This window comes from Orbicella faveolata, unplaced genomic scaffold (genome assembly GCF_042242905.1).
Source record: "Orbicella faveolata isolate gen_17 unplaced genomic scaffold, um_ofav_v1 contig_14, whole genome shotgun sequence".
NCBI lineage: Eukaryota > Metazoa > Cnidaria > Anthozoa > Scleractinia > Merulinidae > Orbicella > Orbicella faveolata.
The window spans coordinates 20,372,231-20,441,660 of NW_028301541.1; the positions used below are offsets into that span (position 1 = coordinate 20,372,231).

General features: G+C 38.8%; 8 protein-coding genes across 9 annotated transcripts in view; 5 read left to right on the forward strand and 3 right to left on the reverse strand.

The window, feature by feature from the left end:
• Window positions 1–823: 823 nt before the first annotated feature.
• On the reverse strand, window positions 824–14,317 carry LOC110049552 (uncharacterized). Of its 2 annotated transcripts, none has more exons than XM_089286973.1 (7): window positions 13,935–14,317; window positions 6,722–7,129; window positions 5,921–6,067; window positions 4,782–4,824; window positions 3,864–4,634; window positions 3,248–3,448; window positions 824–2,320 (listed from the first exon to the last, which is right to left on the reverse strand). In XM_089286973.1, exons 1-7 carry the CDS (start codon window positions 14,203–14,205, stop codon window positions 2,131–2,133), a joined length of 2,031 nt encoding a protein of 676 aa, XP_089143099.1. In that variant the 5' UTR covers window positions 14,206–14,317; the 3' UTR covers window positions 824–2,130. The 2 variants fall into 2 exon arrangements, with proteins under 2 accessions (XP_089143099.1, XP_089143098.1); XM_089286972.1 differs by lacking the exon at window positions 13,935–14,317 and adding an exon at window positions 9,563–9,931.
• A 5,163-nt stretch (window positions 14,318–19,480) lies between these two features.
• LOC110049551 (uncharacterized) lies at window positions 19,481–22,625 on the forward strand. Its single transcript, XM_089286974.1, has 2 exons — window positions 19,481–20,511; window positions 21,045–22,625. Exon 2 carries the CDS (start codon window positions 21,094–21,096, stop codon window positions 22,477–22,479), a length of 1,386 nt encoding a protein of 461 aa, XP_089143100.1. The 5' UTR covers window positions 19,481–20,511; window positions 21,045–21,093; the 3' UTR covers window positions 22,480–22,625.
• Window positions 22,626–23,410: 785 nt separating this feature from the next.
• On the reverse strand, window positions 23,411–25,776 carry LOC149114443 (large ribosomal subunit protein mL55-like). Its single transcript, XM_089286978.1, has 3 exons — window positions 25,703–25,776; window positions 25,433–25,564; window positions 23,411–24,616 (listed from the first exon to the last, which is right to left on the reverse strand). Exons 1-3 carry the CDS (start codon window positions 25,723–25,725, stop codon window positions 24,334–24,336), a joined length of 438 nt encoding a protein of 145 aa, XP_089143104.1. The 5' UTR covers window positions 25,726–25,776; the 3' UTR covers window positions 23,411–24,333.
• Window positions 25,765–37,032, forward strand: LOC110049561 (cystinosin-like). The gene is made up of 11 exons (XM_089286976.1): window positions 25,765–26,002; window positions 27,061–27,142; window positions 28,644–28,722; window positions 29,329–29,441; window positions 29,901–30,000; window positions 30,294–30,319; window positions 30,823–30,922; window positions 31,449–31,568; window positions 32,167–32,337; window positions 33,026–33,143; window positions 34,235–37,032. The coding sequence occupies exons 1-11, from the start codon at window positions 25,936–25,938 to the stop codon at window positions 34,435–34,437; spliced, it is 1,179 nt and encodes a 392-aa protein (XP_089143102.1). The 5' UTR covers window positions 25,765–25,935; the 3' UTR covers window positions 34,438–37,032.
• Window positions 37,033–39,306: 2,274 nt separating this feature from the next.
• LOC110049555 (ADP-ribosylation factor-like protein 16) lies at window positions 39,307–39,991 on the reverse strand. The gene has a single exon (XM_020755358.2). It carries the CDS (start codon window positions 39,901–39,903, stop codon window positions 39,349–39,351), a length of 555 nt encoding a protein of 184 aa, XP_020611017.2. The 5' UTR covers window positions 39,904–39,991; the 3' UTR covers window positions 39,307–39,348.
• Window positions 39,992–40,024: 33 nt separating this feature from the next.
• LOC110049562 (sorting nexin-7-like) lies at window positions 40,025–55,471 on the forward strand. Its single transcript, XM_089286977.1, has 11 exons — window positions 40,025–40,151; window positions 45,286–45,480; window positions 46,836–46,946; window positions 47,552–47,716; window positions 48,607–48,802; window positions 49,274–49,404; window positions 50,044–50,112; window positions 50,214–50,300; window positions 51,426–51,530; window positions 52,490–52,642; window positions 54,062–55,471. The coding sequence occupies exons 1-11, from the start codon at window positions 40,068–40,070 to the stop codon at window positions 54,128–54,130; spliced, it is 1,365 nt and encodes a 454-aa protein (XP_089143103.1). The 5' UTR covers window positions 40,025–40,067; the 3' UTR covers window positions 54,131–55,471.
• A 113-nt stretch (window positions 55,472–55,584) lies between these two features.
• On the forward strand, window positions 55,585–59,444 carry LOC110049573 (uncharacterized). The gene has a single exon (XM_089286975.1). The coding sequence runs from the start codon at window positions 57,642–57,644 to the stop codon at window positions 58,956–58,958; it is 1,317 nt and encodes a 438-aa protein (XP_089143101.1). The 5' UTR covers window positions 55,585–57,641; the 3' UTR covers window positions 58,959–59,444.
• Window positions 59,445–61,163: 1,719 nt separating this feature from the next.
• Window positions 61,164–69,430, forward strand: part of LOC110049563 (WD repeat-containing protein 36-like) — a 15,524-nt gene continuing 7,257 nt past the window's right edge. Inside the window, exons 1-13 of the mRNA XM_089286979.1 lie at window positions 61,164–61,344; window positions 61,468–61,495; window positions 61,622–61,722; window positions 62,189–62,303; window positions 62,606–62,738; window positions 63,510–63,564; window positions 63,851–63,983; window positions 64,491–64,666; window positions 65,165–65,285; window positions 66,635–66,700; window positions 66,804–66,884; window positions 67,774–67,919; window positions 68,322–68,436. Of these exons, the coding sequence (XP_089143105.1) occupies window positions 61,198–61,344; window positions 61,468–61,495; window positions 61,622–61,722; window positions 62,189–62,303; window positions 62,606–62,738; window positions 63,510–63,564; window positions 63,851–63,983; window positions 64,491–64,666; window positions 65,165–65,285; window positions 66,635–66,700; window positions 66,804–66,884; window positions 67,774–67,919; window positions 68,322–68,436 (1,417 nt within the window). The 5' untranslated portion in view covers window positions 61,164–61,197. The remainder of the gene's footprint in view (window positions 61,345–61,467; window positions 61,496–61,621; window positions 61,723–62,188; window positions 62,304–62,605; window positions 62,739–63,509; window positions 63,565–63,850; window positions 63,984–64,490; window positions 64,667–65,164; window positions 65,286–66,634; window positions 66,701–66,803; window positions 66,885–67,773; window positions 67,920–68,321; window positions 68,437–69,430) is intronic.

Sequence of the window (69,430 nt, forward strand, 5' to 3'; positions counted from 1 at the left end):
CTGAAGTGTTATATCGCTTCGAAGTCAGGGTTTTGAAGAGATTTTTTTGCAACATGTGGGTTCGGCGTGATTTTGTAATCTGAGGTTTCGGTTGACCCCGAAGGAAAAAATATCCGGAAAAGGTCATTTCATCGACGATTCAAACAAATATAAATATGTATATGTTCCGAGCTAAATTTCTGGTGAAAAAATATAATTTTTGACGAGCGCTGGGTTTTTAATTTATTCCCGCGAAAGATGAGATTTATTGTTTCAACAGCTTTTGGCGAGTAAACATCACAGGCTGCGTGACTCAAAATTTGGCCGAGTGGAAGCTTGGGTCTGCTCGCACCGAAGTCGAAAAAAAAAAAACCACGGGTAAACCATGAACCGCGCTCGGCCCATGGCCGCGCGGTTAAAAAAACCACGGGTAAACCATGAACCGCGCTCGGCCCATGGCCGCGCGGTTAAAAAAACCACGGGTAAACCATGAACCGCGCTCGGCCCATGGCCGCGCGGTTAAAAAAACCACGGGTAAACCATGAACCGCGCTCGGCCCATGGCCGGGCGGTTAAAAAACCACGGGTAAACCATGAACCGCGCTCGGCCCATGGCCGCGCGGTTAAAAAAAATAATAAACCAAGGGTAGAACATGAACCGCGCTCGGCCCATGGCCGCGCGGTTAAAAAAAAACCACGGGTAAACCATGAACCGTGCTCGGCTTATGGCCGCGCGGTTAATAAAGTAAGGGTTTACTTGCTCACGCGGCGGTCAACATCAAGACAAAGGATTGTGTTGCTCAGAATCGATCGAATTCACAGAAGTATAAAAGGACAAGATCCAATTGTAAGGTAACAAACTTTACTGGAGTGCTAAGCTTGATTTTATACTAAAAACCTGTTTTCACCAACTATAAAACTGGGGCGATGATGTGCCGGGTTTTTTTTGTTTATTGCAATAGACCTTTTCACGGTTTCTGAGGCCATCTTACTTTGGGAGCAAACACAAATTACCGTTAATGTATGGGGGAAATGCCGAATCTACTGAATGTCTAACAACTCACGGAAACTTCAAGTTCTGAAGTATTTATCAAATAAAAACTGAAGATACGGGGAAAAAAAATTTACTGATCGCATTTGAGGGAAATAGCCCCACTAGAAAAGCCATTACCAAATTTTTCCATTTTCCATATATTTGTCTGTAAAACCGAGTCGGAAATCGCGGGAACATTAAGAGACATTTGCATGATAAATGAAAAGTGCAATTCCTCGCGGCAAATCTATGTTCTTCAAATTTGACCAAAAAAACCTTCTGCTGGGTATCTTTTCTTTGTAACTCATAAAATACTCGGAAGGTCAATCACTCTCAACTTATTGGGCATCGAACTTTTAACTTTTCCCACCTATTCACTGTACTTTTTGTTGTCCCTTAAAGCATGATGGCGTCAGAAACCGTGAAAAGTTCTTATTAAATTTGATTATTCATCTTGCAAGAGTACTATCTTAACGCGAAATATCGTTTATATTCTCTAACACTTTATTAGCTCATTCCTAGATGAAATCTACTAATTTTTACGTTATAACTTAGAGTTTCTAGCGCTTTCGTGATACAAATCATAACACAAACTGTTTCCCAAATATGGCAAACTACGTATAGGTATCATAGGATATCTGTTTTGAGCGGACAGAACATAGTTTACCATATTTGGAAGTGAGGCTACCGTAGTTTACACTGACTTGATGACCATATATGGACATCTTGACATTTTGTTGCATAATAGCTGTTGATTACCTTAACTAATAGTATATTTGGACTAACTTAGAAAAAGGTGCAAAAGATGCAAACCCGCTTTCGTTTGGGCTTGCAGAAAAAATCGCACAATTCCGGAGACCTCTTTGACCTTTCTTTTTTTTTTTTTTACCTCAAACAGAAAAGCTTTACTATCCTGTTTTGACTTATATTTGATATTCGTCAAAGGTTTTGGAGAAAGGGGGGTTACGACTATCATTACAATCTATATTACAACTGTTAATTCGTTATTTTCTCTCCCTTTGAACATTCTTTTGTCAAAGTCGCTCAGACTAAAACCATTTTATCAAAGTCGCTACGACTGAAACCATTTATCCTGACCATTTCTGTGTAGTGTTATTACTAAAGTGTAAAATCTAAGTTCCAGCCCTGTTTTAGAGCAGCTAGTGATGATTTAATAGTATCATCCAGCCATCCGCCGAAACTATAAAATGCTCTGTCCACCAAGAATACATCCTGTCCGGTCAGCGGTCGCACGGTCCAATTTTGAACGGCCTCTAAGGAGAAGTTGGCACCAGGCTTTTGTAGAAACCTACGTCATTAAGTAATAAGTTGTTACATTCTCGCTACATAAACAAGGGGGGGGGGTAGGAACCTAGTAGGGAGGGGCGAAGATTCACTCAGATACAAACCAACTTGACTAGAACTTTACACATTTCTCCTTAAGATTTTCATGTAATTTGCGCTTGTAAATGAAACTAATACAAATTGTCATAAAAAATAAAATCGTAAGTTATGATTTCTGTCAAGCCCCCCAAATATAATAAATACATTGACATGAGCAGCAAATAAATCTAAAATTTCTGATAATGTATGAGGCACAGCATAATGTACACAGACATGACTACCCCTCAAGCTACTTCAAGTGTCACGTCGCGATTCCAAACTATCAAATACTCTTTGCTGTCGGCTTCAGAACATTGACCCCAGAGTTATTCTCTTTTGCGCATGACTGATGACGCGAATAGTTCTCGGGAACCCGGCAAAATAGTCATTTCTGATAAGTTTCCTTTGAAACAATGAAAGCGCTCATTATCCATGCAGCGCCTTTTGGAAAGGAAACATTTGCTCTAACAATGGAAAGTATTTGGTAGGAACTTAGCTTTTTATTCCACATGATAATGGCAAGGTCAAATTTTTAGAATCTCGTGTCAAAATACGGAGGCTCGAGAAAACGTCGACGAATTTTAAAAAAAGTTTTGAAAATTAATTAAATTTGCAAACATGAATTTATAATGTAGGCAGAAAAGGTCGAACAATACATGCTAGTCTGCGCTGCGCGGGCATTTGGCTACGTTCGCTCAGAGTTCCTTTAGCTTCTTGTCTTGGTTAGTCTAGAAATTGAAGCTCTGTGGTCGAGAATAGCTTCTGAAGTGACAGTGTTGAGTTATGATCCAGGGTATGCGAGGGTCCATTAGTTTTACCAGGGGAGGAGAAGGGGAAGGAAGATTTCACTCACCAGAATCCTTCGTCCCAGTACTTGTACTTAGTCTCCAAAGGATCTGGCACATCCTGTCTTTGAAACTTGTACTTCAGAGCTCGCTTCAGTTCTTTGTCAACTTCTTTGGGAGATATCTGCAGGATTTTCCCCCACTTGTCACTGCATCCTCCGTTATTTGCTATTGTATGCAGCACAGCTGTTCCGTTAGGACCAACACCACTACAACAGTAACACATATAGTCCATAATAAGCAACAAACGATACTGAGACTGTATCCTAAGGGGGCACCCCTTAGATTTTGAAACACCACGCGGACTGCCAAATTTTGCCTTTATTTGAGACCGAAATACGCCGTTTTTCATATCGAATGATATTGTTTTACGGCTTTTCTTTATGTTTAAGAATAAAGGCTCGATTTTCCGTCTTTGCTGTGAAGAAGAATTAAATTTTTTCTCGTCACTTTCTCCCAGAAGTTTATGGTACCGACTGATTTTCAGCTTTCTCGTTTTCTACTTAATTCATAACAGCCTCGACCTCTTTAATCATCTCTATTCAAAACAGAAAATACCTTTTACAGAAGCTTAACACTGGTCAGATTTCTACTATAACATTTTAACTCTGAACGAACCCTTACTTGTAAGGCATGGTAATTCCCAGACAGTTGCTGCTTGAAATGAACATGTCCAAAGGTTGCAGGGAGTTATTTTTTTGAGCAGCGATTGAGTCATTCCACCATGCTTCTTTATACACCGCTGCTCCATGGAACGCGGGCACGGTTACGATGGACTTAAAGATGTCGTGACCTGTGATGTTTTGCATGACGTCACCGTTTATCTTTTTGAGAGCCGTTGGTCCAGCGGTGATTACAGTCTTGTTGGCTTTCACAGTAAAGTTGGTAGTTTGAAGAACAAACTTGTCCTTTCTTTTATCAATTGAGGTTATCGTCTCTTTGAGGTAGATTTTACCACCGCGTTCTCGCACTTTTTTTGCGAGGGATGTGATTAACTCTGACATACCTTTGTTCGGTCGTCTGTCGTCGTCTCTCGCATCTATGACGAAAATCTTTTTCTTGAGATATGTCCTGTAACTGAGTGGGTTTATGGCTTGCATGTAGTCACCCATAAAGTCATAAGTTTCTGCCATTAACTTTGCTCCCTCGGGTGATAGTTCGTAAGACAGGAAAGTTTCCGCTGTAGAGAACTGCGTGTAATTTCTAGCAGCATCGTAAATGAACTCGGCAGTTTTCTCAAGTGATTTATTATTCATTGGAACGCGATCTAGCAAAGTTGGAAAGGCCTTTGATTTCAGAACATCAAAACTGTCTGCAAACACACCTCGAGCTTCAACACGACGCGTTTTTCGGGTCCAGGAGTCAGCGTAAGTACTAAGATGGTATTCGAGCTCCCTAAAAAAATTAATTTTGTGAGAGTCACATACCAAGTCAAACCCAACAATGACTCAATTAACAGTTATAAATTTCTTTTCGTCACGTGCGGTAACACAAGTTTGTTATTTAATTTTAAATCGGGATCGTTAATACAGAGGTACTCACTGTTCGAATTGGCCGTCACCGTGAATATTCCACTCCCCAAGTCCTTTAAAGTAAAAAGTAGAAAGATTTTTTAACAAGTTTTAACTGGTGGATGTCCTAGAGGGGAGGTGGTTACATCTTATGTTGATCTTTTACAATGCTATAATGTATATACTTGAAATGAAGTACTTTTGTTTAAGCAATGAGGCCCAATTAGGGGTTTTCGGGGCAAGGAATATTTGAGTAAAACAATAATTGTACACAGGATATCTGGGGGGGAAATTAATCGGATATGGGATCAGATAAAACAGGTTATCAAGTAGGAGAATCGTTAATTTTTGAAACTGGAACACAGACCTCCCCCTCTTACCTAACAGGGCCTCAGTAATAACACACCAGCGCAGTTTGTATGCACCGGCCTGTCCAGTGTCAAAAGAGAGCCTAGCTGGTTTTCCTCGTAAAAGTAAAAGCTTTTTCAAACTCATTAACAATTCTTCTCAAACTCATTGACAATTTATCAAGTTTAAACGAAGGAAATCATGACCGTGACATTGTTGGGATAAGTGATCTAGCTTGATCTTAATTAGCATAGACTTTTACGATGTTATTTCTCTGTTTTCTCCTTAGTTTTAGTTTCGATTGAGAAGATGTATCAAACACTCAAGACAGTGTTCGACCACATTTCCAAACACCTCGAAGATCGTCAAAAATACTCCGCTGCGCGTCGTATTTTCAACTCTCTTCTCGGTGTTTCGAAATGTGGTCAAACACTGGCTTTCGTGTTTGATATATTACATCAAGTTCGATTAAACTAAGGAAAACATAACCGTGACGGTGTTTGGATTTCTGATGTTAATTAGCATAGTTTGGTGCGATTTTATTTTCCCTTTCCTCTTGTTTTTGTAGTTTCGATTGAGATGGTATATCGAACACCCGAGACAGTGTTTCACCACGTTTCTAACCACCTCGATGTTCGTGAAAAGACTCCGTTACGTGTCGTATTTCAACTCTCTTCAATCTTGGAAAGGTGGTAAAACACGGTCTTTCGTGGTCAATATATCAACTACCTTAGATATTGAAATTAACCGTCCCAGTATATAACAGTGATAAAACAATTCTTATACGAAATATATGGCGATAGAGAATTAGTTTTAGCTTACCCACTGCAACGTCTGGTGCTTGGGTAAAATTGAAATCAAAGATTTTTCCTCCAAGACGATCTTCTCTCTCAAATACACACACGTTTGTCTCGTTTGTTTCGTCTTTTTTGTCAAGAAGTGCATAAGCCATCAGTAGACCGCCAGTTCCTAAGAATTGATAGAAATTTAGTCAGAAAACAACAACAATAACAATAACAACAGCAACCTCTGGTTTCAAAAACATTTCATTTGAAACAAAAATCGCATCCCACATATAGAAACAGCTTATGGAAACGGGAAGTGACGAGGAAGAAAAGCAGAGACAAGACATTAGGCCCAAAATACGCGGTGATATACATATATACTGTATGTCAAAAATGAGATACAGACAAATTTTCAACGACTAGCTATTAATCGACCAAGTGTCCAAAGCTGTTACAGCGCCTGCTCTCCCTGTAGCCCACTTTCTTTCTTCAGTGGTAAATTAAAAACAAAACAATAGTTTCCTAGCATAACGTAGTTTTTCTTGTGAAATGGTCATACGTGACGTTGAAGTTAGAACCGTTTTGTATGTAGAGCATGCTGTAGTACCATGTCTCATGCTGCACCTCATGGAAGTACTTCTCAATAGGACCCACACTGGGGCTGCTTAATAGCTTTGGTTTGAATGGTCACACACTAGGGTTGCATCCAAAGACTTAAAAGTTAGAACCACCTTGTACAGCATAATAAACAGTACCACATCTCAACTACCGACTGAAAGTACAGGAAGGTCACACAACTGCTGTTATGTAAGTTAGAACACCCTAGTCTAATTCTTACCCCCTCCAACTATAGCTACACCGCATTCTAAGAAAGTCTTGTCACTGGGGACGATGGTCGTGGGTGCCTGTGTGGTCGGTAATGCGGTAGTTGCTGCTGCTGTAGTGGCCGTTGTTTGACCAGTTGTCTTTCGAGTGGTAACGGGAGTTGTAGGTTTTGCAGTGGTGGAGGGTTCTTTTGTAGTTGACGGTGCGGAAGTTGCTGGCCCTTTAGTAGTTGTAGGTCTTGTAGTTGTAGGACCTGTCGTGGGTTGACCAGTTGTCACCTGAGTTGTCTGTTCAGCAGTGGTAACAGTCGTTTGTTGCTCAGTTGGTTTGCCTGGTGTTGTTTCTTTACCAGGAGCAGTGGTGCCCTCTTTAGTTCCTGTTGTTGTAGCCTCACCAGTTGGTTTTTTTGTACTCTCGCAACCTGGTAGGGTAAACAGAAACTCCTTGATATAAATTTGATGTTCTACAGTTGTTTGCTTTCCGGGGAACGTAAAATCCGGGGAGGGGGGCTGGGGGGCTCCCATATAAAAATGACGGGGGTGCCCGTTGTACCTTTTAGGGGTTAAAAAAGCAGTTTTAGTATCTCTTAGGGTGTTCAGCCTCAAAAGATCCACAGCGGGAGCTTTTGCAGTATCTTTTAGGGTATTGAGCCAAAAAAAGTATGACAGGAGATTATGTGTTGTGAAAGAATTGGTAACTCTTAGGGGAGAAAAAAATTTCAAGCCACGCCAACAAAACATGATCTTGGTAGCTCTTACTGTCTTAGGGATTCTTTTGAAAATTTCCGACGAGCATCCCCGTCTTTTTTATACGGAGTCCCCTGGGGGACGTAAACTCTTCTGATAAGAGAGCGCTAAAAACCCAGACTCCAGTGGAAATCATTGCCGTACATACATATTATTTCAAGAGTTTCTAGCAAGGGGGTATAAGCGGTTTGTAACTCCGGTTCAGTATCGTGAAAAAACAGCCTCGCGTAATTAGCCAGTCAAATTCTAGGATTCAGGATCCCGGACCGTTGAGATGTTCAGGATATTGGTTTACTTTTGCGGGGTAACAGAGGGAATTGCAGTACATTGATTTTTCTAATCTTTTTCATGGTCATTTTCTGACCATTGTGCATGTTTTATTACCAGCCGCTGTTCAGGAAGGGCGCCCGCATTCCTCGGGGACATGGGTTACGTGTTTTTACCTTTGATTGCCACACGGCAAATCACGTGGCAACCGCGGGACATCTACACGCAGCAAGGCATGAGAGGGCGGCGGAAATAAAACAGGACAACTCTCATTGCAGTTAATTTTATACTCTAAATTCGATTATGTTCGCATCGCAAATTACCTTACAGTGGGATAGATTTAGAATTTCGATAGATTACAGGCACAATATACCTGCGGAATGTCACGTTTAGCAGGTCAATTCAGATCACGTCAGATGTATAATCCTATTTCGCTCATATTCAAACTTCATATAGAACGTTCCTATAGGAAGGAAAGTTCCCCTGCCTTAGATTAGAGTTGTAAATGTTCAATAACTTTCTTTACACGTTCGGGAGATGATAAGTAACATTGTCATTAATCATTTCAAGTTCAGAATATGTAGGAAGCGCGAAACGTGACCGTGAATTTATTGTGTATTTCCTGTCGTCCCCTCTTTTGTTTGTATAGTTCATGCCTGACAGAAATGAGACACATTTTTGGCTTTATAAACAAAACCCTTTTAGACTTTTCAGAGATTGTGGTCTTGCTAGCTTTTACTACCTTTTTGCGATAAATAAAATAAAATTTCAGCTTTGTAAATCAGGATTTCTTCATAACACAGCGGCCTCTGCGTAAAAAGACCGAAAGGTCATCCAAGGAACAATGATTGAATAGTTTTTACTGCAATGTCGCTGAGATTTGGAATTTCACTCTTGCTGCATCTCAATAACATGTCTGATACTGCACAGACATTCCTGTGTAGTTGCGTGCCGTGCCAAAAACAATAAGATACAATGATAAATTTTGTAAATGTTCCGTTGTCTCAAGGCTTATTACAAGGCCATTACTGAAATTTTATATCACCAGACGGAAATTGCAGGTTACAAATCAAATCAGTTCACACCTCGAAAGAAAACATCACGAACTCTATCTTACGTACTGGTGCCCAGTTTTACGAAAGACTTCTACTACATTCCTTGTGTCAACTATAGCTTTTTACAAGCGAAAACAATTCCTGTTGTCGTAAATTCCGCACAGATATAGTTACAAGAGGAAGACTTGAAGTGAATTGTCATGCACAGAATACATGTTTTCACCGTATTTATGCCAAAAACAAACAGTTCCTAATGATATTTTCTCCCTTCTCTGCGCGATCAATAAATCACTTCACTTCGAGAGTCGTTGTTAAAATGTTTGTGGAAACTAAAATGTTATTTACTTGATACTCAAGGGCTGTCAAATTGTGCTTTCTGCGGTAAATGTTATTGCTCCAAGAGGAGGAATACTTTATTTTCTTAAAGAGCGATGTTTTGCTTCCTAACGTAAAAGAAGTTCCCGGTTCAAGGATCTGTTGCCATGCTTCCCTTTGTAGATGGCATATGTTACGTTATGAAATTTGGTTTATAAAATACAAGAGTATTAAATTGTATTGCGATAAAAACATTGACATTTTCAAAGAGTGTAGTGCAGATACAGACCAAATTCAGTAACAAAATTCTCTAATATGCTTGACCTCTAAGCTATACTTGACTTACTTTTAAGCTAGTAGTTGTTCGTGTTTTGGTAAATCATGATGGTAGCTAATAAATAGAAGTTATGTTTCGTGACAACTGCTCTCGACGAGCACTCGCTTTTAAACAAGAGAATTCAATCTGTTTACCTGTGCCGTTAGGGGAATCCGTATCTTTTAGAGCAGAATGTTTGGACGCTATTTTCCCATTTTCCATCATTAGGATCACTAGAACCAGTCCAGCTATAATGACCGCTATTACGAAGAGGAACAACAAAATTTGCCAAACACGGAAAGTGCACCTTCTATGGAAACAATCACAACAGTTGCATCTCTTTTTAAAATAATGCTCTTGTTTCGTCACATCGTATCCTTCGCACACTGTTAGAGTTGTGGCACTGTCGAAAGTCCGCACGCTGCCCATTTCATGTAGTTTGAGGTAAACGAGAAACAAACTTTGCACCGATTGACGTCCTGTAGCAAAGCTAGCCAGCGAAATCTGACTCCGTGTCGAGATAACCCCCGATTTAAATTGACCGCCACGCCTTTTAAATTAGGACGTCTAAACATTGCGTCAGTGAAGACGACAACACAAGGAAAAAAAATTAAACTCAAAAGGAAGATTTCAACAGTCGCCTTTGTGATGCTTTACTTTGTATATCTATCTTAATCCTCCACATTCACCTTTTCACCTTTGTGAGACAATCTTTTGGTCTCTACCGATGCAACAACAGTTGCTGCTTTCCATGACAGATCGACCTCGGAGCGTGACCACCTCACGAACTAATGTCACGCTAGCATGGATCAAACGAAGGAAATGCGTCATGCAATGAAGTACACAGTACTTGCAGATATTATGTACACAAGGTCGCCCTGAAGTCAATCTCTTTTAATTCCTTCATGTTTGCCTTTGATGTAAAATAATTTAGCTATCACCTGTTTATGCTCACGCGCACATCCCTAATAACGACAACTCTATGTGACATGGTATATTGATATACTAGTAGTAATCAGAGATTATGAGAGTGCGTTCGACGCTCTCACTTTAATATATAATTATATATCGTAAATAAATGATTTCACTAGCTGACTTTCAACCTTTGTCTACTGCTAAAATCAACATTTTTCAGCAGCAACCGAGGTTTTACAGTCAGATATGCATAGTGTCAAAGTCCATGCTAGTGAAGAGGTCACGATTTGTTGATACGTTGCGTGATGCTGTCAGTTTCTGTAGTCTCTCAAGTTTCATAGAATATTTAAATTACGTACATTATTCTAAGCTAGCATTTGCAGTCGCGTGCTCTTTTCGCGACTAATTTGAGTATTTCCCCTGATGAATAAAGTAGTCTTATGGATCTTGCCTTCAGAGTACTTTTCCACCGATTCCAAACAATAAAATTTGGACCGGACAAAGACTGAGCTATCTGTCGCGACTGGAACTAATCAACAAATGCAATCAAAATGTAGCTGTTCCCACGGTTGTCATCCCAAAGCCAAGTCATGTAATGAACAAGGACAATTTCCTCAGATTGCGATAAATGCTGCCATCGAAGCGTTTAAATTCGCCAAAATCTAACGCTGAGAGCACATAATAGCGAGGCGTACGGCGACTGAACAGAAAGAAGTCAAAAAAGGATCCATCGGAAAGACGAGCTCAGATGGCCTGCTCACATACTCACATGTTCGTCACATGTCTTATCACATGTCTTAGCATTAAACGGTACCAGTTTACTGGCCGTGACATGCCCCTGCAAAAATCAAGCGGGGTGGCTATTTTGGTGTCCTTACAGGAATGTGGCTTTTTTCAGCCTAGAACCGTCCACAGGACAACCAACTCTGAAAAGCCACAGGTCAAAATTAGGTTTGCGTTCCACTTGGTCGAACGCAAAAATAATTTAGCTATCACCTGTTTATGCTCACGCACACATCCCTAATAACGACAACTCTATGTGACATGGTATACTACAAATGAAGAATCACAATTCATATGATCTTTTACAGACACCTCCATAGACGGAATTTTGAGCAGCTCGCGGTCTAACACCTCCATTTGTCGGACGATCTCCCCACCCCACCTTTCCCCTACAGAGAGGAGGGCGTAGGGAGTAGGGAGAGATATCGAAAGCGAACGACCTCTGGCTTTGATCGACCATTGATTATTGAGAATGCAGGTCAAGATATGAGGCATTACTAAGATAACTGAAACAGCATGGCATTCAATTCAAGATTTTATGAACAAAACTGCCAGAGACTGTCTTATCATTTGACCGGTTCGAAACTAATTTAAGTACATTATTTTTGTCACGCAACTTTGCATGCGACTTTCGGATGGACTCCAGCGTTTCCATGATAACGTCATCGGACTTAAGCATAGTTTTTGCGTGTTTATTTTAGCTTGTTACTGATGGAAAGTCAACAAGAACTCATACGTTTGGTGCCTGATGTTACTTTAAGTCAATCCACCTTTTATCGTACGTAAATATAAAAAGAAGTGTAATCCAGTTAAAGCTGATGTAAACTGGAACTTTTCCGAGATAAGCTTCTTTGTCCTAGATAAAGGGCATAAAAGATAACTTGGTTTCTATAATCATGATGTATAAAATGAATTTATAGACTGAAAATGTTGTTTCATGTGAACGTCTTGCGGAGATCAAGTTGCTAAATGTGACCTTCGTAAAGGGAATATATTTCCTGTTGCGGATTTCCATCGTCAGCTGCTGCACAGAGTGGTCACATTTTTGACCCTGAAGGAAGCAAATTTCATTGAAAACATTTCTGGCAGCTTTTAATTTCTCCTTGACAAAAATAACTTAGTTTGCGACTGCTTTCTTTGACTTCGTGCGAGGCGTCGTTTGATATCAAAGTGAAAACGAGGCCACGAAAATTCTCGGGAAATCGAAGCCAGTTTCGTTTTACATCAACATAAAGGGAAAGCGTCCCGTGAGGCCCAGTTCAGACGTCGTGCTTCTGCCGTGCCGAACTAAATTGCAATTTGGTTCGACTGTAGCACGGCAGGAAATCAACTCTGATTCAGACGTCGTGCCAGAGTCGAATCAAATCCAGGGTTTACTGAAGCCTCATAACAATTCTCCTCCTAACTCCCCGAGGGAACGAAATCTCGCCAAAACACATTGACATAATTTATGAATTTAGTTTGGCGCGACAGAAGCACGACGTTTGAATCGCTGCCGTGCCAGAGTCGTGTAGCACGGCAGAGCTTGTCGAACTTAATTGCTTGCCGAACTTAATTCAAAAGTTCGATTCAGACGCCGTGCTTCTGCCGTGCTTTTGTCGAACTTAATTCCTGAATTTAGTTCGGCACGGCAGAAGCACGACGTCTGAACTGGGCCTGAGTTCAGTTATAGGATTAAATACTTTCACTACCTCATGGGCTTTCCTTTCAGCACCGCTTTTATCTGAGACATTCCATTCTGTCTGCAGCATGCAGTTAGCGCGTGAACAACGCCAGGAATCACGAAATTGTATACGGCTGTTTTGAGCAAGGTTTACCAAAGTGTACTCGACAATGCTGAAACGAATTGTCTGTAGAGTAAGTTTATCAACAGTTGATCAAAGTTTGAGGTGTTTCAGCTTGATAGAAAGAAAAATAATGAATACTTGTAGTTTCTCCTTCATTCGCGCCGAAACATGGTGAACGACAACAGTAAGCGACCTCTACCCGTAACACCTTTCGGTATTGTCGCGGACTGAACTTTTCTCTCGAAACTGCTTTATCAAAACATGAACTGATTCAGCACCGATTTAAATACTTCTGGCGTATTATAGTTGCAAATTTGTACTAAAAAAACAGTCCAGCAACGTTTCTAACATACGTTTCTGTCAACGTTCAACTTTCAACGTTTCAGTAAAGGAGTAAAAAAAACGTTTCGTGCGAAAAGATGTGCCTCTGAGAAAGCAAAAGTCATTTTTATGCAGCACATAATAAGCCCGATCATAAAGTAGACTTTTTTTCATGACAACCACTTACTCACATACAATTCAAAGACATTATTTAATATAAAAACATTAGCGGCCGATCAGTAAATCAATCAATGAGCTGTTTGCAGCAGAATTCTATCAACAAACTACCTACTTCAGCTAAAAAGTCGATATAGTTTGTTTGTCGGCAGAAGCACGTTGTTTATTTCATACTCGAGACTTGAAACTGTCAGCTCATTAGATGCTGTGTAAATGTCTTTAAGAAGAAAAACACTTCGTCATCAATATCCCCTGTGTGGACTCTCAACACTACAGAATATCACGTATTGTCTGTTAGTAGGATGTGGGTGATAATGACTTTGTGGGGAAGGAAATTTTGTGATAAATGTTATTGAGAAAACAGCATTGAAACGGCCATGCTAACAGAATCATCTAAGAATGTCACGTGACTGATTCGTGGCTTAGATAAGTGGAACGAACGATTGACAGTGTCTATGCTTTAACGCATGGTGTTGTTATCGTAGACAGAATTATTTTGTTGTACAACGCAAATACTGATATAAAATAAGTGGCCCTTATTTACCTTTGACGACTCCAGGCGAATCTGTGCCACTTCTGGCGGAGTATTTTAGGTCTGTGGTTCCAGGTCCATACATTGCGAGTAGAAGCCCCATAAACGCCAGAACGAGCGCGATTATTAACAGGAGCATCAAAATATGCCATACACGAAAAGAACATCGCTTGTTCAAGAAATCACACGCACAGCGACATCTCCTTCTCGAATAATGCTGCTGGTTGGTTAAATCGTAGCCCTCGCTGACTGTGAGTGTTGTTGAACTATCGAACGCACGCATGCCAGATATTTTACGTGTGTCTTAGTTTGGACGGGGACTGAAATAAATTTGGCTCTCCGACGAAAGTTTACCGGTTTAATATGTAGTACAGGAAAGCTGGCTGAAGAAATCTGACTCCGTATGACTGACCCCGCCTTAATGACGGAGTATAATTATTGAATCGGAATGATCGAAACACTAAACGTCAAGTCTTCCGGCTCTCAATACATAGCGTATCGTTTTCCTCATTCAATACATTCTAAGTGCAAGTTTGTATTTTGAAACAATCTTAATGCTGTTATACAATTATTGCTTACCAAGCCGTTTAAAATCATTTTCGGCGTAAGCAGAAACTTCTTCCGCCTTTGTGGCGCATCAGTAATTCTCACGATAACATTCTTACAAGTTCAAAATTTTGACGCTATTAACTGCATTGATGTATCGCCATACTTTCTTTAAATAAAATCTTTATCTTTAGGCATAGAAATACCGAGCGGAGGCATGCTAAAAAGTATCGATTTCTTTGTTATTCACAGCTGAAGCCCGTTGCCATAGCTACATCCCACATCCCCCGTTTCCTTCTGGTTTCCTAGCCATTTGAAAAAAGTGTTTATCTACGTCATCGAACTCTGCGTGACGTATGTCCACAGAATACCCGGCGCATCAGGTGGCAAGTAATGCAGGTCAGATGAAAACTGAATCAAGTCAAGTTTAGTTTATATCTGTATGTTTTAGTACCTTTTCAAATATGTAAGTCACCGATATTTATAAACTGTTTGTTCTGATACGCCCTCGTGGCTAGTCGACATCGAAACGGTTTGTTAGATGTCACGTCCTCAGACATCAGGACCAGACCGCCCAGCTGAATTTGAACTGAATCTTGAATGTTTATTTCCCATAATTAAAAGTACAAACAGAATAGTGCTACATATAAAATTGCTTTGAGAGGAATACTACAGAAATCCTTAGAGGCATTCTTTTATGGCAGGACAAAAGTAAAAGACTTTCCTCAGTGTGAAGTCTTATGATGCCCGACTGTTCTTTTATATAAACAAACCACAGATTGTCATGTACAACTCGCTTAGCTACACTTATTACTTTGTTTATGCAAAGCATTCTAGTCACATAAATGTCTCTTATTTGAATGTGCCTTTTCGCTATATCGTACACGAAGAAGGCCACAGGAAGTGTTGACAACAGGTACTTGAATCTTTCAATGAGGTCCGGAGGCACTCCCATAAAGACGGGGATTTTGACTGTTGTTCAGTGGCTAAATTAATACATTGGGTAGTCCAGGGTTCAAGCGTGGGCCACTTATTTGCGTGACGAATTCACGTCTTTTAATCTTAAGCACGCTGGAATTAATTTTGTTGTTTGGGGAGCGGCTGAAATCTATTTCCTGTGCTGAAACTGAACAAATAATCCAACAGAGATTATGAGAGGCGTTCAAAACGTTTTTGCAGTTCGCAACTAGCCAAGTAGAACTCCAAGTAGAAAACAGTTAACTATATATATCAGCACAATTCAATAAGTTCTGATATCTTGCCGTTGTAATGTGTCGAAGGTGTCCAATATTTCATTTATCCGTTTATTCATTGAACCGCGCAAGTGAATAATAATCTTAAACTAGCAATAATCAAAGATTATGAGAGTGCGTTCGATGCCTTCACTTTCTAATACTGTGAATGATTTCATTAGGTGACTTTCAACTCCTGTCTATTGCTAAAATCACCATTTTTTCATCAACCACCGAAGTTTTACGGGTAGGCATAACATATGACAAGGTCTAGTATTATGATGTGTCGAAGGTAGCAAATATTTCAGTTTATCCACTTATTCATTACACCACTTAAATGAATAATAATCTTACAAAGAACCCAGTCAAACGGAAAATGATGATACAGAAATTAGAAGTGGCGAGGAAACCAAAAAAATTGATGGATTTCCTCGGTAATTAGAAGTCTGGAGTTCAGTAAAAAATATTATGTGATACAAGTCATGTCTTGTAACCATTGCATTCACTGAGCAATGTTTATTAACCATCGCCTATTTCAGAGCCGGTTTACACTGCTTTTCCGCTTTTATATCATGTTAGTCCAGAGTTCAGTCATTTCACAAAATGATTTGCCGGTGATTGTGTACGAAAAAGGCCATCCCAAACGCACTGACCAAACCATTCGCTGCATCATTATTATTTTTTTCTAGTGTTACTTTGTTTTCTAGATTTCAATATATCTGAGTATGCACTGCTCTGGTTAGTAGCCTCCCGGTAGCCATTTAGTAGATTGACACATTAATAAAGTTGCTGCCGCAGCAGCTTTCCGATTACGTCACTACCTGGGTCACCGGTTTTCTAATGATTGTACTCTGTACTGTATTGCAGCGGGCAAAATTATATCTCGTTTGGGCATCGTGCCTAAAGGATCACGGAAATTCTAATAAAAGCATGACAGTCGAGATGACTTGGGACTAAAAAGTTTATTTTACATTTAGCACATCAGAAGAAAGTTAAATTAAGAGATGACACCGCCGAAAATAGAGATAGCATCTGTTTGTTTGTTTGTTTTTTTTTGCACGCACAGCCATACGTTTTCCTGTAGGTTTTAAGTGAAGATAAAACAATTTGTGCCATGGAATTTAGGAGATTGAATATTTGTTCTTCTATGTCATGTTATAAAAATAAATGAAACAGCGCTCTCTAACTATGACATCTGATTACGTGACCGCCCGCACGTCAGCTTTCCGATTACGTCACTACCTGGGTCACCGGTTTTCTAATTGAAAAATTTCAGTAAATATTTCAAGCTGTTGGCAGTTAATATAACAGCATTGTTCAAAGTGCTCACAAATTTCTAGGCTAATCAGTGAAAACCAAAGACTGATTAGCATTAGCACTGATTAGTCTACTGATCAAACGTTACGAAAGTAACTTTAAAATTCCACAGTTGTAATTAATTAGTGACCCCGAATTAAACTCTGGTAGAGTCCACACTACACCGAAGAAATTTTAAAACGCAGTTTTATTTCTACGGTTAGGCCTAACATCCACACTAATCCGTCACGAAAACGGCGCTTTTCGAAAACGTTCTACAAACTGGAGGAATTTGAAAACGCCGGCTTTGCGTTTTCGTGTGGACGGAAAAGATTTCAGTTGAAAAACGGAACTTTCCGACAACGATGTAGTCGCGATAGTCATGTGATTTCCTTGACCGAGTTTTCCTCAAACACAAATCCAAAATAACCGGTGACTGTTTAGTTTTTAAATATTTGATGCGTTTCAGTTTCAGAGTGAAACCTCCATCTTCAAATTCTTCCACCGTAGTGCGGACGTGGGGCTTAAAAATATCCGAAAGTCACGTCAATATTTCACAATTCATTTGTAAGTAAATCTTCAAGTAGTGACCCCAAATTAAGCTCAGCTTAGTAGCTTGCAATGTTTTTGGCTGAATATGAACAGAAACATAAACGAATGCACCGAAACAATCTGATCTTTACGTTTTCCTTATTGTAAAGGTAAATGTTACTCGATACTCGCTGTCTCTCTCTGTTGGTGCGGACAGGAAGCTTAGCAATTTCCTCGTTCAGCGCACTTTGCTCTTTCGCTTCCCTTTTTCCGCCCTCTTTTTCTTGCTTTTTACACTCCTATTTCTTGTTTTAAATTGGTAAAAAAAAGATCATGCAACTGTTTTTCATCCACAACTCGGTGAATTGAAATAATACTCACTTGACCCTGTAACTTTATTCCTCTTACCTTAGCCAGGAGTTCATTCCAAGCTTTTATTTTTACACTTACCTTTACTTTTGCAAGCCTATGCCTATACACATGAAATTATGTCCCTAAATTATCAAATCCTCCTATTTCTTGTTTTAAATTGGCAAAAACAGATTTTGAACACTTTTTTTATCCACAACTCGGTGAATTGAAATAATACTGACTTGACCCTGTGACTTTATTCCTCTTACCTTAGCCAGGAGTCCATTCTAAACCTTTATTTTTACACTTACCTGTACTTTTGCAAGCCCATGCTTGTACACATGAAATTGTGTCCGTAAATTATCCAAATCTCCAAACTTTAACTAAAGGAATTTTATCGGTAGAATGGTATGGAGAATATATGTGGACTGGCATCTTGCTTTTGTAAAACCCTCCAGCAACGGCCTTGTAGTGTGATTAAAAGCAAATTTTAGAAAATCTTATTGATTGTCTTAAACAACGGAAAGAAAAGTTCTATTTTCAATATAATTCAGTCCACGCCATGGAGTGGGGCTGCCTAAAAACTGAACTGCCACACCTAAGAGAAGTTAGCAAGGGGATCTCTACTGACCTCGCTGAAAAACAAGTTCTTCGCGACTTCCTTTTAAAATTCATTGACTACAGACAAGGTTGTCGAAACATTTTATTATAGTATTAATGGCAAGAAAATACTTTCATAAGTATTTGTTACGGAACATATAAGAACGCCAAGCCCTTACTCGTGAAACCTTCCAGTCTCAAGTTGAAAATGCTAATTCTCCTCCAGTTCTTTGATATCAGTTCTAAGAATTTGGGGATACGTCAAGACTGAATACCGTAGAATTAAGAGAGTAACGGCCTCCGTTACTGTCGGATTTAGCGGCAAAAGGGGCCGCTACTTTCGGGTAGCCGCGTTACTTTCGGATGGTTAAGAAACGTTTCTGACGGAAATAGTCGTTTCAGACAAAGCGAAAGTGTAACTCATGAAATTAAAAGTTCCGTTTATGTATGTTCCTAACTACCCACATAAACTTGAAAGCTGAACGCCTAAACAAAAAAGGCCTAAACTTTGGCAGAAAGTGTAATGGTCACGTATATCATATGAATATCATTTGACTCTGCCGCTAGACAACTGAATACAGTTCATAAATCATAGTTTCAAGAAAAATTCAGTTAAGTTCGAAATAAAATCATAAATATTTCTTCCGAGTTGTTCAGTCCTGTTGTTAGGCTGTTCTATCCGCATTGCGCTTAATTTAAGAGATCAGAGGGTTTCTCTTTTGGTGACTTCTTCAAGGGGCTGTTACTTTTGGAGGGGACCGTTACTTTCGGGGTTCAATAGGAAGGTAAAAAACTAACGTTACTTTCGGGGAGCCGTTCTTTTCGGGAGGGGGGGCGGCGTTACTTTCGGAATTCTAAGGTATCACTTAATTGGTGATTTTCTTAACTCTCATCACCTGTTTGCTTAATAATGTCATGAGAAATTAGATTTTAATCACTTCTGGGTTCTAATAGATCGTGCTCTTAACTACCTGGGGACATTTACGTGCGTCATGATTGGTTGAAAAACGTTTACCATAAATCAATGGTAAGAGAACATTATGACTTCACAACTCGGCTTTCTGTTCACGAAAGATGTAAAACCCTTTCCCTCCCAGTTTACGCAGAGATACAAAATCGTGGAAACTGATGAGTTTTGAACGTCCCATAGAACTCAAATTAACCGTGAAAATATTCGCTTCAAAGCCTTCAACCAATAAGAGCTCGAATCTACGATGCCTTGCTATTCATGGTCAGTTGTTTGATGTTGACAGGGGACCTCTGGATCCGGCCGTGTTGGTTGAAAGAATATTAGTCGAGGTTACCCTCAAATAAACCTTTCTCAAATTGTATTTATTTTGAGTTAGGGACGAAGAGTTTTTTGTCCGATTTTGATATTCTTGCGCGAGAACATGTTTCGCCTGTACATGTTTACTCTACAAAATCAATTTAGTTTAGGCCATTTTAGGGGCCCCTCTTTGAAAGAAAAAAAAAAGCGAGAACGATTATGCATCGATACCAGTTTAGACAGAGAAACCTTCAAGCAAACGTGAAAATTATTTAACAGTCTGATAATACAACACAACCCGTGACTAAAACACATACAACTATAGGTACTTCATTAACACATCGCAGGGTTCTTGCTTCAGAGGGATTAACAACAAAACAAAGAAGTCCATTCAACATATAAGTCCAAGATCTATTAAAATGAGTTTAACAAAACACAATAAGCGTTTACCTGTCATCAGAAAATTGACTCAAGGGAAAACCTGTCACAGGCAAGAGTCATTGTTTGTTGACAAATGCACAAGATTGGGATTTTACAGATTCGCGTCTATAACATTAAACTCGTGCTTTTCCTAGCGACTTTCCGTAAATTAAGTTCCTTCAGTGACTAACCGAGCCTGAGAAAATAATGCATTCATGAAGGAACTTCGGTTAAATTCGCTTTGTGGTTCAACTTGTTTGCTAATTCTAAAGCCACCTCAAAAGTTTTCATCGTAGATATCAGACGTCATGCTGTTGTCAGGGAAATTGTACACAAGGTTCTAAAGGTAAGCAACTTTACTTTTTTTGTTTTAAAAGGTACATAGAATGACAAGAAACAGTTAAATAGCAAACAATAACATTGGTTCGCACTTGTACCTTGATACGTAATGCTTTTTGCGAGAACATTCTGGAAGGATTTTAACACCATGAGCAAATTGACTTATAATGAGGAGGCAAATTAAGTGTAAAACCGTACTCCCGTGTGTAAGGGGGAAGGTAGTCCCCCGCTGGGGTGGAGAAAGGAGCTATGAAGGTTTTATTCGTATCACGCACATGCTGAAGTTAGAAACACCCAAACCAAGAGAGGAATTTAAAAAAAAGATGTCATACAAGTTCATTTGTGTGTGTTGCATGCCGTCTTACCCGTATAAGAGAAAGTATAGTGAAATTAATTAAATAAATTTAGAAATCTCAATTTCAACTTTATATGGTGTCTCTATTATCTGCTTTTGGATAAACAGTTCCGATTTCTCAAGGTTTTATAGTTTAGGTCAAGAGAGGGATTTCAATTCTTTCTTTTTACTTTAATTCATTTCAGATTTTCCTCATATTCCATTGCAAAATTAAGCTTGTTAAAGCGACTAGTTATGACAACTCCAATGGCAACCTCGATAAGACCACGTGGCCTATCACGCCGTGATCACGTGTTGAACCTCCTACCACCGCTGACCGTTGTAAATAAAGAAGATGCGACACTGCATGATCGTTTATTCTCTGACGACCCTCCAGCAAAGAACTACCCGAAGAGTTTTCCAAGTAAAGTTCTTCGGCATCTCGGGGAATGGACATTTTATTCTGCTCCCACAAAAGGGGAACTCGCCCTGCTTGACAAAAATATGTATGATTTAGAAAACGAAGCAGAAAATCCGACCAAAAATGATGCTGACGAGAAGAAGACAGAACATGAGATGAACACTCCTGGTGCACAATCCCAACGTGCTGGGGATGACAAAAAGAGACTGGAGACTAGAAAGGGAATGCCTCTGAAGACGAACAGAGAAAAACAAAAACAACAAACGAAGGAAGAGGAAAAAATAGTGCAAGAAGAAGCTAATGAGGTGGCAGAACAGAGAAAAGCTAGTTTTCTTCCTGAATCAACTCAGAGAAAATCCAACTCAGAGAAAACAAAGCACATTGAAGGCAAGAAAGGCAATAACGTCGAAGCTACAAAGTCTACAAAGAAGAAACCCAAGCGACCGTCATATGTAACATGCGCACCTAAAAAGCTGAAGAAGAACGCGCAAGTGAAAAGTAAAAAATCACATGTACCACCAGCGCTTGCAAAGGTTGAAATTACGTTGAAGAAGTCACGTGGTAAAGTACTTGGCGGAGCAGAATCTGGTGACGAAATAAGTACTGAGCCGCTGACAGTTGAAGGACATAACATGTCAGTACCAGGCTCCGATCGGAAACATGGTCATACTAAAGAACGAACTCACGATATTGAAAGAGTTGGTGCTCATAAAGACACTGTAAAACTGAATACAACTGAAAGAAAAGATAGCGAAGTGAAAAGGAGAAACAGAAGATTTATATCTGACACGGACACCGCTGATTTAGATGCTAATGATGGTAAGACGATTGCACCAGAGAAAGCACAGTTGAGGAATCCAAAGCGTTCCGTTATAAAAATTCCATTGCAGGAAATTGATAGTTCAGAGGAAGCTGATACCAACAACAGAATAATAACACCCGAACCTCAAGCGGAGCGGGACATCAAGTCAGAAAACATTGATTCAGGGTCAGAGTTACAAACGAAAGTTGATTCTCCAGCTGAGGATGCAGTGAAATCTAAGGCTTCCCCTGAGAATCTTTGCGGCAATTTGGACAATGATGTATTGCGTGACAAGTGTGTCACGTTTGGTCCGAGCTCTGAAAAAGAATCAGAGAATGAGAAGAAAAGGGCAAAGTCCCAAAATGGGCGTAAAAAAGAACGCAAACGGAGTGGCAAAAATAGGGTGAAATCCGGCTAAATATTAAACGATTGGTCCATAGGGAACAGTTAATTTTGTTTCCCGAGAGAATCGAGAGAAACCAAATTGATTGGTTTCCCGAGGGACCAGCAGTTGAGGTATTTGTTATATAGCACAACAAAGAAATAAAAGGAATTCACACCCAACCACGTTCATCGGTCAACATTTGCAGGTAACAGTAAACCGTTATCCCCCGATGTCGTAGATTTCGCAATGGCGAGAAACAGTTTCATTGTAAATACGATGTGATCTCGCCTTAGTAGCCATGCCAATGAGAGCACGCGCTGTTGAGGAATGAAATTTCAGTTGTGTAACAATTTCTGTTGTAGCGAGCTGAAGACTATAGTTTCAACGGGAATCTGAAATTCAGGGGAGTATCCAGGATTTTCTTAGGACGGGTTGCACCACTAAGAAATGGCGTAACTGACTGGTGAGGTAAACAAATTTTAAAAATGAATACGAAGAAGAAGGCCTCATCTCAGGGGAGGTGGGTGCGCACTCCCTGCACCCTCCCCCTAGATCCGCCCCTGGAAATTGGACACTACTGTTTCGTGTTGCCAAAAAATTTCGAGAAAAATAGGCGACACTGAAGTTGTTTCTAGTTTTCTCAACAGAAGTCGATTCCAGAACGTTCCACGCTCTATGATGCGTTCGTTTCTCACAAGTGCTCTCTTGAACTTTCTCAGCTTTTTTTTTCTTTTATAAAACAGATCTGCTGCATGAAACGATAATCATTTGTGGTTCGAGGTTTGGCAAATATGTCACAACTTTTCAGTGGTGTCATAGACATGTCACGTGTAAGCACGGCTTTCTTTCAAAATTATTTAGTATGATAGGAATGCAATGAGTGCAGAGAGATAGCTCTACACTTAATATTATCTAGTGCCACAGCCACACAACACGTAAGTATATAACTGGATTCAATAACTGCTTTATCATTCAGTCAGTGAGTCTGTTTATTTCACACTTTATTTTACATTAAAATAGCTTCTGAATGTAGTGGGAAGTGCATGCTTCTTGTGTTTTGTCAGCAGATTATTAAGCAAGGACCTTCAGATCAAAGCATAAGTAGAAGAACAACTTTTGAAGTCTAAAATGCTTGTATGAGATCGTCATACCTCACATCAAACTCATTCCCAGATCCTCTGACTAAGAGTATTCTGGCACCCAGACACAAGATTAATTTTAAAGTAGAAAGTTGTACTCTTCTTCTTTCTGGTACCTCCGTTGGAAAATCTAATAATATTATTCACTCCAGACCATGGTACAGTACATGCTAATGACCTTGAGCATTCTATGTAATAATTTGGTAGTAATAGTAAAGTCTTGACATCATGTTTCTATGATACTAAAATTCTCAGTTCTAAACAAATGGCACATTCCAGACAAAGAAGATGCCTGGCACAATGCACATGTGATTATGATGTTTATTTAGGACTAAATCTTTTTGTGTCATGACGATGTGATGTCACATTTTAGGACTCTACAGACATTACTTAAGGTGTCTGAGCATTCTTTCAACCAGTAAAAATAAGGGAAATGAAAAGAAAAATCACAAGATGATAATAGCTTTCTACCTGTCTGCTTCAGTTGTTTTTCACCTTCTTTTGCCACTTTAGACCTATCCTTACTCAATCCAATGAATTTTAAAAGAACTTCTTCCTCAAACTTTATCAATTAAAAGAGACTATCTACAGTCTTGGTGTTAACAATCTTGGTTTTCCCTGAAAGTTGATGATCGTTTCAGGCTTACAGATCTGTTTTTCTCACCTACTGTTTGTCACATTCTGTCCTTATTGTGTGTTTCACAGCAAGTTGATTATCAAATTTCACCTATCTTCACTAGTGCTTTCATTATTTCTTCTTCATTAAATTAGCCCATGATCTCTGATCATAACCTGCTTCATCCTCATCCTCGAGTTCATAAATTTTCTCAGGCTTTTCTGGTTTAAGTCTCTTCATTCTTTCTTTTCTTTCCTCCTCTGTCATGTCAGCAGGATTGATTGGTAGTGCAATTATTTTATAAGGCTTGTCATGTCGGATGAAGTACGAAGAACCATCTGGTTGAACGAGCCTGACCTTGTACATCCGAGAATATACCTTTTTTGGAATCCGGCTTATTGTTGCACTACAAGTGCTGGAATAGAAGGAATTGGATCATCAATGAACTTGTCTGACTTGAAAAAGTAAATCCTTGCACATAATTTAAAAATATAATCCCAAAATGACTAGCAACAGATAACAAGGGACTTACTATCAACTTCATTCCTTTATTTGCAGTAGTACAAATAAAGCCATTTTAGTGTGATGTGGAGGGTGGGGGGGGGGGGGGGGAGGATGGATTGACATCATCTAGTTTAAAAGCTCCCAAATCATCATCAAATTTTCTCACAGGTAGGTACATGTAATTCCATACATAAAATAAATTTGTTTTTATGGCCTTAACATGAAGTGACCAGGAATATTTCTACCCTAGTCCAACATTATGGTAAAGTCCAATATTTATGGTAAAGTCTGTAGCTGGCTGGAGGGTTGGAGGGTTGGAGGGGTGGAGGGGTGGAGAGGTGGAGGGGTGGAGGGGTGGAGGGGTGGAGGGGTGGAGGGGTGGAGGGGTGGGGGGGTAGAGGGGTGGAGGAGTGGTGGGATGGAGGGGTGAAGGGGTGGGGGAAGGACTCGTCTAATGCAGGAATTGAACACAATACAATACCCCATGCCAGCAATTGAACGTGAACCACCCGGTCAAAACAAAGAGTCTTGTTGTTTGTGATTGTTGAAGGGGTATATCTCCGAATTATGATAATGTCAAGTATTGTAAATTACAAAAGAACTTCGACAAAAGCCTAGCTTCTAAAGGTGTAAGTGATTATGTATCAACAAAAAATATCGCGATTGAACTGTATCGCATCTGGGTTGATTTTCTTTTCTGTAACCAGAAGCATATATATTAACACACCTGGTTCCTCTCCTTTCACACGATAACAGCTTTTCTCTGTTACAGAGAAACGATCTTGGTATGGATGACCTTTCATGATCAGCAAGCAAACATCGGTGTAAACTTCTCCTCAAAAACAAACGCAAGGTTGCACTGCAATCCAAGAAATAAGTAAAGAAACATAGAAAATTCAATAAATCAACATCAAATATATTTTGAACAAACAGATCAATCCTAAAACTTAAAATCACGATGCAAAATACCGATAACATTGCGACAATACATTCATACCTCGTAGAGGCCATCGCCGCCATCTTGAATATAGTTTGGAAGCCGCTGGTTCTTTGTACAGCCGTCTTACGTTATCGCATCGCGTGACCCTCACGGGTGACTCCCGAGAATGACTTTGCATGAAAAAGACGAAAATTCACACCTATATAAAGATATAATTAGACTAACAGACGTCAGGTGAACAAGTTAAAAACCAGACTGGTCAATCCATCGGTTACTTTTGCATCTTGACAATGAATATGGATAAAATATCCGTGATTTTGTTTTTATTAAGTACCCTGCAAGCCCGGAAGATTGAAGGTAAGGTAATTTTATTATTTAAGCTTGCCTAGATTTGTACATTAAAGTTTGGATGTATCGTGGAACAATAGTTTAGCCACTTTTGGTTGTATTCACCCAAGTAAGCTTACGCTAAAAGCCAAGAAACGCAGGTGAAAAAGTGCTCTATAATTCACTTTTCAGACTTCAGTTATCGTTTCTGAACAATCCGCTAATGTTCCTTCCATCTCACTTGAAACTTTGTTCAGTTTTAATCCAGCCGTTTTTTTTTGTTTTTTTTTAATAGCAAATAAAACGCGACTTAAACAAACCAAAAACGCAGTAAACCGAATCCAAATTTCAAAGCAATTTATCAACTTTGTTTTTTGCAGAGCTGTTTCTGGTTCGTGAGGGATAACGAAAACCTTGTTTTAATTTTGCCTTATTTACCTAAGCTAAACGTAAATTGAGCGAAGCGAAAAAATCACGATAGATTTAGCTTATTACCACTTGGCCGATTTTCCCTAGAACCAGTATATTTTTGCGCTATCACCAAGTTATCAAAAATTGGTTTTCCTAGTGTGGAAATGTGCTGGACAGCGGAAGCTGTACGTTTATTGAACCTCACGAGATAAATTGCGTAACTATTAGACATGTGACTGAAAACAATTTTGTTGTTGTGGGTAATAGGACTCAGGAGTGAAGATAAACCTTTTTCTTCCTAAAAATAAGCTTTGAACTTTGAGCTTTCAGACGAAAAAGAGAAAACCCAAAAAGACTAAATATTATTCAGTGAACTGTCCTGAATGGGTTTGTGGACCGCGTTTGTTTGGTCATTGATATTTATTGTCAAGCGCTGTTTCCTCAAAACGATATTTTCGCCGGATAAGGACAGGATGAAGAGTTACAACTCAATTTTGGCGATTCGTCTAATTTTAGTCAAATTTGCTCGGTTGAATGCTTGTGCAAAATTTAATATTTGTAAGGTAAGTATGCCTGGAGAAAACGACTTTGATATACTGATTAACTTAATTATTTGTCAACTTCATTAAGTGTATATAATACATAATATTGTGTCTATATATTTTACTTTTTTTCAGCGGAAGGTATTAAACTTAATTTAGACTCCTCTGACCATAAAGTACAGGTTGAGAAATCTGGACAGTTTGTTATTTCAGTAAGGTAATGTTTGAACCCTCTGTTGAATGTGCCACTACCAAGTTCTATAAATTTCTTGACTATACAGGGAATGACTGGATGACCTATTTTATATATCTTGAAACAAGACGTTTTGGCACATTTTATAGGCAAGAGATTTGGCAGCCCTAATAATGGTTATAACATGGAATAGTAAGTCTGAAGAAAGTGATTTCTTAATTGGTTTTGAGGGCTTGCCAGTGCCGCTGTGCCATCTTCTTGGTCAAGAAAGATTATCTTTGAATAGTGCATTTATTATCAAACGGGTATATATGGGTGCCAGACAGTGTACTGTATGCAACCTTATAAATATAATGATATTAGGGGTAACTTGCCATTGGGTTAACATTTAACACTTAATGACTGGTTCCGAGGGTAACAGTGAATTTTGTTTCCAGAGAATCTCAGTCTTTCCCGAGGCGAAGTCGAGGGAAACATTGAGATTCGAGGGAAACAAAATTCACAGTTCCCCAAGGGACCAGTTGAGGCACCAGTTGAGGCACCATTAGCAAATTTCAAAACGGAACGCCAAAGGTGGCAAGAAAAGCCTTCAATATTGGGGAGGTCTGGAACCCAGTATGCTGCCATGGTAACAAAACTGTCAAGCTCATATTGTGGAGCACATTAAGTAGAATCCTACTTTACAGTATCAAACATTTCTGATACCAACTATTTGAGATATCTTTCTTCATCATGTTTGATCAAAATTTGGTTGAGTGGATGACATTATTTGCATATTTTAAAAACTTGAATATCTCTTGAACAAAAAGAGTTATTTAAAAATAGTAAACAGCATTGTCTTCTTATACAGACTACTTGTTTATGTTTTAAAATGGCTTAGATAGGAAAGATGCAAATTTTGTCTTTAAGTACCACAGACTTTAAACTCCACTTGTCTTGGCCCAGGGTATCAGACATATGGCAATTCAATTTTTCCCTGACCTTGTCAGTTAAGGTGGCTTACTATAGTTTTTCTGAGACTCAGTAGCGCACCCTATGATTGCCTGGCAGACGTCAGTATTAGTCGCGTGTGCAAAACTGACACAAGTAACTCTAAGAAGAAACGAAAACCACTTCAGCGCTTGAAAGGTGTTAAATCACTTTCAATTGGTATACAAAGCGATAGTTTCAAACTCCATTCAAACATGTGTTTAAGCCTAGGGCCAATAAAATATGACATAAAAAGGTCATTGAACCTACTAGTGCCCAGTCTCTCCTTAGGTACTCAGTCGTTCATTTTGGCCATTTGTTGATGTTTAAATTGGCTTAAATTGTTGATGTTTCACATAAAATGGTAAAAGACATTAAGCAAACAGTAAATAAAGAAAGGAAAAATCTTGGAACATATTTCAAAAGAGTTAGAGGTTGGACTGTTATAATTCATCAAAACTGTAGTGAACCACCTTAATTACTTTTCACATATTTTTTAAAAGTGGAGTGTGATCTATTAGACAAGTCTGTAAGTTAAATCACGTTTTTTTTGCAGTGGCAAGGATTCTTCAAATGCATCTGTAGCTGTTATCATCAACAGCAGTAGGCCAGCAATAGTTGAAGTGCGAAAAAAGGTGATTCTTCTTTCTTAGAGCTAAGTGAAGACTTGCATTTTCTTCACAGGCTTTCATTTCTGCTTGTCTTACCACTGACATTTGACAAAGTGTCAACTCTCAGTTAGCTTCTCTTTCAACAGTCCAATCCACTTGAAAGTGACATAATAATTAGTCCACATTTTTCTGATTGACCAGATGAAATCTCTGGAAAGTCATCAATAGAAAACGATTTCAAAACCTGGTTGTCAAAGAGTGGTCAAAATGTATGTTAGGACTACATAGTTGTTGCTCTTAAAGGCTAATATTCAAATACATATTATTATTAAAAGGAAGCAGAAAGCTTAGGAGGAGTGCTTTACTTCTTTGCATATATGTTAAAGAAAATAGTAGAGTTATGCAGGGGCAGAGTAGAGGCGGGTGGTGGGGTACAAAAAATAAGTTTAACGGTAAGTTGAAAGGTTGCCTGGAAAAATGCCCAAAGTGATAACTGATAAATTGCTATCAATAGATTCTTCTTCCTTTAATTCCATTATAAAACACGAGGAGAGTTTGATGTTACATCAACAGTCACTTAAATGGCTCCTTATTCTGTGCACCCCTTTAACTGATTTTTTTTTTTTTCAGGTTCACTTAAATTTTGACCAAAAAAAATCAGTGAGAGTCCATGGCCTTGGCATTGGAAAAGTCACCATTAAATGTGCTATACAAAACACTACTGGTAAAGACAGCAATGTTAGGTATGTTACCCACATGCAAATTCTCCTTGAATCTTCTTTATGACTTCTTAAGAAGAATTTTGTAATAAGAAGTGAAAATGTCATACCTGAATGGAGTCCTTCCCACTTGTCTTGTGTTATGTTCGGTATTTTTGTGGCCTGTGAGTAATAATGTTATTTAAACAGGAAATCTGTTAATTGTGTTTGAAGTATCAGTCATCATCAATTAAGTCAACCCTGTATGCGCCAAGTGTTGTATAAGTTAGAACAAAGGTAGTTTTTCCACTGTGGCCTCTTCCTCACTATGTGGCCTTGCTACAACTTCTCCACCCAAATCTATTTGTACATTCCTTTATTGCCCTTCTGCCAGATGTATCTTTGGGTTATCAGATATTATTTTATGACAAAGTCAAAATTTAGCAGAAATCAGATTGCAAGTCTATTTTGTTATTAACAATTTCTTATTCAATGGTCCTTAAGCTTCACGATGAGAGTGGTTCACTCCTTGCCATTGACTATAATCAATGCTGTGATTGGCTGGATATATTTTGCTGCATGGTCCATTTCATTTTATCCTCAGGTGAGAATAACTCAAAATTCTAATTTTCAAGACTAACATTACGTCTTGTTTAGATATAATTTGATTGGCTAATTGTTGGTGCCAGATTTTTCTCTTTAACCCATGGACATAATATGAGCAATGAACGTTTAGTTTCGAGCTCCCTGTTAAAAAAACAGCTGGCCATTCAAAAAAAGACCCAGTCTTTCTTGTACTGACCTCTGACGTTGCTTTGCTCAGCTCACACCCGGAAGACCTTGTGTGATACTCTCTCAGTAGAGTAATTAATTAATGTTTATGTCACTTTTTTTCAGGCTTATCTAAACTGGAAGCGGCAGAGGTAACCAAATAATATATTAAGGATATTTCCAGGTCCATAGACATTTACAGTATAGATACTACAAATTAAATTACATCCAGGACCCGTGATGTGTATTTTTCTCAATGAAGTCATTTCCTGCTTTTTTGAATTGTTTGTGCAAACAATCAAATTTTCTATATAACAAAATGAAAATTAAAACGTGGTTTGAAGAATTTTATTTTCTTGTGTTTGGAACAATATTTTACTCACTCACTACATGTGTCTGTAAAATATTGTCTTTACTACGCTAAATTCCGTTCAGGCCTAAATTTTTATCAGGCATTAATTTCACAACTGCTTGCGTTGTGTGCATAACTGCAATGATCAATCATATCTTCATATCATTCTTCGCAGTTCAAATATATGAAATTTCACATGTTCACCTTGTTTTTGTTGATTTGCTCTTCGTTTTTGAGAAATAACATATGCAAAAAACCAAAAGCCTTCTATTAATATATTTATTTGTTCTTCTTATTCCACAGTGTTGTTGGACTCAACTTTGATTTCCTGGCTTATAACCTCACAGGGTTTATAGCTTATGGTTTGTTTAACATTGGCATGTTCTGGATACATTCTGTGCAGGTTGGTAAATTGTAATGCAAATATGTGCAGCGTGATAAATAAACACCATACTAATTTAGATCTTTACATAGTTATTTTGTATTCTGATGGATTATAATGTAAGAATTTTGCCATATACAGTTATATTACAAACTCATGATATGTTGGCCAGCTCCCAGTTGGCTAATTATGGCTCAGCTGGTAGAGCACTGCACCGGTATCGCAGAGGTCATGGGTTCAAATCCTGTTTAAGCCTGATTTTTGGGGGTTTAAATTTCACAGCTGCTTAACTTCATAAGTATTTTATGTTATTTTTCCAGTTGCGTTGTAAACATAGCTCACATAATTACTAAGTAGACATTTTGCATGCAAGAGTTGAGAACAGAATTGTGTTCCAAAGGCAATCTTTGATTTGTCCATATTTCACCATTGTGTTGGTGATATTTGAAAAGTTGGTGAGTATTTACTAAGTTTGCTTGTTTTCTTCTCAGTTGAGTTGACGTCTGCTCTTAGTTAACTTACACTATGGTTTAATGTTTCTCTTCAGCATGAATATTTTGAGAAGCACCCTGACGGAGTAAACCCAGTTCGAGCCAATGATGTGTTTTTTACTGTGCATGCTATTCTTCTGACCTTCATCACAATTCTTCAGTGTGTGTTTTATGATGTAAGTACTAACTCTTTATTTATTCAGCTCTATGCAACCAGCATGCTGCAATGATCTGTTTAATCAGTAGTTCTGTTTTATTATTAGATCAAATGACAAGTTGCCTTTGATATTGAAAATTATTGGCTGTCATTTGTGGTACTTGCCAGCATTTTGTAGCTGTCATTTTAGGGTAGCAAGAGCACAACACCATCCTAAGGGGAGGGGAGAGAGGGAGAAAGAGATAAGTTCTTCCCTTTTTCTTTACCTTTCTTCTTCCCCTGCCTCCACCTCTATTCCTTCTGTAAACCAGGTACTAAGGTTATACCATGGAAAAGAAGCAGTGGCAGCAGGGGGGAGGGGCAGAGAGAAGCGGTGGGAGCTTTTTCCTGGCGTGTATATGGAAATATTTGAATGTACATGTAACTTTCAGTGTAATTCTAGGTCATGATGTCTGGTATCTGTGGTAAGTGGTAGTTGTCAATTAAATGCATGCTATCATTGCTGCTTGTGGCTGCTAGTTCTACTAACTTACAAGAAAATTAATGTTAATGGTTGATAAAATACATACTGTGACTACATTTTTATATAAAAATCATTATGTTTTATTCTTTTTTAGCGTGGTGATCAGAGAGTGTCGTTTGTTTCTAAGATCCTGTTGTCTGGTACATGGCTGTTTGCTGCAGTGGCACTAGTGGTGACATTATTGCACAAAATCACATGGTTGACATATCTGTATTACTTCTCATATATAAAAATTGGTGTGACACTCATCAAGTATATTCCTCAGGTTAGTTCAGCTATCTCTCCTCCCTGACCTTCCCTCCTTCTGTCCTTTCCTGACCTTCCCTCCTTCCTTTAGTCCTTTCATCCTTCCTACTGTCTGTCCATCCATTCATCTGTCTGTCTGGCTGTCTGGCCATCCATCTGTTCATTTTTCATCCCTCCTTCTTTCCCTTCATCTTTCCTCCCTTCCTCCTTCCCTACCTCCTTTCCTTCCTTCTTTCCTTCCGTCAGTCCATTGGTCTGTTGGTCCGTCAGTCTGTCAATTCCTCTGTCTTCCCTTCCCTCCTCCCTCTTTCCTTCCTTCCCTCCCTCCCTCCCTCCCTTCTGTCCACCCATCCATTTGCATTATACTATACAGTCAGACTCCAGAAATTTGGACTCGGTTATTTCCATATCCCCGCTATTTCGAATTCCCTGTTATTTCCAACTCAAAACCATTTTCCTTGGATTTGTTCTTCAGTCATTTACTATCAGCTATTTCGAGCTCCCACTATTTTGAACTATATTTCAATTCCTCTGAGAGTTCAAAGTAGCAGGGTTCAACAGTATATTCAAAAGCCTTGATCACTATTAAATCATGTTATGCTGCTGTTGATCATATCATAGCATCGTATCAATGTCAACCATGATAACTTCTTCTTTCCTAAGAAATGATTTGCATTTAGTAAATACCCATCATTTTCTCTCAATAGGCATGGATGAACTTCAGACGTAAAAGCACTGTTGGCTGGAGTATTGGTAACATACTGCTTGATTTCACTGGAGGTTCATTGAGCATTTTACAAATGTTCCTCTTAGCTTATAACAATGGTGAGTCTCTCCTGTTTACCTTTGCAATGAAATCTAGCTTGTTCAAAAGTCTGGGGGGGGGGTGGGGGGGGGGAAGGGGACTTCCATATAAAAAACAGGGTGCTTGTAGTACTTTTAAGGGTTTAAAATGCAGATTCGGTGCCTCTTAGGCCGGTTCAGCCTTAAAAGGTCCACAGTGGGAGCTTTTGCGGCGTCTTTTAGGGTATTGAGCTGAAAAAATTATGACAGGAGATAATTTGTTGTTTTAGAATTGGTACCTCTTAAGGGTGAAAAACATTTCAAGCCACGCCCACAAAACAGGATCCTGATACCTCTTAGGGGCTCTTTTCAAAATTTCCAACAAGCACTTGCATCCTTTTGTATGGGAGTCCCCCCAGGTTCAAAAGCATAGGATCAAACATGCATATTTCAATGGTTCTGCCCTCTAGACTTGTCTCTGATAATATACCTCATCTTGCTTGCCAGCTCATTCTTGTAGCTCATGCAGGTGACGTCAAATGTGTGCCTGCTTGTAGGTTACGTGAAACACTGGTAACACAAAATACTGGCAGGTCGTTGTGAGCTTTTTACAAAAATTTGCTGGTACCCATTTATTTTCCTGTGTAGTTAGACTACATTTAATAAATGAATAACTTTATGTGTCAAGTGTATTAAGCACTGTTGTGCTTAATGGGGACACAGTAAATAAACAAACAAATATTGCAAACAGGCCACAAACTATTAAGAATCGCAACTTGTTGAAGGCTGACCAGTTGGCTATTTACACAACATATGGTCAAGGAGTTGAGTAGGGCAGCAGGGTGCAGGATTTAAACCAGGGATCTCCAGATTTCAAATCCAGCACCCTAAACCACCTGGGCACACTGCCTCCACTGCTACACTCAGCTGTGAGAATAACATGAATAGACTTGTGAGACGTACAGGGCCAATGTCAAGATGATGCACCAATTTTTTTTAAGGTCACTGTAATAAACTGTCTTGGAATGTCATCAAGGAAAGTGTTTACTGACCAGTTCATAAGAAATGAATTTTTAAATATTATTTAATAAGTTATTGATTTTAACCATGTCAATGGATGTTGTTGTTTGCAGATGACTGGAAGTCCATCTTTGGTGATTTCACAAAGTTTGGTTTGGGTGCTATCTCCATTTTATTCGACCTTTTATTTATGGTTCAACACTATTGCCTTTACAGTTCAAAGGGTGTTAGATATGAAGTCATTATTGACAATGATGATCCAAAGGAAGTTAGTGTAGAAAAGAAACTGAAGTCATATGGATCAAATCTTCCATAATGTTGTCTAGTAAAGTTTCTGTATCAATATACTTCATGACATCTGTGCCAACTCCTCTGGATTATTCCGAGTCGGCCCCAGGTTCAGTTACCTGGTCTCTCGTATGGGTCACCAAGTCTTCCACACAATACAAAGAAAAGTGCATAATATACACTTTTGGCCAATTTTTGGCATTTTTTTTGAGAGGGGGGGGGGGATTTTTTTTCTCTTTGACCAATTTTTGTGGTTGAATTGGCAGGGCTCTATCTTTGACCACCTTTTTTAGGTTCAGGAAGGCAACATTGATGATCTCCCAGATTTTGATTTTTAAAAACATTTTTAGAGTTCTGAGCCTTCTGTAGGTGGACCCAGGGGATTGTTTTGTGGCTCAAGTCAATTTGTGCCTATCTGCAACGTGGGCCAATTTGATTGCATTGTTTAATGAAACTATTAGGTTCAGCTGTGGACTCTTGCAGGAAATTTTCTGTGGTCCTTCGTCAAAACAAAATGTTTAAATTTTTCAAACTTTCAAACCACTTTAAAATCATGCACTTATGAATATCTGTACCTCATAACTGGTATTCATTCTTATTTCATGATGATATATTTAATTTTGGGATGCATTTTGGTTCCTAACCAATTTTTTGATCGTCAGGGTTACAATGATGAGGTTAGGCAAAAGGCATATTACTTTGTTTGTATACTGGAGGAGAATATAAGGATTTTTATTTATTTGACTTGTATACTGAAATAATTATTACCCCAAATGTCCAATTTTCAGAATTTTACAAGTGGCATCTAGTCTTTGTATCTCAGGAAGATTATTATAGTGAATCAAATTAAATTATCCTCCCTGGTGTTTTATTCGAGTGAAAACTGTGATTTTGGTATGACTGTGAGTTCTCACCCTAATAATTCATTACAGTCTACTAGTCTACTAGTAGTCCAAAGCAAGTGGAAGCATGAACGAGCACAAACGGGAGGCTAGCACCTTTATTTACCCTAACACTGAGTTTATAGCACGTTCAAACTGAGCAATCGTGTAAAGGAATTAACTGCATATGAAAATGAAGGAATGAAGAAGTTACTGTCTACTTTTCTGTATTAATTTTGATGCACACTTTCACAATTTTTCATTGTGCTAATAAAGTAAAATTCTCTTTGGCATATTGAACAATATAATGTCATTACACTGTCAGATGAATTTGATTAGTATTTGTCGGCCTCTTTACAACCTGGTGACAATTAATTATGTTCATTGGTTACCAGAACAAATCAAACAGTCTTCTAGAGCAAGGTTTTTTTGGTCAATGTCTCACAATTTTTTTGTTTTGGAAATTAACATGTTATTATGTGTGTTACAAGTATCTATTTCCCTACGTGGGCCATTTTTGTTTTGACTTATTACGTGATTAAAAGAAGCAGAGTTAGTTATTAAAGATGTTGATTTAAAATTAGTTCTTAACTTGGCTAGGTAGTGCTATCTGACACTGGGAAACAGAAAGACTGGCAGTCTGCTTTTATTATTCTCCTTCAATTGATATTGATCTCCCTTTCTGCTCGCTTGCACTAGCTTAGACCTCATTTTACTATATCCAAAAGAGGAACTATTTTAGTCAACTTTATTTAAAATCAAATTGTACAAATTTTTTTGTGTATGATAAGTATGGGTAATTTCTCAGAGAAATTTTTTACCGACATTATTTTACACTAATTGTTATCCCTGTGAATAATTTACTGTGGTCTAGTTCTATGTATGAAATCAAAAGAAGTTACATTTTTTAGCAATTATGAGTTGAATCCTAGTTTCTCAAACCCTTCGTTTTTTGAACCTCCCTATAACTTGAACCAAAAGTCATTTTCTCCCAAAGGTGAACACTGCAACTTTACCTCTGATTTCTTGAATAAATTATCTCATTTCTCAAACCAATTTTTGTTTCCTTGGTATGTTTGAATAATTGGGATTCCTCTGAAACATTTTATATAAATAGAATAAATAGCTTGATATAGTGCACATTATGTGAAAGCAAGATAACTTGCACGAAACTGCAAAATTTAGTTATTATGTAGTTATTTCCAAGTACTATAAAGTGGTCATGCTTTGTGCTCAATAGCTGAGACGCTTTTGATGCATTGCAGACCTACTGGTGGTATACTTTGGGAATTTGGTATCATGCAACATTAAATGCTTAGGGTTCTTGCTTAAAAATATTTATATAAACAGAGCAAAAAATATATAACTCATTAACGTATGTATTTTAAATAGCACAAGTGAGTTCAGGAAAACTAAAATTAAGTGCTTCACATGGACTTTGGAACTTTCTAAGATTGTCTTACCACATGTATGTGCCAGGACATGCAGCCTTGAAAGTCTTGAGTATAAAATGCCAATGTCTTAATGAAGTTCAGATTTTAGCACTGAAAAATGTATAGTTCTTAATTTTAATATCTATTAAAAAAATAATATAAACTAGATTTTATCTAGAGAAATTTGGTTGGAAATAGCAGATTTATACGTAAGTAGATTTTTATACCAGTTAGTCTTATTTGATCTTTATTAGCCATACAATGTGACTAAAGAGTTATGAGAGACAATAAAAGTGACTTGTTTCTTTACATCAGATCGTAAACTTTTTGTTTCTGACCTTTTAATTGTGCAGTTCCAGAAAATATTCATACCATCCTTCCCCCCCCCCCCCCCCCCCACAGAAGGGATTGGAAATTCCTAGGGGCTGGGGGGTCTGTAAGACCAAAAAAATTTTAAAAAATGTATCAAGCTTGATCAGAATTTCCAGAGGGGTGGGGGTCTTAGAAAAAAATCCCTTCCGTGGGGAAGGTATGGATATTTTCTGGAACAACACATTGTTACAACTTTCTCATGCCCTGCATTTCCCTGAGGGTTTCTCTGAACATCTTTTTAACATATTCTTACTAATTAACAATTAGACCCATAGCCCGCAAGGGCTACGGGTCAATAGCCCATGAGGCGAAGCCGAATGGGCCATTGACCCGTGGCCCTTGAGGGCGAAGGGTCTAATTGTTTTAGTATCATCCAACTAGTTGGACAGAAAAGGTAATAATAAAGTTAGCAAATGCAAGTTGAAGAAATATTTATTTGGGAATAAAACGAAAGAAAGCGTCATGTTCAATGGCGCCAATTTCACTACTCGATGACTATTACTAATAGTCCCCTAGTAGCGTAGCCAATCAAAATGCAGGATTTGCATTAGTCCACTAGTTGGGTGATACAAATATACAAGTTAGCCATCGTTAGATTACTAAGGCGCCATAAGCAAGCTTAAGTTTACAGGTAATAGATTTACAAATTTCATTTTGTGTCTTTTTAACATCAAATACAGTCCCAACTTACTGAATTAAAAAAAACTACCGTATTGTTTAAGACAGACTTGTGCACACTCAGGCAAATAAGGAACACAATCATTAACTTTTTTTGAGTGCCAAGTTGAAGAAATTAGTACATGTAGTAGGCTTTGGATGTTTTAGTGTATCCTAAACAAGGAGTGACAAATGTGCCCAGAAATTCATAGCTTCCAGAAAATTTTGATCCAATCTTAAAATCTCATAATCGTTTGTGATGTCATGAAAATATCTCGTTTAGTGTTTCTTTCAGTTTTGGAGTCTGGAATCATTGAAGGCACAATCCTTCGATTATCTGACAAGGGACTTGACAATTTGCCCCAGGGGTGTGGGGGAGGGGAGACTCCCATATAAAAGGGACATGGGTGCATGTCAGAAATTTTGAAAAAAACACTTAAGAGATACCAAGATCCTGTTTTGTGGGTGTGCCTTGAAATTTTTTCACCCCTGAGAGGAAGCAATTCTAAAACAACACAATACCTCCTATCATATTTTATTGTCTCAATACCCTGAAAGAAGCCTCTTCCAGGCGTTCAGTTAGTTGGGGAGCAGCACGCAAAAAAATAAAAAAATTGTGCTGATTCCTCTAGCCACGCTTTTTTTATTTTTATGTGCACCATTGTTCATGCTGTGCCCCCACCGGGAGGAGGGGGGTCCTTAACAAAGTTTAACACAGGGACGCTCCGCCCCAAGGTCCGACCCCTTACCCTTTTATATACCATTTTGGCAGAAAAGGTACCCCTTTGTATACCTTTTATTGAAAAAAGGTACCCCTTTCTCATACCTACTTTAGAACACTGCACCTCCATTCTAAACCCTCGTAACGTCTATTCAAAATATTTTAATTAAAGGCCCTTTTAAATACCTAAATGACCGATTTCCCTACCCTTTTATATACCTCAACTTATGAAATCCCTACCCTTTTATATACCTGAAGCCTGAAAAATGTACCCCTTTCGGCAGAGCCTCCCCATATAGGCCATTATAGGGAATACCCCCCCTCCCTGCCGGGGGCTGTGCCCCACCTTACCGAACACCTGGAAGTGGTTACCCTGAAAGGTACTGCAAAAGCTCCCGCTGTGGACCTTTTCAGGCTGAAAACCCTAAAAGGTACCAAAACCGCTTTTTAATTCCTAAAAGGTATGATGAGCACCCCATCCTATTTATATGGGAGTCCCTTTATAACAAGGACCTCAACAATTTGTGAGTTTATAATTTCATCATTTATCAACTCACTTTACTCCCAAGAATATGAAGAGGCACTCACATTAAAAAAAAAACATACATGCCGAATCTGATAAATCTAGAGCTTAAAACCCAACAAGCAATGATTGCATTTCGCCCTGCCAAACATCTGCATTCTGAGGACACCTGAACAAAAATTCATGCCAAAAAACAAACGAGCCGAAATGGCTCAAAATCCACCCATCACAGGTACCATTCAATGCCTCTAAAAATTAATGTTACAGTATTTTTAAATTTTTAAGAAAACAGCATCATCAATTTACAAACTTCAAGTTGCAAATAATTTATTCACAGGTGTTTTGTCTGTCATTATTTTGCTAAGGACGACACACAACATTTCTCCTGTAGCCACTTTAAAATTCGATCTAAGCCTGTCCCCTCGCGAAAACTGCATTCCAAAACTGTAATGTCTTGCCTAGCGTTGGCTAGAACCTCTCGAAGCCTCATTATAGCGCTAATTTCGCTCATACTCATACAGTCTGGAGAATCGATCTTGTTAAAAATCAGAAGAACCGCCATTTCTTGGGTTTGTTTTGAAGAGAGTACTTCCAACAACTGGATGCAGGCTGAAGCAATTTGAGTCTGGTTAGCCATGTCTATAACATACACCAAACAGGCTGCTTCTTTGAAGTAGTTATTCCAAATTGGTCCCATTGCTCCTCCAAGCTCTCTGAAAGTATATTTCTTTCTATGGTGTGTCAGTGTGACCAGATTGACGCCTATCGTTGGGACGGTAGAAGGTGCCTCACCAAGTTCTTGTTTTTGTTGGGCTTGAGCTAAATTCTGCAGTGTTTTAAGCCTCTTCAGCATGACTGTCTTTCCTACCCCTTCTGGCCCCAAAACCAAGAGCTGTACCTCGGCCATCAAGACAACAAATAAGGATAAATCTGAAATCACAAAAAAAGGCCCACGGAGCAAAATGGCGGAAGCAAAATAAATTGTCGCATCGTATCGGGTAACTCGGAACATCTCGTCAGCCTCCGAATGTTTCCGAACGCGAAACGACTGTTTTGATCACGATATTCAATATGGCGGACGACATCGATGCTTTCAATCCCTTTGAGAACGAAAAGGGTGATGATGCAGGCGAAGGGGACACTGTTTTACCGCATGTAAGTTCTTTAAATTAGCAATTTTTTTACTGTTCACCATTAGCGAATGCGTAATTCGTCGTCGCCCACTTTGGCCTGCGTAAACAGCATTGATCGTGGAATCTTATCCTGTTTTGATCTCGTCTCGTTTTCTTGAACATTATACACCTTCCTAAAGCAAACAATTTTTTTCTTTTCTGCTAAACAGAAGTTCACTCTGAGAAAAATATCATACAGAAAAGATAGATGTTGCAGTTAGAGCTGCAATCATGTTAGCACAGTCACTAATGATTAAGTTAAGTTTAATTTAGCATTCAAGTGTTAGTAAAGACGCTTTTTAAAAGGAGTTACTAATCCATGTATATCGATGTCAATTCTACGAAGAATTAGGATCTTTTTCGTATTTGCTTTAAATACAGTGCAACAGTTTTAATGTAAGCTTAAATTAATAACATCAGTCATTCTAAATGTACGCAGATTAATTGGGCAATACCTAGTATTCCAGGGGTAATATCCTAGGGGTACTCATCAAGGGGTTTGTTGGGATCAGGGTGTCCTATGCATGGGTATGAGGTTCTCAAACTCTTACCCCACTCCATTTCCCCATGCCTGTTATTATAAGAGGGTGGCAAATGGGAGGGGGGGTACCAATCACTCATTTTGCTGAATTTTTCTATTAAATCATGCATCACAGAGAATTTTTTTACCAATCATGCGTCACGTAAAAAGAAGTAAGTACATCGCCAATTTTACTTTCTCTACCAAAAAGCATCGTTAAAAGAGAACTCTGCTAAGTAACCACAAAAATACATTGGTGAATATTCCAAACATTTTCCCCCGAAAATAAAAGTGGTGACGCATATGGGAGACCGGAAGATTCAGTCTGTATCTATGAGTCTCGCGGATAATCTGGGAGAGTAAAAATAACATAGTGCAAGTGATGCGAACCTGGCGGGGTGGGATTTTTCCCTTTCCAGACCACTCTCAGCTATCTCTGCCCACCTGTTTTTTTCCTCCCCCTATAACACAATGTGAGTAACGTAAGGTAAGGTAAAATCTTTATTTAGATACGGTATTTCCTTCAGGACTTTACAATATTGACTTAAATTAGTCTAACTACCTAACTAATAAATCACTAATAACTACTACAATAAGCGAAATGATAGAAAACCTGCTTTACAAGGAAGCCGTGTGTAAAAGCAAAATAAAACTTACATAAGACTACCATCAAAATCATAATTCTTCAACTTAGATTTCAATTCATCAAGAGAGGGTGACTGACGAATATCCAAGAGTAAACTATTTCACAGTACAGCTCTGCTGTAGGACAGACTTCTTTTACAATAATTAGTGCAGGGCTGTGGAATGGCAAGTGAACAGTCACTATCTCTTAAGTTATAGGTTAAGGTATCGGAACGGAAGACGAAGTGCGAACTAAGATAGTCCGGAACCATATTATTTACAATCTTATTCATCATTATTGATTTATCAACAAGATGTTCACGGTCCAGTTTAACCCAGTTTACCATTCGCAACAATTCACCAGTACTACGATTGTTCCGTCACTCTGGGGTTCCACAGGGAACGATTCTTGGGCCCCTTCTATTTCTGTTATGTGTAAATGATCTGCCAAATTGTCTCCAGCATTCTCAACCAAGGATGTACGCTGATGATTCTAGTATTACTTTTGCTGGTAGTGATGTTGACGAAATGAATAATGGTATTAATATTGATTTGGAGAGAATTCGTGTGTGGCTTGCAGGTGACAAACTAACTTTAGCCAACAAACTAACTTTAAACAAGTCGCCCTTGATTTTGAGATCGGACAAAAATCGTGACTGCAAAATCAATTAGGTAAACAGAATTGTAAACCGCTTTGCCAAGCAATACGCATGAAGAATGATTTCTCACTCTAACATCAAGAGAGAGCACCTCAACGCTATTGGACTGCATTTGAACATGCAAGGTTCAAAGCTATTAGTTAAAAATCTTGTTTCTCATATAAAAAAGCGATGACAAGCAACTTGCGCAGATCTTGAAGGCTCTCCTTCAAACCCCTCTTCACATACTCATTCTGCCCCTCGTAATAGGTTTTCTTTAAATTCTCAAACATTGATTCCTAACAAATGTGGCTTTAAACTGGCCTGCTTAAACATCACTAGTCTTCTGAGACATATTGATGAGCTTTGCATCATTTTACATAGTAAATGCCTCGATTTGTTGGCAATCAATGAAACTGGATTACATGATATTATTGCCGATAATGAGGTCAGTGTTGATGGTTATGATATCGTTCGCCGTGACAAACCGCTAAACGGCAGAAATGGAGGTGGGGTTTGCTTTTATATCTACTCTAATATTAATTATGATGTTCGCAAGGACCTCATATTTGATCAACTGGAAAGCCTTTCTATCAAAATTAGTAAACCAAGAAGCAAATCTTTTATTATTGCTACATGGTACAGACCTCCCAATTCACCTTTTGAATTATTCTCCGATTTTGAATCTTGTTGGAAAGCTAGATGCTGAAGGGAAAGAGTCCTGTCGGGGACTCAGAATTTTTTCTTTGTCCCATGCTCGTGTCATGTTGATTAATTCATGGTCACATTCATTACCGAGCTTAAAATTCACCATCTTTATTAACTTATCACTACTCACGATGACTTCAATAGTGTTGATCCTAGCAGTTTGCAGGACACCTGTCATATATGAACTCAGTTAAATGACCTTGCTCTCCATGAGTTCTCATAGCTCAGTGGATAGAGCGCCCGCCTGGTGTTATGGAGGTCATGGGTTCGATTCCTGTTGGGGACTCAGAATTTTTTCTTTGTCCCACACTTGTGTCTTGTTGATTAATTCACCTTCACAGTATTACCTTATGGGTGACCTTAATTCTCAGTAACAATTATGCTCCTGTCATCTCTGAATAATGTAAATACCCAGGCACTACTAAACATCACTGATATTTACAGTCTAAAACAACTTATTAACGAACCTACAAGAGAAACACCTGTGAGTACAACTTTAATTGACGTCATTTTTGCTAGTCACCTGGACAATGTATCTTGCTCTGGAGTATCTCATGTTGGAATCAGTTACCATAGTCTGATTCATGTTTTTTCTAACATTTCATTGCCATCCACCGTCAAGGGATCTAGTACTGTTTCATATAGGCAATTTAAAAATTTCGATCATAATAGGTTTCGTTCAGACATCTTGGCTCAATCGTGGGCTGATGTCATGGGAATAGATAACCCCAATGAAATGTGGTTGAAATGGAGATCTTTGTTCTTAGAAGTGTGTGATCTACATGCTCCGCTCTGCACTAAACACGTGCGTGCCTCTAAAAGTTCATGGATTACCTCTGAGCTTAAGAATTTGATATATCAGAGAGATCGTCTCAAAATTAAGGCTTTGCGGACAGGCAATCCAAGTAATTGGAGTAATTTTAAGACATTGCATAATGAAGTGAACAATGCTGTCAAGAATGTAAAAAAGTCCTACTATTATAAAACCTTTGAAACTTACAATGAAAATTCCTGCAAGACATAGAAAACTATCAATGAGGTGACACACCGCAAATCGCATAAAGCTGCAATCAATGACCCTGTGCTCAATGGAGCGAGAATAAAATAACTAATTCAACTGAAATCGCAGAGGGTTTTAATGAATTTTTCGCAGAAATTGGTCCTGAACTGTCCAGGGATATAGAAGGAGTGGGCACCTCCTTCGATGAATTTGTTAACCAAAGCAGCAGTTGTTTTAGTTTCCAGCTTGTAACTTAATCGCATGTTTTGTCCCACCTAAATAAATTATGCAAGAGAGAGGCAACAGGTCTTGATTCTGTGTCAGCCAGATTGCTAAGAGAATATCCAGATTTAATCTCTGGGCTCCTCGCTCTGATATTCAATCAATTGATCGAGACTGGTATTTTTCCCGAAGAATGGAAGAGTGCAAGAATCATGCCCGAAAGTTAGAAGTAGGAGTGATCCTTCTAATTATGGACCTATATCGATTATCCCAGTTGTGGCCAAGGTTTTTGAGCGGATTATTTATGATCAGTTGTATCATTATCTAAACGAAAATGATCTTCTCACTAGACACCAATCTGGTTTTTGCTCGCTTCATTCTACAGTTACTGCTTTGATTGAAGTGACTGATAACTGGTCTTTAAACATCAATCGTGGCGTTATTAATGCCGTTGAATTTTTAGATCTTAAGAAGGCCTTCCATAGTGTGGACCATACTATTCTTCTTTTGAAATTATAAGCTTATGGTATTCAGGGTTCCACAAACCAATGGTTCTGCCCTTATTTAAAGAACCGAACCCAAATGTGCTATTGGGGTATTAGGGTATTAGGGTATTAGGGTATGAGGGTATTGGGGTATTAGGGTATTGGGGTATTGGGGTATTAAAGTATTGCTGGATTGCTGGATTGGTGTATTGGGGTATTAGGGTATTAGGGTATTAGGATATTGGGGTATTAGAGTATTAAAGTATTGGTGGATTAGTGTAGTAAGGTATTAGGGTGTTGGGGTATTAGGGTATTAAGGTATTAAGGTGTTAAGGTATTAGGGTATTTGGGTATTACGGTATTAGGGTATTGGTAGATTGGTGGATTGCTGTATTATGATATTAGGGTATTAGGGTATTAGGCCATTTGTGTGTTGTGGTATTAGGGTATTATAGTATTGTCGGATTGGTGAATTAGGGTATTAGGGTATTAGGGTATTAGGGTATTAGGGTATTGGGGTATGAGGGTTTCAGGGTATTGGGGTATTAGGGTATTAAAGTATCGGTAGATTGGTGGATTGGTTTATTAGGGTTTTAGGGTATTAGGGTATGAGTGTCTTAGGATATTGGGGTATTAGGGTATTAGGGTATTAAGGTATTAGTGTATTGGGGACCTCCCATGGGGGGTGTTGGTTTCAACCCTCTTGTCCATCCCTCTGGAGAGATATTTTTCTTTTGGTTTCAGAGCACACTGTGAGGAGAAGACAGGAAAATCTCTTGTTTATTTGATTATGAATATGTAAAGTGTCTTTGCTTATGTGATCAGCGTGTTCTTGTTTTATGTTTCCATCATCAGAGTCATAGATATAGGTCTTTTAGAAAGTTCAATCTTACTGAGAGTTGTCTAACATTATATTATAGAGTTTTCAAGGAGCAGATCATTTAGATGATACCATTGATCTGGATTCATCTGCAGTGGAGAAAGAAACCCCGTTTTTGGAGTCCTTTAAGTCTGGAGGATATGACGGCTTTGCTCAAGTGAAGGATTTACATGTGTCCGTTGATGATCCAGAGAAGCATGTGGGGGGATATGTTAGTTACAATGTCACAACTAAGGTAGGTATTTACTTGTTATGTGACATTAAGTGGTATAGGTAAGGGCTATTTTTTAATGTACCACAGTGAATCAGTCAGTCAGTCAGTCAGTCAGTCAGTCAGTCAGTTGTTAGTTGTCACTCTGTCAGTAAGTCAGACAGTCAGTCAGTCAGTCAGCCAGTTGGCCAGCTGGTGGGTTGATTGGTCAGTAGGTGGGTTGACTTGGTAGTCTACAGAACAAAACAAGCAGTCAGTCAATCAGTCACCTCTTCAGTTGGATAGATCTGGACTTGTAAGAGTTATGAAGTTAGTGCTAAAATACAAAAATCTCACTGCTTTAGAAAATTTTTTGCAGAGGAATCACACTGGAATGAAAATCGTTGGGTGTAAAGTTTTAGAGCTTACTTGGTATAATTTAATTTGATGTCGTATTTAAGGTAGCAAGAAATATTCAGACATGCTACATGTTTAAAACTGGTTGCAGCCCTGTGGTTTCATGGTAACCTTGCCTTGAAAAGACATTTTGGAGAGCAGAAGGCTTCACGGCATCAGAAATTATGGGTGCTTTCCATTTTGCCAGACCGACTTGTCAGATACTAGGGGTACTAACCAAGGAAAAATGGAACAACTTTTACCAATCAAACCAGGCCAACCGAGATCTTACCATTTTTTATTCATGTTTCCCAATCCCCCACACAACAGAAATCTACTGAAGAGAAGTTGGGTAACAAATTGAGTCATCAAAATGGAATAAAATATTGCAAACTTTGGTCTGACTGGTCAGTGGATCTAAGTGGACCACTTCTACAGGTGCCCCCAAATATTCCATTTGGACCAAACCTAAACGGACATTTTCCATTTGACTTCCGAAATTCTGAAATTTTAGGTATAATAGAAAGCACTCTGTGGTTCTTGTAAAGGCCCTTTGAAGCTGGGGTCACGTGACTAAATTTTTCCTAGAAAACTTTTATATTATGGGCTATAACTTAAAGAATGCCAGAAATGGAAAGAGCACATCAAAAATACCATAATGGCCAAGTTTGAGGCCCCAGGAATTAGAGTAAGTTTATACGACAGTTTTAATTTTCGGAAAATTTAGAGGATTTGTATGGAAAATGTTGCTGGAGAGCAAGGCCTTGCTCTTCATCAACTTTTTCCATACAAATCTTCTTATTTTTTCTAAAATTCAGACTGTCGAAAAATCTCATTTTTTAATGATGGGGGTCTCAAACTTGGCCATTTTGATATTTTCGACATGCTTTTTCCATTTCTGGCATTTGTTAACTTATAGCCCATAATTTTATGAAAAATAGGTCACGTGATGGCTTAGCTGCAAAGGGCCTATTCCTCTTTGACACACTGTTTTCTTGTCCTAGACTACAAGAGGACAATTTGATCATCCAGAATACAGTGTTAGAAGAAGATACCAAGACTTCCTTTGGCTTAGACACAGATTAGAAGAGACTTACCCCACACACATCATTCCTGTAAGTACTGACTCAATGTTGTTTGTCAAGAGATAATCCAGGGGGTACTCCAAGAAAAATTGGGGGGTGTGGCCCTCTTCCCAAAACTCTTACCCTATTTATGACTTAAAATCTGTGATTTTCCCTACCCTATTTATGACCTGACCAAAAATTTGATATCCTATGTATGACTTGATCCTAAATCAATACCCTATTTTAGACCTGCCTTATATTTAGTTTCCTAGTTCAGACTGATGTTAAAGGCATCATGAAGGGCTTTTGTTGATGGGTCTTATCAGAAATGATGAAAAAGTAGCTTCTTCTTAAAAACATATCCAGTTCAAGACTAGAGTTCAAGAACCATTCCCTATTTATGACCAAAATGGCTAAAATGAACACTCTATGACCAAAACAGCTGAAAACCATACCCTTTGGGGCCGCACATACCTATATAGCCCAGATAAGGGAGTACACCCCGGGAGTACCCCCCTGGGGAGATGATGAAGGGTAAGAGAGCATCTCCTTCATATAGACCTCTTTCACATCCATGGTTCTTCATTGCACCCCTTGCACACTCCCACTAGATCTGCCCATATCGCTACTAAATATATTTTGTTTCCCTTTAGCCACTGCCAGAGAAGCACACGTTTACAAAGCACTTTGATCGATTTTCCGTGGAATTCTTGAAGTCACGTCAAATTGCACTCAACAAATTTGTCAGTAGAATAGCAGACCATCCAGTGATGTCTTTTAATGACAATTTCCATGTCTTTCTTACTGCCAAGACATGGGTAAGTTTTGTTAATTAAATAAAATAAATATATAAATCACTTTATTTAAGTGTCAAAGCTTTTAGCACTACTGCACCAATTGAGGACACTGAAATGAGTAAACAACTATTGTAAATTGAACAGAAACTTCTTAAAAATCCCAGCTGGTGGGAGACTGACCAGTTGGCTATTAACAAAGCATGGAGGAGTTGAATTTGGAACCAACAAACACAAATCCATCCAGGGGCAGGGAGGACGATTTGAACATGGGACCTCCGAATTACAAATCCAGCACCCTAACCACCAGGGCACTCTGCCTCCTCTTTAAAGTATAGATATGAATGACTGGTAATACTGAAAAGACAAGTAGTGTAGATTAGTAATTAAAATTGAATTTTCCTCGTACAACTTGCAGGCCTGGGGTAGATTCAGATTTTAATAAAGAGGGGATTGGTAAATATGAGTTCTGAAGATGCAGTAACCCTCCTACAGGATTCTGGAAGCGAGAATTTAGAAAACAACGGTAAAAAACAAGGGGAAAGGGAGAAGAAGGGCTCGAAAAAGTGCCATCTAGTCATCTTGAACAAGTAGATTTTCCTGCAGGACAAGTAACTTTTTATTCTCACTTGCCCGCCTGGCAAGGGCCTAAGCAAGTCGTCTGCCAACTTATTAAAAGAAAATGTGAACTAAAACTTACCTAGGGCAAGCAAAATCTGAGATCTGCTTGTCCAAAGGGCAAGCTGGAATTAAATTTTTTTTACGACCTTGGGAGCATTTTAACCTTGACCTTCCTATTGGATCTTGGATTGACTTGGCCTCTATTACATATCAGAAAACTCAAACATGTGTGTTATTTTCACTCACTGAGTGTTTCTTTTGTTGTTTGTTTTCATTTCTCCACTGAACTTTAGGAGCTAACTTCCGTTAAGAAACAGAGCCCTGGTTTAATGAGCAGGATGAGTGACTCTATGCGGAACATGGCATCTTCATGGATGCTGAAAAGCAGAGAGCCTGAATTTCAAGAAATGGCTGAATATACTAAGACTTTTAGGGAAAAGATGTTGGCTTTAGAGGCTATTTCTGACAAAATAGCAAAGGATAGATTTGGTGAGTATGCTGTAATGCTAGCATGTGAATTTTACAATAGTTGTGTGAAATCCTTGGTAGATTTGCTCACCTAGACCTGAACACAGTTCAGGCAAACATTTTCAAAATGGGCCAAATATGTTTACTTGAACAATTTTTAGTACTCTATGTGTGAAGCACGGTGGCTTCATGATCAATGCGCTTGCCTCCGGATTGAGCGGTCCAGGGTCAAGCCCTGGTTGAGGACATAGTGTTGTGTTCTTGGGCAAGACACTTAACTCTCACAGTGCCTCTCTCTGGAGTCCACCCAACCCTGTGATGGACTAGCATTCCATCCAGGGGAGAGTAGAAATACTCCTAATTGCTTTATGCTACAGAAACCGTAGATAAACTCTGGCTTGATGGATCGCTAAATGCAGGCTTTTTACTTCCTCCATTTCTGGACAAGTCCGGGATTTACAGTGATATTAATACCTGTTGCAATTATTTCAGATCTTCTTGAAGTGTACAAAGAGTACATACCGATCTTCAACCTGTGGGCAGATGCTGAGTCCAAGCTTGCTGATCCATTACATGCCATGGCGAATGCTTTTGACAAGAACAGCTCTGCTCTTAAAACACTGGTGAGGGTTTTCTCTAAGCGGGCGCTTTACCACAGAATGACAAAGTACTAAGCTAATAGATGATGTGACAAAATGCATTGTTCAGTTATATAAACATGCAGGGATTTTTATCATCATGAGGGAAATTATATACTATGCAGAGAGGCACAATTTGCCTCTGAGTTCTCATATTTTTTGAGTGGTCCTAAAAATTGACAGTCTCATGCTTATATAACTCAAGAAGAAAGTATCCCATTTTGCCTCTAATCATACTCGTGATTAAATAACCAGACCCGTTAATCAACTTTCAACTTCAATTTTCTTTATGACGCACTATTTACATAGTTAACATTACTTAGTACCGATAACAATAAAATTAAAGAGAGATATTTATTGCAGATGGTTAGGGAAAAGACTAATTTTGAAAATACATTACAGAAAAATATATATACATTGCATAGCCTACAAGTGTCTATTACCAGTATTAACTATTTGTAACGTATTTAAGAGGTGCTGCTTACACTTCGTCTTAAAGGAATTGTAGGATTATAGAAGGAAGTGGACTCCGCTCGGTCCTATGTCCACTATTAATAATAACATAAATATTATACGCTGTTAATTAAAGATTACTTTTTAACCAATAAATTTGTTTGTCTGCAGTTAAAAGCACAAGATCCAAGATTTATGGAGCCCATTCATGAGTATGTGCTGTACACGGATGCTATAAAGGTATGCGCTCAAAACTCAGTATCAGTTACAGAGCTTTTTAGCATCAACGGTTTACTCTAAGATTGACTACTAACTTCATCTTACCTGTTTTGTACGCGCAGAGCACCCTTAAACATCGGGACACCATTCACATGGAGTATGAAGTAACTTTAGAAGAGCTTTCCAGAAAAAAGACTGAAAAAGAAGAGGTACAAAGTCAAAGAAATACGTCTTGTCCCTTTACTATGCCTTAGATCGCAACAGTAATGTGTAGTTCAAAGGTTGGGAGAGGTGACGTTACTTGGTATCATTAACCCATTGTAGTATTCTATTTGTCCCAGCTGTTTCCCTTGTAACACCGCTTTGCATTTACAGTCGAACCTGCACTAACGACCGCCTCTTAACAGAGGCCACTTCTTTTGGTAATGTAAACTATGTAAATTTCCCAATAAAGAAAATTGAAGTTGAAAGTTGATTAACTGCTGAACGGTCCACACATTCACTTTTAATTTAACCTCTCTACAACGGTCGCCTCTCCACAACCGCAGCAGCTACTAAATTACATCCCAACTGCCAAAATAACCTCTCGAAAACGTTAACCAACGATTGACAAATGGTGAACGAAAAACCTATTTTTTGTTGTAAACGGTCACGAAACTTGATCTGTCCCACGCATGGTTGGGTTCTGTTTGGTTTCAGTTTTATTGATATATTTTGACTGTGTTAAGAATTTAAATGCTACAATAAGCATTTTTTTTTTTGAAAAATGGAAATGCTACATCTCTACCTCCCCGTAATGGCCACGTCTTTCTAACAGCCAGTTTCCTCCCTCCCCAATAGTGAAATGATTTAGCTTCTATGGATGTGAATCTAGTTGGGTTATGGAAAGTGGGTGTTGCCTTCGGTTGTGCGTTTATTTACGATAATTTTAGAAATCAGCGTTATTGGCACTTATTCGATTTCAGAGGAAAAAATATCCTGAACTTAGCAATGACTCTGCCGTGGTCAGGAAAATGCCAGTGGATCATATTTTATTGCGTGTTCTTGATAGCGACCATCGTATTTAATGGCCATTGAAAATGCAATAATTGATGTGTAAATTGGCTAATTTTAAATTTATCCGTCTTATTGTGGTCAGGGAAATTGTTTTCTGGTCTTAAGACCTGAGATAGGGCTGCAAATTGTTAGATTGTATTAAAAGCGAAAAATCTCTTCAAAGGGTCAGCAATGTTAATGAATATGAAAAGTAAAAACAGGTTTTAGAAAAGCTTTGAAAATTTCTATGATCTTGCCCATTGTGATGGTGTGTTAATTAATTCTTTTTTTTTTTTTAGCTGGAGAAAGGAACTGGTGGCGGTCGTGGTTTTGGATTTTTCAATAAAGACCCAGAACAAGCCAAGCAAGACAAGCGGGGAAGAGTTGATTCAAATATTGAAGAGGTTAGCAAAAGCCCGTAGGGCGGTGACTCCCAGTTGAAAAGATCGGGGATGCTCGTAGTATCCCTTAGGGATAGAAATCAAGGATTCTGGATTTACTTAGAGTGTTCATGACAAAACGCCAGTAGATTTAGCTGCCAAAGTATCTTTTAGGGTGCTATCGAAGAAATAATTAAAAAACGCGCTTATTTCCGTTTTAAAGTTTGATTTCCTTCGGTCGTCTACTAGCACGGGCTCCTTTCCTGAACAGTGGCTGGTAATCAACCCTATTCCATTTCAAGTGATATCTTTTAAGGTGTTATTCAAATTTTCCGACGGGCATCCCCGACCTTTTCATATGAGACGCTCCTTCCCCCCCACCCCGTGTTTGGTCCCGTCCACACTACGCCGAAGAAATTTGAAAACGGAGCTTTATTCCTCCGGTTAGGCCTACCGTCCACACTAATACGTCACAAAATCAGAGCCTTTTTTAAACGCTCTTCAAACCGGAGGAATTTGAAAACGTCGGCTTTGCGTTTCAATGTGGACGGAAAACATTTTGAAAACGGAGCTTTACGAAAACGATTTTCATGCGATGTCCCTGACCGAGTTTTCCCCAAACACAAATCCAAATTGACCGGTTATTGTTGCGTTTTCAAATTTCTCCGGCGTAGTGTGAACAAGGCCTCAGATTTCTGATAAACAAGCCAAAAAATTCCACCCGTGATGACGTATCACTACAAGCGTCTTTGATTGGTGGTTTTTAGCGCGCGAAAAATTCAGAAATCAACCAACACCCACTCAGAGGCACGGCACTGATCTCAACCTCGTTCCCAGGGCCTTTTCCCTGGTCCTGGAAACGAGGTTGGACTGGTCTTTGTAGAGCTACGTTTTTTCGGATCCAGTCTCCAGTCGCTCGAGCGAGCGGCCTGTCCCCACTGTTATTAATTCAAGTCTTCTTGAATTTGTTATGTTGGTGCTAGCTTTCAAAACTTGCCGAGCAAGGCAGTGATCGACTGGAGTGTGCAAACGTTGATCTGAAAGCAGACATTGAACGATGGCACAAAAACAAGAGAACAGACTTTAGGGAGCTCTTTGAAGAGTATTCTGAAAGACATGTTACCTATTATGAAGAGGTGAGTCTTATTTGATTGTTATAAGTTATAAATATAAATTATTATTAATTATCAATATAAATTATCATAAATTATAAATATAAATTATAAATATCAATTTTATAAATTATAAATATCAATTATTATGAATTACAGTCGAACCTCCGGTTGCGACCACCCCTAGTAAGCGACCGCGAACACTTTTTAAGCTAAATATTTGAAATTTTCTTTTGTTTTTAACCTCCCTCAAGCGACCACGTGACAGATAAGGGAGTGGAAATTAGATAATAAGGTGATGTAAGATTATGGCATTCCTGGTTAGTACAAGAGACGGAAATATCTCAATGGGAAGAACCGGATTTTTTCTCGAAGTATACTCAAAATTTTCGCAATTGATTTTTCTTCAGTTACCATACGCTAATGAGGGAAAAAGTTTAATCCAATATGGGTTAAGTTCTCGTAAGCGACCACCTCTGTAGGCGACAACCTAGGCTTGACAATTTGGGTGTTCGCTCACGGGAGGTTCGAGAGTATTATAAATTGTTTGATCTTAATGTATTTTATTTTCGATCGACACGGGAAAAAAATGTTTTTAACAAAATCTGTCCCGTGGATGTGTTCTTAGCGTAGAAATTTCGCTTATTTCAGCCTCGATGTTCTAAAAAAATAGATGCTGTAAATAAGACAAAAAGAGCGTAAAGCAAGGAGGATGGGCGAGTGGTGTGAACTAAGCTAACGAATGTGTTCTATGTGCACGTGTTCCTGTGGTAACGTTGTGTTGATTGGCTGTTTCTTTTTGTGTGTTCTATCTTGAAAAATCATCGCTTTCAGTTCGTTGATTGATTAGCTTTTTCAGATCACATCAAACGCGGTCATCTAGCACTTTAGCCAGAAAACAAATTATGACTGAGGCAATGTCCGTGATTAAATTCGTATCTTAATTATTTAGCAGTGTTCTATTTCCCCCCTTCAACAAGGAAAACAACAAAAACGAAAAAAACGACCGACGCAAGTCCCTCGGTTCGCCTTGCACTGATAGCCTGAAATGTCAGTCATCTTTCGCCCTCAGCCTCTCGATTAAGATGAGGGCGGGAGATGACTGGCATTTCAGGCTATCATACTGACTACTAGCCTCCTCTGCAGACGCTCTTTGGGCTCGTCACGCAATCGTCCTTCCTTTCGTGGGTAAAGAAGATTGCGTGATGAGCCCAAAGACTACGGCCCTGACATCAAATTCGGTTAAACTGTGAAGCTAAAGTTGTTGTCGTGTTATGTTTTCAAAGTTCTTCCACTTGCTATGGTTTTTTCCGTTTCATTAGCATAGTTTTTGGTAATTGCATGTCTAATTTACCAGGTTTTTCTCCAACCCAAAGCGTGAGAAAAAAATACAAGGAATTGATTTTGAAGTAACTTTTTTTTTATTATTTCCTATTTCTGTAGTGTTTGGCCGCTTGGCAGGAAGCGTTAAAAATTGTATCAGGAGATAAACCAGACGAAGATGTGGAGTAGTGTTTAGAATTTAAGAATTACAAATCAAATGAACATTACAAAGGAAAACAGCATTGAAATTTGGTTGCTGTCACAGATGGACTGGAACGGGCTTGCAGTCGAGGCTCGTGCGGGGAACAAGGTTTCTTGTTATTTGCATCAAAGGAGCTTCGTCACGGCTTGCGCACCTTGAAAAGTTGAGCCTAAATTTTTCAAGTTCGTCGTTTGTAATCCGTGTCAATCTTCTCCATCTTGAACCATCCTTGTTTCTTTGTGGTTTATTGTTATCTCTTTGGTGTTTTTCTATGTTAGTAAACTATTATCTTCAGGTTTCCTTCAATTTAAAGATAATTTTGTACGTGGCCAAAATAACTCAAAATGCCGTGACCGAGTTCCTTTAAAGATTCCCCACTCGAGTTTTTGTGAAAGCTAGTTTAGGTTGCCCGGTAATGACACTTGCAATTGCAAGAAAAGGGATGAAGATGTTTTTCTGTTAAAGTAGTGATTTTTTAATTGTCCTGATTTTGGTTTAGGGAAGGGTTTCTGAGTTAGTGAGCACCTCAAGCCATAAGATTGTAATACCAATTCTGGGCCGGGTTGTTCGAAAGCCGGTTAACGCTAACCCAGGATTAAAATTTAACCGAAGTAACAATTTTTGTTCTATAAAAATGTTATTCACTGCTTAAGTTTTGTGTAGTTTGAGATTACTCAAGCTCAAAACTGTAGGTCAAACAATATAAACTGAAAACCTCACCGAAAAGTTACAAAATTGAAATCAGAATTCTCGCAAATGCTGGGTTAGCTTAATCGGGCTTTGAACAATCCGGCCCAGAACACCAAGATCGATTAAGCCTGAGAACTAAGTTTAGCATTCATCAATTTTAGCAGAAATTGGTACTTTTCGCATAAACGAAAGCGTACGTTGGAATTTTGATTCACTGAAGCGGGTAAGGGTCTGACGTTCATCGGGAAAATATTTGTCCCCGAAATGATAACTTTTTCTTTTCGCGAACTTTGATCGAAAAAATATTTTGTTGGAAGTAAGCACCATTCTCAATATAATAGATAAGAAAGTCTGAGTAAGTTAATGGAGAAAAATTATTATTTGCGTACTAAACTTCAAACAAGCGAAGTGTTTTACACTCCTCGTGTTCAAATTAATATAGAGCAGTTCTATTTTTCTTGTGTATAAATTAAACTATTTCAATGGTGAATTTGACAAGTTTCTCCTTTTCTTATCATTTATGAGAATTTTAATGAATAGGTAATTAATTTTATTGACAACTCGTCAAATAAACAAGAAGTGGTAGTCATATATATAGGTTGTGAATAAAAATGTCTCCTTAAATCGTTTCAGGGTAACTAGAGTCTCTTTATCCTAGCTTTGTTTTCTTAGGCAGCGTCCACACTACGCCAGAGAAATTTGATAACTCAGCTTTATTTCTACGGCTAGGCCTACCGTCCACACTAATCCGTCACGAAAACGGAGCTTTTCGAAAACGCTCTTCAAACCGGAGGAATTTGAAAACGCCGGCTTTGTGTTTTCGTGTGGACAGATAACATTTTGAAAACGGAGCTTTTCGAAAGCGAAGTTGTTACGATAATCGTGTTTTCCATTGATCGAGTTTTCCTCAAACAGAAATCCAAAATGACCGGTGATTGTTGCGCTTTTAAATTCCTCCGGCGTAGTGTGGACAGAAGACATTTGATGTGTTTTCAGAGTGAAACTCCTCCGGCGTAGTGCGGACGGAGCCTAAGTAAGGTTAACGTATACCTCGTATACCTTTAGAGCACCTTTAGAGGTGTCGCGCCTCCAAGCAATGGAGCGCGTCCGGTTTAAACTGTAGATACCTGAAACCCCATATCAAATTAAAGCTTATAGAGCTGGCTATCACATTACCAAGAATTTTGAAATGAAATTAACTGTCGAATTTTTCATGACCTTGTAATGTGAGCCTCCGAATCATCTTTTGGGTCCCATTTGAAAGCTACAAGTCATAGTTAATTTGTTCGTTTGCCCTCAGATTTGGATAGTAGCTAGTTTGACATATAAACAACAAAACTGTGTCTGCGAATTTTTTATTTCAAAATATTTTTTTCTCCTAGAGCGATTTTTCTACGATCACTTCACATTTTGTAATCCTATTTCGAAAATGTTCTGTAACTTTTCACTGAAATTGATTATGGCAAATCGCAGACACTTTTTAGCGCTTTGAGTCCGGAAACTGAGGGACAATTTAAATAAGCGAAAAACAGAATTCGCTTTGACTTGTAGTCTTCAAAAGGTGGTTCGGACGCTGGCATTTAGAGGTCGTAAAAAATTCCACAATTCATTTTATTCCAAAATTATTGCTATAGTTTGATAGTCAGCTCTATAAACTTAAGTTTGATATAGGGGTTTAGGTATCTACAGCTAAACCGGGCGTGCTACGTCGCTTGGACGCGAGACACCTCCAAAGGTATTCGGCAACGCTAGTCAATCATTTGGAACAATTTGTATGCTCCACACGCCTAGAAAATATATTGCACGTGGTTTCTTACAGTAATCCCAAGAATAATGAATCAACGTGGCCGAAACTTCAATTAACAAAATCGCATGTTCTAGTACTTGTGACGTTATTATGGTGTTGTCACCAAGAGGTAAATATTTGCACAAAAATTGTAATCGAAGTGGATTGGATCATAAGATTGTTAACGACGTGTGCCCCTGAACGTAAAATTGTAGCCAAAGCATTGAAGCGTTTACTAGAATGAACTTTGTGACGCAATTTCTGCACTTATAATCACCATTCATGTGCTTTGATGCAAAGCTTTTATCATTAAAAAGAGGGTTTAAAACTTATTCAGAAGAAAACGGTAAACAATACGTACTTACAAATTACGACGTTATTGTTTGCTTTTTTTTTCGCGCTGTGTGACCGTGACACAGGGAACGTAGTTTTGAACGTAATTAAAGAAATATCTCATCAAGGGACGTATCTAAAGACAAAATTCAGTGCCGGATATTAGAGTTAAAACAAGTTTCCTGGGCTAGAGAGTAGTTCTAAAACAGAATGCGATAGGCAAAGAAGCCCAATTGTAAAATTGGAATTAAATTATTCGTACTTCGCCTGGAATGTTCTGCGTTTGTTTGTTAAACAAAAGATGTCATTACATGCAAAACACTGCGTGGACAACTGCAGATACAGAACGTGACTTCTCAACAAAAAAATGTTACAAAACAGACGCTCGTTTCGTGGGCTAAATTAATTGCGTTCGGTATCGGACAATGGCCAAAACGTATACGAGTCAAGTCGCAGTTTGAGAGAGATTTCAAGAGACAAATCTTGTGTTTCATTAGTTACTAAGGCAATCAATAAGTTATTAGTATACTTCGCACTTCGCGACCATAGACAGTTCATTACTTTCACTAACTGTGGTCTTTGAAAGAAACCGCCTCCTTTGAAAGCAATTAGAGCTTGTGTTTACGACGAATGAAGAACCTTGGTTACCAGAAAGAGGTGAAAAAAATTGAATTTCGTTCAGAAGGAACATGTTTGCCTTTGGAGAAACATTTGAAAGGACTCCCAAAGATTTCGCAGCTGAGAGAGCGCGTCTAAGGAAAGGAAAAGTGCTAGGGACAAGACAATCTATTGAACTGATTCAAACAAAGGAGAGTTTAGTTCTTCCTAACATAACAACTACACAACCAACAAAAAACTGCAAAACAGCTTGTGAAAGTCGGAGGGAAGTAAGAGAAGCAATGAACGGACAAGAAAGGAAAACCATTCAACAGATCGCAAAACCAGGTCGGCTCCGAGACAGTGCGTATATGTCAGAAGAATTTGGAGGTAAATGCGCCGAAGACTTAGAAGGATTGTTTATATCTAAACTGAACTTTCAAAGCGGAAACGTAGACGATTCCCCCGAACTTTTCTCGTCAGGCTACGAAAAGAAACAAAGAAAACAACGGAGTCGGCTTTCGAAAACCGACAGTGGATTTTGCGAAGATTCTATCGATGAAACAGCTACACCGCTCTTTGCTGATTCTCCGAACGAGTCCGACAAGGTATCGAACACTTCCAACAGTTCGAGATCGGAAACTTCACATGATCACACGACAAGCAATCGTGTTTCGCGCAGTGAAAAGACACGGAGAATAACAATGGACTTCAAGACGATTTTAAACCGGGATAATAAAACTGTTGTAAGAAACACAGACAGGTTGACAACACGAGCCAATATGTGTGTTCAGTCGCAGCAATCCCTCCATGCAGATCTGGTAGCGTTTAAAAGTTTTTCAACTCATCACAATGGTGAAACGTCGAACTGCACTTTACAAACAAATGAACATTGTGTTAAACTAAGGGACGTTATCTTAAAGACCAGGCGAAATTCGTATGACGGCGAAGCAATAAAGCAATCAGATACTTCACTGGCCGTTCTCAAAACCAGGCGCCGCCTTTTAGGAAAACGCAGTTCGGCCGGTCCACCGTTTCCTTTCACGGAACGGCGCGTTAACAAAGAACATGTAGTGGATATGAGCAGAGCGACTTGTAACTGCGGACAACGCCGAGTTGAATTCTCGGATCTTGAAAGACTGGATTTAAACAGGCAATGTATTAGCTGCCCTGTCGATTATGTGACTTCTCAACAGATTCAAGACAGAATTTCACCGCGCGACAATGAAAATCGTGCTGACTTAGTTTGCGCCGTGTCAACCTCTGGTTTGACGGAGAAAGTTTTGTTAGAAACATCGCAATCACAAGAAACTGTGGACGTTAATGTTAAATGCCAAGAGTGGCTAAACAGATGGCTTTTGTTTAATAATTCACCGCAAACTGCCGAAAGTTCATCAGCAGTTTCTTAAACTGTTATAAAAAGCCAGCAGAAGCAGAAAGCCAGTGAAATGTGAAACAAAAACAAGCCGCTGACAAAAATATAATGTAAGCTTGAGCAAGTACAGTTTTGCCGTTGTAAAACTTTTTCTTTTTGCTATAACCTGCTTTGTTTAGCAAACTTGTCAAACTTAAACGTCTCTGTTAAATCGAGTTGCCTTGCATTGAGAAAAATCATTGATACATTACAACTCATACACTTAAGAACATACGGTAGTTTTGTCAATTCGCTCCCGTTGTGGTAGTCTTCTCGTTGCTCCACTTAAATTATCTGTTTCAGAACTAATAAATAACGTCTAAAGATATGTTTAGTGTTTGTCACTTGCGTTCTTTTTTCCCCTTTCCTCAAGAATTTTTATGACCTCTGTTGTCCTTTTTGTAGTAACTGGCTCTGTCCGTAAGCTAAAATGAATCGATACTTAATAAAATACGTGAGACTGTTATGACTCTCAAGCAAATTTACCCCATTAATCATCCCTTTGACTGTACTATTGACTTGTTAGCCACGGGTCAACGAACAGTGAGGGTCCAAGAGTTGAAGCCCGATTTCGGATACACGGCTCACCGACTCTCAGCTAGCGATAAGGTTGGATAAACAAGTGAAAACTCTGGACGAATCTCAAAGAAAATTGAACATGTTAAAACTAATTAACTAAATCGATGGCCATACGTGCCCGGGCGGTGTACTCCCATATAAAATGGACGGCGGTGCTCGTCAGAAATTTTGAAAAGAAACCCTAAGAGGTACCAAGATTCTGTTCAGTTTGTGAGCGTACCAAGTACCAATTCTAAAATAACACATTATCTCCTTTCATATTTTTTTCGGCTGAATACCCTAAAAAGTACCGCGAAACCTCCCGCTATGGACCTTTTGAGGCTAAACACCTTAAGAGGTAACAAAAACGCGTTTTTAACCCCCAAAAGGTACGACGAGCACCCCCCGTCCTTTTTATATAGAAGTCCCCCCGGGCACACGTGTGAGCACCTCAAGAGAACGAGGGAGTTGTTGTGCAACTCTCGTCTTTGTTTGGGCCGGAGTTTACACCGCCACGTGACAGACTGACCCTGCAATTAGGAGGGACCGGGGTCTTTGTGTTCTTGAGCGGTACACAAACACTCTTCAACTGGGTGTATAAATGCATACAGGCTGTCAAGTTTAATGCTAGAGGAAACTCCGCAATGGACTAGCGCACCACGTCCATATAATTTGACCCTGCCTACGTGCCATAACATACAAAATAAGAACTAGTTATACAAAGCTCTCGAGTGGAATACCATGGAGTATCCCACCAGTCACCTGTGTATTTTCTTGGTATACACACGAGTCTTTCATTCAAAAGCGTTATATAACAATTTAATACCACGTCATAGAAAATAGAGTGGCCAACACAAGCATTGGATGCAACACCGTCGAATATACAACGGCTTTCCTGTATTCTGATTGGCTGTATTTTTTTGTGGCATGGTATAAAGAAATAGAAAGGTAATGAATCTATATTCGGAACGAGTTATGGTTAGATAGATTGTCGTCTTTGACAGTTGAGGGACTTATATCTCAGTCGGGCTGGACTTCTTTTTCCAATTTGCGTATTCCAGTTTGCGTGTTTTTGTGGACAAATATCCACAAAAAATGTTAGTATTTTTTTTGTAAGTAGCAAGACAATTACAGGTAAATAGTTAAATAACTTCCCGCAAAAGTTATCGCTATCCAACAAAACTCATCTGTGGACAGTCAGCTACCATTCCTCGGTTTGATGTTCTACCATTCCGACGTTCCACCATTCCACTGTTCTACTGTTCCACTGTTCTACTGTTCCACCGTTCCACCGCTTCACCGTTCCATCGTTTCACTCTTTCACTGTTCCACCGTTCCACTGTTCCACTGTTCCACTGTTCCACCGTTCCACTGTACCACCATTCCACTGTACCACCATTCCACCGTTCCACTGTCCCACTGTTCTACCGTTCCATCCTTTCACTGTCCCACTGTTCCACTGTCCCACTGTTGCACCGTTGCACCGTTGCACCGTTGCATCGTTGCACCGTTGCACCGTTGCACCGTTGCACCTTTCCACTGTTCCACTGTTCTACCGTTCCACCGTTCTTCCATTTCACCGTTCCACCTTTCTTTATTTTACCACTCCACAGTTCCTGTTTTGTTTTGGGAGCCAGAAGTTGGCCAGCGGTACTCCGCACGTGGCTAAATCCAACATGGCGGCCGCAGTTGCTGGAAGTCAACTGTTTTGTCCATTTCGGGCTCTTGGATTTGTGGCAAACCACGTTCCCTTGACCTTACAAACACAAGGAACAGAGACCCTTGTTACTACTGCTGTCGGATTGGCCTTTCATGTCTATAATGTAGGTCAATTTTCTGTCGTTTCTTAACTCAGCTTTACTCCACGTGAAAGTTTGTAGATCGCCTGGGTAGATCGCCTTTCTTGTTGGGTCTTGGTGAGATTTGTTACTTTTATTACTTTGCAGTGTGCCAAGCTAAACCTGCTCTTTGTTGGTAAGTTAGATGTGGTCTTGAGAATAAGGAAAATTCTTGTGCCATCAGAATGCTTGCATCTAAACTTCACCTACATGTGGTGTTGTGTTATTAGTAGATGACGTTTACTTTTCTGTACTTTCACAGGATTGCTGAAATCTGGTGAAATAACATGTTTATTATCGCATGGAGACTTGGTGATCACAGGTTCTGGAAATCAAATTATTTCCTGGAAAAGAGGAAAACAGGTTTGTTTCGAAAATTACATAAATTTGGTACTATTTTTTATTTATACATAAAACAATAGTGTGTACGATCGTTGTAATCAAATTAAAGCTATTGAGCCGTACTTTGTGTGGTACTGTGTATTATGCAGTGTAAGGAGGTTCTACATCTCAAGATTGTGAATAAAAATTGCATGTAGGCAGTATGTTTATTTAATTCTGACTGGTTTTCATTGTGTAGTTTTGTAAGGAACTCCCACCCTCTGGAATAATTAAGTTTCTCACGTTTCTTTAAATGTTTTAATTTGGTCATACCAACCCCCACCACCACTCCCAGGAGATTCCAATCCCTTCTGTAGGGGTAGTATGGATATTTTCTGGAGCAGCCCAAAATTTAGATTTTCTTTCCTAATACCAGCAGTGTATTATTTACTGCTTAAGATTATGTGGTTGTGTTTTTCTTGAGATATATGTATGTTATTTTTGTTAGGTGGCTGTATTTGAGGGACACAAGAGTAACATCCACTTTATTTTTTCATTTGGTTCACATTTAATTTCTGTTGATGAAGAAAGCACAGTCAGAGTGTGGATTGTTGAAACAACAGGTACAAAGTATATTGTGTCTACAGGAAACAGTGGCACCCTTATATGATAAACCCCTTCAAAACAAAGTCTAGGATATAAGGAAAGACAACCTTCAGTCTGGTGAAAGTTTCAAATAGGAAGAAAGGTCAGAACCCCAGTAAGGTTTACATGTATGGCACGATGTTTCCTTATTGTAAATGGCAATACCAAGTGAATGCTAATTAATTCAGTAGTTGTGTAGCTATAGTAACAAGGTAGTGCAAATAAAGTCATATGTGTTACATGGACACTGTATTGATCAAAATTAAATTTTAATTTGCAGAATTATACCTTGAGATGGAGTTTAATTCCCAAAACTTTTACGTCACATGTTTGATGCACCCCAGTACGTATCTGAATAAGATCTTACTGTGTAGTCGACAAAGCCAGATGCAACTTTGGAATATCAAAACAAAGTAGGTTTACAGTTGCCTACTTCTTAGGCCTCTATTATTTTTGTCGCAGTCAATGCATTTTGGGCAATGTGCTATGAGAGGAAAGGAAGCTTTCACCAGCTGTTCACCTCTGTTATGTCACCAAAATCTATTGACTGTGAAGGGCTGGAGGAAACCAGACAGGTACTAGGCAAGGTCCACACTTTTTCCTGACAGATGTGTCAATAATTTAATCACCTTCTTATGCCATTAACCAAGTCATAGAAAGATTTCGTTGCCATGACATTTTGCGGGTGCTTTAAATAAAAGAGAGTATTAGGATTTCAGAAATGTGGTTGATGGCCGGATTAATGGGGTTTCCTTATAAAAAAAGGGATGCATGTTTCACCAGGGTGATAATAATTGGCTGTGATGATGAGGTGACCATATTCATGAGTTGACTGTAAGGTGTGGTTTCACTGTACTGATATAAACAGAAAATAGATATTGTGTGACCCTGTTGCATCATAATTATGTAAAAGGAATATAGAGTCTGTCAATAAGTGAAGCTGGCTGACTGGTATTACACCAACACTTAACTCCAGTTTCTGTAACATGCAGAGACTAGAAACAGTATTGCATCTTCTCTTGTATGTATTAATAATTTTTCCTTTTTTGTGAGAAATAATTATTTTGTGTAAAGATTGGATTTCTGTATTTTGTCGTCATTGTGTACATGTATTTTCATCAATATGTTACATCAGTGTTTGTCATTATTTAGTTTGCATCAATGTTAATTTATGTCTTATCCAGCAAACTCATTTACACATTTTCTGGATGGTCAGAGTCCATAATATCAGTCGAACAAGTAAGTATAATAATATTGCGTTTTGCTTCTTAAGATAACATTTGGTTTTTTCCTTTCATTTTCAAATTTATATCAAGAATAAAACCAAGGAAAAGGATCAAGTAATACATCAGATGATGTAGGGACTTGCTTTTAATTAAAAGATATCTCAGTAATAGTGCCTCTGGAAAATATTCATGACAAAAATAGAATTTATAAAGCAACCATGTCACAAATATTTGTGACTGAATTGGTTTACAGATTTACAATGAAATTGATACCATTTAGATATTTCTTGTATCACCAGGCTCCCGCAGTGGATGTAGTAGGTGTGGGCTTGCAGAGTGGCAAGATCATCCTCCATAACCTCAAGTTTGATGAAGTTGTTATGAGTTTTCATCAAGATTGGGGCCCAGTCACTGCTCTGACGTTCAGAACAGGTATTATTGCTACAACAAAGGTTGAAGTTAATGTCTGTTTTGAAAAATCAAATTGATTGATCAGGAGTGACCTGCCAGATCCTACCTCTGATTTCTATAGCATGGCATGACCATGCATGTAATGGCTAACCCCCCCTGATTTGATTGCCAGTCCATCTTAAGTCACCCAGATTAAGTGGTCCAGGTCGCCCAGGCTGGCATCATTGTAGCTGTTGTGTTTTTTGGGCAAGGCATTTCATTCTTGCAGTGCCTCTCTCCACTCAGGTCTATAAATGAGTTCTGGGGAATTAATTGCTTGAGATAACCCTGCAATGGATCAGCATTGGTGGAGTGGAATCTCTTCTACATGTAGTTTACATAAACCAATGATAATATTTTTGCCTTTACTAAGGCTTGCAAAGAGGGTGCCACAGGGAAGTCAAAATGGAATATCTAGTCACTTAAAAGCAAATTCCATACTATATTTTTTTCCTTTAATTTAATTTTATTTTGTGTTATGCTTTGCAGATGGTAACCCTTTCATGGCTTCAGCCAGCACAGAAGGCCATATTGCCCTTTGGGACTTGGAAAAACGTCAACTTTCAAGTACCTTGCGTGATGCTCATAAAGGCTCTGTCTGCGGCATGAAATTTCTTTCTTCTCAACCCCTCTTGGTCACCAACGGCCCTGATAACTCTTTAAAGGTAAAATTGCTCCTCGTTATAAATCTGGTTGGCTTATATAATCCATTTGTTCATTATATTTATGAATCACTAATTTTAAAACTCAAGGATATACAGTCTAACTCAGCTTATGAGTGGCCTGCTAAATATACCTGAATATCTTGATATTATGGTTGTTGAGAAGAGGGGGAATTTTCCTCCCTTGTCCCTTAGATCCTTACAGGAGTAGGTCGCGGGGGGGGGGGGGGGGGGTGGAGGGAGAGTGCTTGTCCTCCCTGGCCCATCCCCTATTTTCGCTTGCCCCAACAGTGATTGATGTACAATTTCTACCTCACATCCCTCATACCCCTAGTAACAAAATTACCAATGAAAGAAATGTCTTCTAAATTATGTATACAAAATCTCCCCACTTGTTCTAAATAAGAAATGCGTGGATTCTGAGGTCATATAGCAAGGGGGCTTGACATGCATGTTTCCTTGGCAACATACTTCTGCTTAATGTTTCTTATTTAATATTAGGTGTGGATATTTGACCAGCCTGATGGGAGTGGCCGGCTCTTGAGGTCACGCTCAAGTCACAGTGCCCCACCCACTAAAGTGCGCTTCTATGGCAGCCGTGGAGTTGACATTCTTAGTGCAGGTATATTGCAGTTATCCCGTAGTAAGATGTAGAATAGATGCATGGAAGTTAATACGATTAAGAGAAAGATGAAGAAGTCTGTTCAAAAGAAAGTTAGTATGTTCATCATATTAGTAATCTTTATGAAGTCAAGTTGGTGATTTTATTACAAAGAGTTGAAAATTGAGACTTAGGCCTAAGGCAAACGTTGATTCCAAGTCATGTCGAATAAATTAAAAATAGGTGCGACAAAGAGTCGACTTAATTCCAGCGTGGTAGCAAACGTCGAACCTGCGTCGATCCTATTTCACAAGTTGCACTTCATTAAAACATGGGAATAAGCATGTGTCCCTGTCCTATTCACTCGATGTGCGACTAGTTACTGCTAGGACTTGCTAGCGAAATGCCAAAAATCTTCTCTTCAGACAACGGTAGACCCATCGCAGCTCTCTTTAGGTCCCTGTCATAACAACACTACTAACAAACACAGTTACACGACTTACACTACTAACAAATGCAGTGACGACAAGGGGCAAAGAAAAAAAGAAGAGAAATAGATAGTTATCATTACAGCTTGAGGTTGTACTATAAAAACATAAAAAACAGACCAAAGGCATGTGGTAAATTAAAGGTAAAATGAGTTATTTTTGTACAGCGCGTGCTCGTCAGGGGGGAAAATAGCGTTTGGCAGATGGAGGAGTATGTATTTTTGTGACGTTTGCCCAGTCCATCACATTTGAATCAATTATTTTGTAATTTGCATGATTTATAAATTGAGTTCAGCACGTGTTTAGAGCGGCATTTGCTGAAACGCCGAACCACTGTCGCATTATCCGACTTGGCGAGTCGAACCTATGCTAGAGTTTAACCAATTGAGTCGAATTTAATTGCAGCAAATGTCACATCATTCATGCGCCTATTTCAAAATTAATAGGTTCGACGAATTAAATTCAACTAAGATTTGACGTTTGCCCTAGGCCTTATAGTTACAGACAGGAATGAGAGACTTTTTCGATTTGTGAGATTTGCCCTCTGGAAAAAGAGAAACTTTTATGGAATTTACCGGCCTTTAGGCTTGTAATATAATTTAAAATGTATGCTGATCATGTTCCTGGGAATCAGCTTTTGTCTTTAAATTGACCTTTTTGTAATATACTCATGAAATATTCTTTTAAGTTGTTCAAGGTCTAAGAGTATCTGGTTTAAAAAAGTATGTAAACTTCATATAAAGGTTACCTATTTTGGGGGATATGAGCTGAATTCTCATCCCAACAGGACACATCCACTAATAGGAGGTTTGACTGTACTGGTATTTTAAGGGACACAACAAGCATAAATATTTAACGTCAATAATGTGCATTGTTTACAAGGTTTGGACAGGAGTTTGAGGTTTATATCCACTATCAAAGATGCACGAAGCTGTGAATTATCTCAAGGTAAATTATGTATTCAACATTTTGCACATAGTAACAAATCACCTCTGTTTCATGTTGACTAAAAAGTGTTTTCTAACTTGATGTGTCTGCATATCCTTTTTAGGTTCACTGACAAAGAAATCCAAGAATCGAGGAGTGCAGATGGAGGAGTTGAAGTTAGCACCGATTGTTGACTTTGCTTTTGGTACGTAAATATAGGTTATTGAGTGTGAGGTCAAGATGGCTGGATATTGGCCAAGTTCTTTTTGCATGTTTATGGATCAAGATGGAGTCGACAGAACAAGGCCAATATCCAGTCATCTTTACTGAACAAGCTTGGTCAATAAAGGATTTAGTATATGGAAAAAGAACACTTTTCTTGTCGGACCCAGCCAGTAATCCTGAGTGGGCAAGATGGTGCTAGCCAATCACATTGCCCACTTATGGAGCTAGGCAAATTATAAAGGTTGAAAATGTACAGAAGTCTACACTTGGCCCACTTGTACCATGTGAGCTTATCCCAGTTGCCATAGCATTAATTGCTACCCATCCTGGATAGATGCTGCAACAGTCTATCCCAGATTCCTTTTCCTTCCCCTATCATTTTGTCAAGTTGCACTAACAGCTTCCAGTATCCGTCCATTCCCCTGGGTGGAAACAGGCACAATGTACAGTACACACTGTCTTGCCAAAAAAAAAAAAATTATAAGTACACAACACAGTGACTCCAACCAGGCCTATACTATCCTGCGCTTTTCAATTAAAAGGAGCACGTACCCTAAGTGGTACCATTTTCACAATTATTGTGAAAATTTGAAACATAACACCCAATAGACCTTTTTACACACTCAGGTGATTATCTGTTGTGTTTTTTGTTTTGTTTTGTTTTGTTGTGTTGTGTTTTATTCTGTTGTGTTGTCATGTGCTGTGGTTTGTGGTGTTGTATTGTATAGATACAAAGAAATTGCTGTGTAAATCACAACAACAATTACAAAAAAATGTGCCTTGAAACATGTGCAGTTAAAATCACTGTCAGTGCCTTACATGTACATACCCCCAGATCTTGAAAGAGTATTGATTCTGCTGTATTGTAGAGGAAGCTCGTCAAAGTGCATGGGACAACATAGTGACTTGTCACCGAGGAGATAAGCAAGCAAGGACGTGGAGCTTTCAAAGAAAGTGCATTGGTACACATCACCTGGAGTCACGTGCAGCTGACAACAAGGCTGGACCTGTTATGGTGCGTATGCTTCCTGTTTTCCTATCTGGAAATGACAAAATGACCAGATTAAGCCAGTTTGAACTTCTATGAGAAGCTCATAGTCAGTGACATGTACGTGTAGCTTAAGAATTGCAGTTGTTTTGTCCAATGGTGATTCACCCAGACAGAATAGTGAATGAACTAATGCATGGTTAATTGATGAATAGAAAAAGGAAATGAATAAATAATAATTTCATTGTGCCCACAATTTGATCTTTTTCACTTGGTATGCTGAAAGAACAAAAAATAATCAAAACTTCAGTCAGCTCAAACCCTGAAATGTTTTCAGGGCAAAACGACTGCTTCAAGTTGTAAGGAAAAAAGCAATTGAATTAAGATGAATACCCACACCATGTAAATTCTCACAATGTGTATCAGCAGACTACAGCCATGAGTTCCTGTGGTAACTTTGCCATTACTGGGGATGCCCATGGTCACGTGGACATGTTTAACATTCAGTCAGGGATTCACAGGGGATGTCTGGGGACTCCAAAAGGTTGGTTGCTCTTACAAAAGCTTTGCTCGCCCCCCTGGCCCCCCTCACCCTCTTTGCCCCCTCGCCCCCCTGGTCCCCATGCGTTTCAAAACAAGGATTTCATGTTACATACCTTTACGAGGAAAATAAAAGTATCAAGGTACAAACATTGGTATAAAAAGTAAAATTGTCATGTTTGCTATTTCAGTGTGTTATTAAATTTAAAATGAGCGACAATCAATGTAAAACTCCACAGAAAAATTCAAGATCTGTCTTGACAAACGGTAATTAACAGAAGGAAATTATGCATATGGAACATACACACTGCCAAGATTATGTCTTCTCAAGGTTTCTGTCCGTTCATATTCTGCAAGGGGAAAATCTCTTGCTGACTACCAAGGACAATACAAATCAGGAGTGAACGACAGGGGCTAGGACCTGTGCTATCAATACTGCGTTATTTTTTTTATTTTTTAATTTAAGGACGGTGCCTACTTTTGATAGTGTGCACACATTCTGCGCATCACACAAGGCATGGTTTAAGTGCCACGTGTGTGCTAGGGTTGACAGTGACGGAATCAACTATGCTACCAAGTGCGAGAAATGCAATTGTTTTACTTACTGGAGAGGTGACAGGAAAAAATGTAACGGGCACCGTAAAAGTTTTCTAAAAAGATTAATAACTTTCCAAAACGCATGGTTACACCTAAATTTTATGTTATGATATGGAAGTGATAAGCCTATTCAACACGTGATTAGTTTCTTTTCTGGTTGTGAGCAAAAGGTTTTTACACTGTATTTTAGCTGACCCCAAGGAAGGCTGTCAGAGATGCTAAAAGCGCTGTTGCAATGATTTTGTTATTAAAAACATATCAAAAATGGTTTTTATGTTACCATTCACCATGCAGTTTTAAGATCTTTATAAAATTTGTTTGCTTTTCTGCATGTAAAGGCAAATTCTAAGGAAATCTGTTAAGAAATATCCTTTTCTTCTTTTTTTTCAGAATCAAGGCTA

Excerpts from the sequence above, each read along its gene's own strand:
- LOC110049562 (XM_089286977.1), top strand. The coding sequence starts at position 40,068 with ATGGCGGACGACATCGATGCTTTCAATCCCTTTGAGAACGAAAAGGGT. Across the intron at positions 48,803-49,273 it reads AATAGCAAAGGATAGATTTG|ATCTTCTTGAAGTGTACAAA; the intron begins GTGAGTATGCTG and ends CAATTATTTCAG. Across the intron at positions 50,113-50,213 it reads TGTACACGGATGCTATAAAG|AGCACCCTTAAACATCGGGA; the intron begins GTATGCGCTCAA and ends TTGTACGCGCAG.
- LOC110049573 (XM_089286975.1), top strand. The coding sequence starts at position 57,642 with ATGTTTGCCTTTGGAGAAACATTTGAAAGGACTCCCAAAGATTTCGCA.
- LOC149114443 (XM_089286978.1), bottom strand. The coding sequence starts at position 25,725 with ATGGCGGCGATGGCCTCTACGAG. Across the intron at positions 25,565-25,702 it reads GCGGCGATGGCCTCTACGAG|TGCAACCTTGCGTTTGTTTT; the intron begins GTATGAATGTAT and ends CTTGGATTGCAG. Across the intron at positions 24,617-25,432 it reads TGTGAAAGGAGAGGAACCAG|CACTTGTAGTGCAACAATAA; the intron begins GTGTGTTAATAT and ends CTTCTATTCCAG.
- LOC110049555 (XM_020755358.2), bottom strand. The coding sequence starts at position 39,903 with ATGGCCGAGGTACAGCTCTTGGTTTTGGGGCCAGAAGGGGTAGGAAAG.
- LOC110049551 (XM_089286974.1), top strand. The coding sequence starts at position 21,094 with ATGACAACTCCAATGGCAACCTCGATAAGACCACGTGGCCTATCACGC.
- LOC110049552 (XM_089286972.1), bottom strand. The coding sequence starts at position 9,836 with ATGGGCAGCGTGCGGACTTTCGACAGTGCCACAACTCTAACAGTGTGC. Across the intron at positions 7,130-9,562 it reads GGATTCCCCTAACGGCACAG|GTTGCGAGAGTACAAAAAAA; the intron begins GTAAACAGATTG and ends TTACCCTACCAG. Across the intron at positions 2,321-3,247 it reads TACTGGGACGAAGGATTCTG|GTTTCTACAAAAGCCTGGTG; the intron begins GTGAGTGAAATC and ends TTAATGACGTAG.
- LOC110049561 (XM_089286976.1), top strand. The coding sequence starts at position 25,936 with ATGAATATGGATAAAATATCCGTGATTTTGTTTTTATTAAGTACCCTG. Across the intron at positions 29,442-29,900 it reads GGTAAAGACAGCAATGTTAG|CTTCACGATGAGAGTGGTTC; the intron begins GTATGTTACCCA and ends ATGGTCCTTAAG. Across the intron at positions 31,569-32,166 it reads TTCAGTGTGTGTTTTATGAT|CGTGGTGATCAGAGAGTGTC; the intron begins GTAAGTACTAAC and ends ATTCTTTTTTAG.